The sequence below is a fragment of the Gossypium hirsutum genome, chromosome D02, assembly GCF_007990345.1.
Source record: "Gossypium hirsutum isolate 1008001.06 chromosome D02, Gossypium_hirsutum_v2.1, whole genome shotgun sequence".
Lineage (NCBI taxonomy): Eukaryota > Viridiplantae > Streptophyta > Magnoliopsida > Malvales > Malvaceae > Gossypium > Gossypium hirsutum.
The window spans coordinates 8049046-8110607 of NC_053438.1; the positions used below are offsets into that span (position 1 = coordinate 8049046).

The 61562-nt window shown below is 30.4% G+C and overlaps 6 protein-coding genes and 2 long non-coding RNA genes across 10 annotated transcripts; 5 read left to right on the forward strand and 3 right to left on the reverse strand.

The window, feature by feature from the left end:
- Window positions 1-5235: 5235 nt before the first annotated feature.
- On the forward strand, window positions 5236-6279 carry LOC107908126 (pectinesterase inhibitor). The gene has a single exon (XM_016835385.2). It carries the CDS (start codon window positions 5525-5527, stop codon window positions 6131-6133), a length of 609 nt encoding a protein of 202 aa, XP_016690874.1. The 5' UTR covers window positions 5236-5524; the 3' UTR covers window positions 6134-6279.
- Window positions 6280-14349: 8070 nt separating this feature from the next.
- On the forward strand, window positions 14350-15229 carry LOC107908496 (uncharacterized). Its single transcript, XR_005910101.1, has 2 exons — window positions 14350-14680; window positions 14981-15229. It is a non-coding gene; the product is annotated as an uncharacterized lncRNA (long non-coding RNA).
- A 2435-nt stretch (window positions 15230-17664) lies between these two features.
- On the reverse strand, window positions 17665-19607 carry LOC121214492 (universal stress protein A-like protein). 2 transcript variants are annotated; one of them, XM_041088216.1, is made up of 3 exons: window positions 19273-19607; window positions 18086-18204; window positions 17665-18010 (listed from the first exon to the last, which is right to left on the reverse strand). In XM_041088216.1, the coding sequence occupies exons 1-3, from the start codon at window positions 19312-19314 to the stop codon at window positions 17932-17934; spliced, it is 240 nt and encodes a 79-aa protein (XP_040944150.1). In that variant the 5' UTR covers window positions 19315-19607; the 3' UTR covers window positions 17665-17931. The 2 variants fall into 2 exon arrangements, with proteins under 2 accessions (XP_040944150.1, XP_040944151.1); XM_041088217.1 differs by having other exon boundaries at window positions 17665-17995; window positions 19273-19592.
- A 1165-nt stretch (window positions 19608-20772) lies between these two features.
- On the reverse strand, window positions 20773-22712 carry LOC107950652 (uncharacterized). The gene is made up of 3 exons (XR_001698138.2): window positions 22371-22712; window positions 22142-22178; window positions 20773-21091 (listed from the first exon to the last, which is right to left on the reverse strand). It is a non-coding gene; the product is annotated as an uncharacterized lncRNA (long non-coding RNA).
- Window positions 22713-23603: 891 nt separating this feature from the next.
- Window positions 23604-33964, forward strand: LOC107956628 (uncharacterized). Its single transcript, XM_041088277.1, has 6 exons — window positions 23604-23684; window positions 24288-24410; window positions 31273-31404; window positions 31451-31678; window positions 33540-33614; window positions 33702-33964. The coding sequence occupies exons 1-6, from the start codon at window positions 23604-23606 to the stop codon at window positions 33759-33761; spliced, it is 699 nt and encodes a 232-aa protein (XP_040944211.1). The 3' UTR covers window positions 33762-33964.
- Window positions 33965-36693: 2729 nt separating this feature from the next.
- On the forward strand, window positions 36694-37541 carry LOC107908053 (uncharacterized). The gene is made up of 3 exons (XM_016835327.1): window positions 36694-36717; window positions 36846-37201; window positions 37268-37541. The coding sequence occupies exons 1-3, from the start codon at window positions 36694-36696 to the stop codon at window positions 37539-37541; spliced, it is 654 nt and encodes a 217-aa protein (XP_016690816.1).
- A 2434-nt stretch (window positions 37542-39975) lies between these two features.
- Window positions 39976-45598, forward strand: LOC107910577 (aldehyde dehydrogenase 22A1). The gene is made up of 14 exons (XM_016838454.2): window positions 39976-40344; window positions 40456-40499; window positions 41210-41314; window positions 41542-41669; window positions 41872-41994; window positions 42386-42539; window positions 42762-42865; window positions 42977-43055; window positions 43250-43345; window positions 43464-43601; window positions 43887-44102; window positions 44373-44564; window positions 44724-44867; window positions 45266-45598. The coding sequence occupies exons 1-14, from the start codon at window positions 40233-40235 to the stop codon at window positions 45416-45418; spliced, it is 1788 nt and encodes a 595-aa protein (XP_016693943.2). The 5' UTR covers window positions 39976-40232; the 3' UTR covers window positions 45419-45598.
- Window positions 45599-45727: 129 nt separating this feature from the next.
- LOC107910578 (peptidyl-prolyl cis-trans isomerase CYP21-4) lies at window positions 45728-49133 on the reverse strand. 2 transcript variants are annotated; one of them, XM_016838455.2, is made up of 8 exons: window positions 48837-49133; window positions 48429-48637; window positions 48276-48315; window positions 47912-47962; window positions 47735-47820; window positions 46632-46769; window positions 46363-46513; window positions 45728-46006 (listed from the first exon to the last, which is right to left on the reverse strand). In XM_016838455.2, exons 2-8 carry the CDS (start codon window positions 48578-48580, stop codon window positions 45920-45922), a joined length of 705 nt encoding a protein of 234 aa, XP_016693944.1. In that variant the 5' UTR covers window positions 48581-48637; window positions 48837-49133; the 3' UTR covers window positions 45728-45919. The 2 variants fall into 2 exon arrangements, with proteins under 2 accessions (XP_016693944.1, XP_016693945.1); XM_016838456.2 differs by having other exon boundaries at window positions 48429-48681.
- Window positions 49134-61562: the final 12429 nt, after the last annotated feature.

Genomic DNA, 61562 nt, shown 5'->3' on the forward strand with positions numbered 1-61562 from the left:
TATTTATTATATTTATTGCAGACATTCACTTCAAGGAATATGCAAAAAATAATTCAGACAATAATGTAAGCATATATCATATTTCTTACCAATAAAATTATATAATTATCATCTGCTTCAAGGAATGATAAATTAGTATAAATCATTGAGCATTCTGAACTAAGAATAAACATTTGGCAACATTTTGAATCATCCATCTTCTTTTTATCTATTTATCAATAATGACAAAAAGTTAAAATTTCATAATTGTTATGTATTGCTACATTCACGTCATCAAATGGAGTAGAACTGGTGGAACGAATAACTTGTTATTTTATTTAGCCATAAGAAGATATAATATCAATTCAAAATACTTTTAAAGCCCTTTTAATAAAAGTTTTGCATAATCAATTAACTATCAAGAATAACTAGTTAGATCATATATAGAAATAAGCCTAAATTAAATATATGAATAAAAGTCGCATCTCTAACATAAAAATATGACATAATGAAAAACTAACAAATTTTCTTTTCATAATCATCATCGTAAATATGCATGAAATCCATGTTTATAGAACTTTTCATTTACAATTGTTCATGTCATTTCTCTATATCATTAACAAATGGAATAATATAAAACATATGAATTATTACCTTTAACAATTCTTTAAACTAAATTAAATTCGAATAATCATAAAATTCATTGGTTTATTAACACAAATTTGCATACTAGATATGTTTTAGTCAAATATATTATTTAGTTATAAAACTTACTATAACGACATAAATAAATCAGTTAACGTTCATTTTCATGAACAAATGAAATGTTTAAAACAATATGCAACCCATGTAATCAAAACTTAAACAGAAGACCATCTCGAATATTTAAACCATATATCAAGTCGATTTAATATTAAAGATGTACATTTTTTGTTCTACATTCAGTCTTGTCGATTTTATCAAGAAATAAGCAAATTAAACTCCAATAGTAGACTTTGAATCAAATCAAAATTTATTAATAGCAAACTTTGAGAGTGGATCTTATTTTTTAGGTGTACAACAGGTACAATACTAATGAATTTTCATACATGAGTTGTCTCTCTTCTTTGAAAGTTTATATTGAGAACTCTTGTTGTTCTCTTATTTATCTCTTATCTTTTCACTTCTGGTGGCGAAAAGAAATATTACTAATAAGATATCCAAAAATTAAGTAATGAGTGTCACAATTCACAAAAAGGATACAACTCATATTAGAGATTCCATCTTTAACAAAACACATAAAATCCTAAAAAAAATCATTGACTTAAAGTTTAGTAATGAATATCAATAGCAAAAAATTCCTTAATATGGATTATAGAAATCCTAAAATTGACATGCTAATATTCAAAATGATCATCATAATAAAGACAATGTCAATATCCCTTTATTGTTTAGATTCGTCACAATCATCAATTTGATATGTAAAATTTGATTCAACATCATTCTTATTATTCATTTTCACATTGTTTCCTTTCCGTTTGATAGAAATTTGATAGAGTTCAACTAAATGTTTAGGTGTTTGACAGGTACGCAACTAATGACTTTCCATACCATATTGATAACATAAGTTATCTCCATTCCTTAAAGAGTTCTTGGGAATTCTTTTATTTTCTTGCTTTCTTCTGTTTTTCCACTTCTGGTGGTGAGAAAATTTATTACGACGATCCCCTATGACTATTATTATAGTCCAACTTACTACATCAATGTCCAAGATTATGTCTTTCAAATTTATTGCATATTGTTACATTCTCTTCAGGGAATGGTTAGATTCATGATTAAAAATCGTTGTTCAATCATAAGTAAACATGATATTAACTCTTGAAATTTTTTTTATTGCATATTGTTACATTCTCTTCAGGGAATGGTTAGATTCATGATTAAAAATCGTTGTTCAATCATAAGTAAACATGATATTAACTCTTGAAATTTTTTTTCACGATACTGCTATTGTAGGAACACATTTGAAGCATGAAAAGATGAATGAGTCTTCTCTTGCAAGTTCTCATCAGTAATATTTTTCCACGTAATTTTAATCGAGAACTTATTCTATTTACTGTAGAGTTATACTCATAGTTTTAAAAACTTACAATTTCAGGTACATCCAACCATAACGAGCTTTAGATAGATCTTTCAAGTGCATCAAATCATAAAACTATCATATTCTTATGGCCATATATTTCTTCATCTAATCATAACCTATAATTAAATCACATAATTCATAATAATATAACAAATATGTATGATTTCTTAGTGCTTCATCCACATACACCTACTTTAAATCACAAATATATATAATTTTTTAATGCTTCATAACAAGCACCTACTTCAAACTATTTCAATTGGTTGAAATCTTTATAATTCAATAATTCAACAAAATTTAGCTAAAAATAGGAAACCAATCTAGAGACAAAATACTGTCTCACATGACATATATAAATAATGTTAAGATCACATATATTTTAAAAATAAAAAAATAAACCAATAAGTTAAAGAGGATCATGATTGTTTTATTCATTAAAAGAGCACACGAAAAATCACTTAATAATTTTGATATATAAGTTAATCATAATTCAACTATGAAAGAAATTAAATAACTCATGACAAAACATTGAGTCTAATCAAAGGGGATTCATCCTAAAAAAACAAGTTATCAAAAGTAATATATACCATATTAATAACAAACATATCTAATCAACAATAATGTCTTTTACATAAAAAAAATTAACTTAGAAAGGCAAAAATCAAATACCATCAGAATGTGAAATTTATGTCAAATAAAAATTAATAGTAGCCATATCCTAATTGAAAAAGAAAATATGATCGAAATATAAGAGTGTCTTACCAAATCTATACTTTACTCATGCTTGTACAATGATAAATCAAATATTGGGAATAAGAATGTAAAATCCATAGCTCGGTTCGGTCGCCCGGAACTGAGTTATGGGTGTTACAAAGAATAATAATCCTTTTTGAAATTGAATCTTTCAACATCCTAGAGATGAAGTTGTAAGGATGAAAGATTAAGGTGAAAAAGGAATTGGATTTTGGGGACAACTTCGAAAGATTGTGAAGTGAAAAAAAGGGAAAATAATCGTGCTAATAATGTGTTATAAAATAAAAAGACAAAGAGTAAAGAACAAAGAGAATGAGAGAGCAAAAGAGAGAGCGTATTTTATTGATCAATGGGAAGAATCTATAATACTTCTCTAAAATCTATATTTATAGACATAAGAAGTTTAAATAAAATAGAACATCAAAACTTAAATTATCTTTATCTTGATCAAAACTTATCTTGATTTTGATGTACATCCACTTAATAATAAAATATTCATAACAACAAATAAATATTATAAAATTATTAAAAAATTAAGTTTTAGCACACAAATATATTGGTACTTAAATTATACTTTTTTTTATTTTGGTACCTAATTTTTTTGTCACAAATGATATTTAAATTAGTTTTTTTTTTCAAAATTAGTATCTCTATCCAAATTGTTAAGTCTATTTTATTAAAAAAAAACTTAACCCAAAAACTACTATCTAAACTATACCATTTTCTTCAAGTTTATACCTAAACTTTTTTTTTGTCACAAGTGGTATTATTCTTCTTTCCCATTTTACACCAAATGTTATCTCCATTAAAAAATGTCATCCAATAATAGATTGTCACATCATATAAGTTTTAAAAAATATTTTTAATATTTTTATTTTTTTACTTTATTTTTCTCTCTTTATTTTTTTTCTATTTTTTAAATTTAAACAGAGATATCATTTTAAGAAAAAAATGATTTAAATACCACTTATAATAAAAAATTATACCAAAATGAAAAAAAAATGATATAATTCAAATGCAAATTTTTGGGTTTTCATTACTTGTGGAGAAGTGAGAACAATTCCTGGTGCTTAGGTTTCAACATTACAAGTTTTCAAAGAAAGAATCCTCAACGTGCAATAACACAATTATAAAATTTGTAAAAAATATATACAAATTACTAAAAAATTATTTAAAAAAACCTCTCTACCCTCACTTCCTCTTAACATTTCCTCCTTTGCTACTATCATCTCATGCAAATCCTCCGCTTACTCTACCACTCACTCCTCCCTCCCTTCCTATGATTTGTGCACCATTGCATATTGTCCCGTCGGCTCCAACGCTTGTTATTCCTATTGTGTTCATTGGTGGGAAACTTGTGGGTGCAATGGATAAAGTCGTGGCTTCTCATGTTGATGGCACTCTTATTCCTCTTTTCAAACAAGCTGCTGCACTCTTACTTTATCATCTTTGGCGTTACTCATTAAAAAGGAAAAAATGACAGAGAAAAGCATGGTAGAGGAAGAAAATTGGTAGTTTGGAGTCTACTCCATTTTGATACAAGGGCTGATGTCTTAGGCTGAAGCTTTTTTTTCCCTCCTTGTTGATGTTTTGCTTACGAGTGGGTCTTTGACTCTTTGTTGGTGTGCCATTTGTTGGTTTGAAGCATTTTGTTGATTCATTCATTAACTCAGTAATGGAGGGATAATGTAAATCACATTAATTCATAGGTCTAATGGTTAATTTTTCTCTAAATTATAACTAAAATTTCAATAGTATCGAATTAATATTTTAGTTATAGTTCAAAAACCAAATTAATTATTAAGTTTATGAGTTAATGTGTAATTTCATCTGTATATTAATAATTATTATTTTTTAAATATTTTATAGTTATGACCAAAGTAAAAATTTATTAATAATTTGGTGGCAAATGATGTAGCATTACCCAAATATATTTGAAGAATAGTGATTTAATAGTCCACGTTGACATCTATTAGCAAGTTAACAAAAGAGTGACTATAAAAATCAATTTCGAATAGTAGTAACCATAATACAAAATTTATAGATGGTTGAGTGACCATAACCGTAGTTTATCCGGTAAAGGTATCATGGAAGCCCCTATACTAAAAGTTGGATTGCATTTTATCCCTTCTATTCAAAAAAATAGGAAATGAACCTCTATACATTAGATCAAAGAGCAAACTGGTCCTTTTATAAGAAATTTAATCCACTTTTGTAGTTAAAAAATGGTCTCTATATGTCAGCATGAGGTACACATGGCACTCCACATGTCACTATCTAATTATTTTGTCAGCTACATCAGTTTTTAACAGTATAGATTGGTGAATTTTTTTTAACAAAAAAATAAGTTTACTCTTTAATCTAATTTACAAGATTTAATTTACCCATTTTTTAAGTAGAAGAAAAAAATATAATTTAACTCTTAATACAGGGCCTCCACTATAATTTTACCTAGTTTATCCTAAATATTATTACTCCAGATTGACTTCATTTTTCCTGGATAGGAATAGCTACCAAATTACAATGAATAAAAGTAACCGCTCCGGTTCAAGGAAAAAAACATGAGAGTAACCGCCCAAAAACTTGTCACTTCTATACGTTTCTTTTATCTTCAAATCCACCAATTTTCTTTGGTTTTTAAAATTCTTTGCAACAAAAACCAAGGGGAAAAGAATGGAACTTACAAACAAAAAAACGGTGCTTGTGTTACTGTGCTTCCGGCCTGTGTTAGCCATTTGCGTAGCTTCTGCTCCAATAACTGCCTCAGCCACAGTTCCCCCGCCTATATCACAGCCGCCGACGGCGGTTCCTTCTGATCCTCAGATCAAAAGCCTGTGTGCGAAAACTGAATACCCCGATCTTTGCTTAACCACTATTGCACCTTTCTTCAATGGCAAAACAGACATCGCATCCGTTGTCGAAATGCTGATAAAAGCCGGCACTGAACAAACCAAACAGGCCAATGCCACCGCAACAAAAATGGCTGCCGACCCTAAATACGCCGACGATCCGAAGACAATCTCGGGACTTAAAGGTTGCTATGAAATGTATGATGATGCTTTGGATAATATGCAGAACGCCATGGACGCCATTCCAGTTCACGACATTGGCACCATTGAAACCATGGTTAGTGCAGCCATTACGGATTATGGAACATGTGACGATGGTTTTACGAGGCAGCCGAATCCAGTTCCTGATGGAGTTTCTCCAATGGTGGATATCAATGAGAATCTTCAAAATATTGGTAGCATTATCCTTGCCATTACTGATTTACTGCACTGATTTAATTTGCCCTTATATATATCTACAAAGTATTGCAAGCACGGATCATGCAAAACGCGCCTTTTTTATTATTTCTATTTGGTATTTCAACTTATGAAATGTTATACAAATTACCTTAATACATTAAGGGGTATTTGATTCATAAATATAACATTACAGCGGTAATATTACATTCTGGAATGTGATTGCAGTGTTTGAATTTTCAACATTTCGACCATCCCATAATTTGATCATCTTGTAGTATAGAATAAGATTATTACAGCCCATTCATTATCATATCTTAGATTAAAGATGCAATCTTAAATTTTAGATCAATTTACCCTTTATTTTTATTATTCTAATCAATTTAGGCTCTCTTTTTTTCTTAAATAAAGTTGACTAATTAAAAATAAAAAATATTTTTTTTCTTAATAGCTAACTAGTAGATATCATACATCACAATTATAATCATTATATTTTATTTAATAATTTATTTATTTATTAATATATTAATTATGATTATAATTATAATTATAATTATAATTATGACTGGGGTTGCAGTCACTTTTCATGAATTATTATGATTATGATTTATAAATTTATTTCAACCTAATATATTTACCCATTAATATATATAAATTGTAAGAATTTATCATAATTTCTTTGAAAATTGAGACTAAAAAATATTAAAGGAACTAAATTTGTTAAAAAAAAAAATTCTATAACAAGGACAATTGAGTAAATGTGCTTTTAATTAATCTTATATTCCATCAACCAAATACCTGAACCTTACATTCCAGTCAAATGAACCAAATAAGGTAACCACACATTCCACTTGTAATATTACATTACGGAACACAATCTAAAATTCGGCAAACCAAATGCCCCCTAACAGTCTTAGTTATTTTACGAAGGGATAAAAATAGTTAATACATGACAGACATGTGACAGATGGCATGGAATTTAATGGCAATAATGATTACATTTATTTGAAGTTTCGGTAGTATCGAAAAACTCGGTCCGAAGCTAGTTTTGATTAAAAAAAATTTGTCGTAACTTAAAATAGAATAATTATGTGTCAGATATGGGATTGTAGAGTTGAATTATTAAGTAGAATTAAATTAAATAAATAATTTAATAATAGTATAGGAGCTAAATTGCAAGTGTAAATAATGAGATTTGATTGAAAAATGTTGGAGAGTGTAATAAACTTAGGTCCAAAGGAAAATTATACCATCATTATAACATACTTAGTGCTTGAGGATGATCTTTACCATTGATTGTCACTAATAATATCAAGAGCCAATCTTGGCCGTTAATTCATTTTATTTTTATTAATTAATTCATGGTAATTAAATGAATAAGTGTTGGAGGGAGAGAGAATGCATAAAACAAATAAAAAAATTGCTTCATACTCATCCTTTTCACACCGAATAAGAAAGAAAGAAAGAAAGAAGGAAAATGTTGCTTGAGTTGGTTAAGAATTTTTCTTAATTTTAGTTGAAATATTGATAAATAAAGCCCAAGTATTAAGTTTAAGAATTGATAAGGTCTTGGTTAAGTCACCATTTTTGAAAGCTTAAGAAAACTTAATGTGAAAAGCAAAGATTCATGCATGTAGTTATTAACTAGAATTATTGTATGAAAATGTGAGAAATGTAGTAAGAAGTGTTGAATTAAGCTTGAGTCAAGTTTGAATTAATTAATTAATTATGTGTTGTTAGAGACATTATTGAAAAGGATGAAAACTTTGAGGTTTGATAGTGAATAATAGTGATATGAGGTCCCTATACTATATTTATGTAGTCAAAATTAGATTCAATTGGGTAAATCATGAGATACGAGTGTTTCAGAAATTAATGTTTTTAGGGACCAAATTGAATTAAATATATTTATGTTTAATTGTTGTGTTTTTATGCTTAATATGAGAAACTAATGAGATTTCTGAAATCAAAATTATCATACATAGCTAATGATGATTCCAAGACATTGCGGAACAAATGAAAAGCGAAAGTCGTAGACGAATAGCCTCTTTCCCGATTTGTGCTTTCATAATTCGATTTCAATAAACATATATTACATGCATAATTCAATAACTGATTAGAAATAAAATGGATGATAATGTTGTACGTGGTCGAGAAGTATGTATATACTTTATTATGTGCTATGATCAAGGTATAATAAACGAGTTTGTGAATATGAGACTATTTGATATGTTAATTGAATCTACTTATGCTTGCTATATGTTATTTGATTACGATTATATTGGGAATATGTTTTGTGATAACTACTAATGGAAAAATGCCTTATTAATATCGTTGGGTAGAACCATGGGTAGTGTTGGCATGCCATAGGGTCTATTTTGATAGGTGGGAGATTCAGCGTTATTCGCATACCTATATATTGCGATAGTTCTCTAATTCTCTGAAGGTCGAGAATGTATCACCAACTCAAATTCCCTGAGAGTATGAGCATGTTCTGGTAAGGTTGGTGGGATTTGTAACGACCCAAAATCAATGGTGTCGGAAAATGCAGTTTCGAGATCTCATTTCTATAAACTAAATTCGTAAATATTTAACAAAAATATAATATTTACGAAGTTATTATATAAGTGAATTGAATTTTGGATATGTAATTTTTATTGAATTAATGATTAATTAAGGTTAACGAGCTAAATCATAAAATCCAATCGTTACGGATTTTTAATTGGAAAATCAATTGAGAACTTAAGTAGAAATTAAGCCAATTATTAAATGATAATGATGCCACTTTAGAAATGATAATCGATGGTAGTGGAAGATTTTGTGTATATATATAAAGTTTTTATAATATTTAAAATTATATAATGATAATAATATAAAGTATATTAAAACAAACAATTGGAAAGGGAGAGAAAACATTTTTCTCATCTTCTTCCTACAACCGAAACCATAATTTCCAAAATTGAGAGCTTGCGGCCTAGGGTTCTAAATTTTAAGCTTTTAATCGGTTAGTTCAATTTAGTCTTTTTCTTGTAATTTTTATTTTTTGAGATCATGAGAGCCTAATCTAGCTAGCCCATGTATCAAATTATAAAATTGTTAAAGTTTTAGAAAGTTACCATTGTTGATTTCTTGAAGTTTTAGGTATTAAATTGATAGATTTTAAGCTTAGAGGTGAAAAATGACTAAATTATGAAGTTAATTGATAGTTTCGTATAGTAGGGACCAAACTGAATAAATTGTAAAATTGATTGTATAAATAAGAAATAGGAGGTCCCTAATGGATTATAGTGGAATCAGATTTCAATTTGGAGTTTTAAATTGAAAGTTATGTTAGTTCCGGTTTTAGGGACTAAATTGAATAAAATGCAAAATGTATATAAATTGACAATTTGTTCTGAATTTGGTTGAATATTGATGGTATTGTATGTTTATATTAATCTATAGCTAACGTTAACCCGAATTTCTCGACTAAGAGTCGATGAGTGCTAGACACACTTTTACTTCGGTTATACCAATGAGCGCATAGCACAATTTATTTACTTCGGATTTATCTGAAGAGGCACCGAGTAACAAATCGATGTGATTAGTTGGATCCGTGTATCCGTTCGAGTTTGAGCCAGGTTAATAGGGAATAAAAATGTGAAATGGACAATGATATATGAATGATCATTGTTGTGAAAAAATTATGTAAACCAGATTTATAAATTCAAAAGATTGGGACAAAATTGAAATAAAATGACCAAATTGATTCAATATATGTGATATTAAAGTGTTATACGTATACACTAGTTAAATAAACATACATGAAACCATTATAGATTGTATATTAACCCGAATTTCTCGACTAAGAGTCGATGAGTGCTAGACACACTTTTACTTCGGTTATACCAATGAGCGCATAGCACAATTTATTTACTTCGGATTTATCTGAAGAGGCACCGAGTAACAAATTGATGTGATTAGTTGGATCCGTGTATCCGTTCGAGTTTGAGCCAGGTTAATAGGGAATAAAAATGTGAAATGGACAATGATATATGAATGATCATTGTTGTGAAAAAATTATGTAAACCAGATTTATAAATTCAAAAGATTGGGACAAAATTGAAATAAAATGACCAAATTGATTCAATATATGTGATATTAAAGTGTTATACGTATACACTAGTTAAATAAACATACATGAAACCATTATAGATTGTATATTAATACCTTAGATTAAATTTGGCTTAAATGTGCATATATTAAATGATATTTGAAATTGAAATGAATTGTATGTAATTAGCTTCATTTCATGTTTATTCGAATGAATTATAGAAATACCATTGAGTTTATCACTCAGTGCATGGTTTTGTTTTCCATGCGTAGGTTAGGTTAAGTTCGCAATCTTAAATATCGACTTCAACATCCAGATAGAATCCTGGACTCAAGGATATTGGTGAAATTCCTTTTTTGAGATAGCAAATTTTTGAGTCCGGGATTACAGTGGAACATATTAAAGATAGCAAATTTTATTCTTTTGAGAAGCTACAATGTATGAATCTTATCTCCCCGACATTACAGTAGGAGTGGATTGAAGCACCAGTTCCTATACCTCTGAAGATGCAGTAGGATGGAACGAGGCTACCTGAAGAAGAGAAGCATTGAAGAAGTCGAGGCGTAGTAAGACCGGGCACAATTGGGCTTTGTAGTCTTTGCTCTGTTCCCGTTACACGACAACGAGCAAAAAGGGGCAGCTGTATAAGCCCAAATATGCCCAACCCAAATAAATATACATCAGGCCCAACTAAACCTAAAATGGCCCAAACATTAACCCAAACCCTAAGTGGCCACCAGCAATCTGGCATCGCAACTGCTGCCTCTTCGCGAGCAAAAATCGGGCCAACAAACAACCGAATAGATTTATTTGGATGTATTTTTCTTTTCCATTTTCGACTATAAAAGGCCAATATTTTCAGTGTAAAAGAGGGGATTGAGTGTAAAAACACACAGAAAAATCAAGAGAGAACCGAGTAAATTTCATTTTTTAAGGTGATTATTAGAAGTTTTTTGTTTTTTTTTTTATATTATTTTATTTTTGTGCATGCGAAAATATAAAGAAAAGGGGAAAAGAGAAACTGACCTTACCTTGTCGCTTTCTACTCCTTCCTCCGTCTCGATCGGAGGCTAGGACAGCGATTGAAGCCGGGGGGTTCTTGAACGACGGCGGCGCAAAGAAAAGGGTTGAAGAAACCCTAGCAGAGCGAATAAGGGGCAGCATTTAGTTTTTTTTTTAAAAAAAAAAATAGGCTATCAGAATTTTAAAGGAAAAATTTGGTTTAAGTAGCATTTTCAAAACGGCGTCATTTTGGGGGAAAAGGATCCGCGTGTTGACCTGATCCGACCCGAGGGATCCGCTCGTTTCGTTAAATTGGGCTATTTGTGCAATTGATCCCTCCCTTTTGCAATGTGTTTCAATTAAAACTTGTTTTGTTTTTTAAAATTTGGGCCAGATATTTTATTTTTGGTTCAAATTGGTCCTTATTGCTGCGCAGCGTTTTAGGGAGGCGAATTATTTCCATTTTGACCCCCTCATATAATGCGCATTGCAATTTAGTCCTTCATTTCGTTTTAATTACATTTATTGTTTTTTTTACAATTCGTTTTTAATTTTGTTTTTATTTATTATTTCCATTACTATTATTATTACATTATTTACAATCATTATTATTATCATATTTTCTATACATATACATTCGTATATTTTATATATCATATATATGCATATTTAATATATATATTTTAGGCTTTTATATACGTGTGCTTATGTTTTTATATATATTATTTTATTTCCATAATTTTTACATTCATATATATGCCTATATACATACGTTTTTATATATGTTCTTTTTTATTATTATTTTTTTAACTTTTATATACTTTATACTTTATATTTTATATATTTATATATACTTATACATTTCTTTTATTTTGTAAATATATACCCATGCGCATACTTTTATACTTTTATTTTATTCTCACGATTTTCATAAACATATATACACGTTTTTTATTTATTAGTTTTTTGTTTGATATATTCCATTACTTTTTATATGTATACTTGTATATGTATGTTAAATATATGCATACACATATTTTTAATTTTTACTTGTATGTGCTTGTATATATATATATATTGTAAATACATATATACACAGTTTAAATTAAAATATTTGTTTCATATCGTACATTGACTTTCAACATACCCTTTGGGAAATATATTTTGGTTTTGTCAATATATCAAAATCATTTTTCTCTTTATTCAAAGTTTTTTTGAATAAAGGCAATATTCAAAGTTTAGGATTTTCGAGGAAATTGAGCCCTAACGTATTGGGTTCCGATTTTCTTTGTTGATCTTAAATAACCGAGAATATTCTTTATTCAAAATGCATGAGTACAAAAAATCATTTTTGGGAACTTAACTTGTTATGTCCTATTGTATTGGGCATGTCATATTACCTTCTCAAAATGAAGATTTTCACATAAAACAAAAGTGATATTCAAAGTTCGGGAATTTTGAGAAATTGTACCCTAACATATTGGGACTCGATTTCTTTACATGACTTGAACAATTGATTATCCTTTTCAGATTTCATTATTTGAATTGTTTTAAATTCTTTTTAGCCATCGACACTAAGACATTAAATAATCAATTTGGTACCGATTTTGGGCGTTACGAGGGTGCTAACCCTTCCTCGTACGTAACTGACTCCCGAACTTGTTTTCTCAAAATTCGTAGACCAAAATAATTTTTAAGGTGAGCCGATCACACCTTAATAAAGGATCGGTGGCGACTCCTGTCGAAACCGTTTTTTGAAAAACAAAAATTTAGTTGCCGACTTTAAAAACAAAAACTGAAGTCGCCACCGATCCTTTATTGAGGTGTGATCGGCTCACCTTAAAAACGATTTTGGTTTACGAAATTCGAGAGAACGGGTTCGGGAGTCAGTTACGTACGAGGAAGGGTTAGCACCCTCGTAACGCCCAAAATTGGTACCAAATTGATTATTTAATGTCTTGTTATCGAAAGTTTGAAAAGATTTTAAAAGAGAACTTTTAACTCGCAAACGAATCAAAATAATAAAATATTCTTATTTCAAAGAAATAAAATATCACACCTAGTAAGTTAGGGCACAATATTTTTAAATCTTCAAAATACTTAATATTGCCTTTTGTTTTTGAAAACCTTATTTCGAGATAATAAAATGTTAGGACCAGTAAATTAGGACCCAACATTTTTGAATTCCTGAGAATAAGCTTTTATTTAAAATTTGCGAATTTATTGCAAAACAAATACTTGGCTTTCTAAATTCTTCGTAAAATAATCGCAATCCAGTAAGTTAGGACACGAACTTTCTCGAGAATAATGAATGCCAAATATTTTGGAAATTTGTAAAATATGATGATTTTAATGCTTTGACGCAACCAGAATACATATTTTTTAAAAGATATGTAAAAAGTTAATGTATAACATGAAGCAAACACTATAATTTAAAATATACATGTATGAGTATTTATAAAATATATAAATTCAAGCACAACATACAAGTAAATTTGAAAATATGTGCATGTATATATCTAACACACATATACAAGTATACATATGTAAAAGCATGTATAGCAAAAACTTATAATAATCTTCAAAAATATGCATGCATATTTCATATAAAAACATGTATATGTACAAAAGTAAGAAAAAATGCATATGTAATGTAAAATATAAGTGTACATACGTATGTATACTTATTTATAAAACTATGAAAACCAATATATATATATAAATTATGTACTAAAATATATATATACGTACTTATATGAACGCATAAACTATAGGAATAAAACAATACAAAAGCAGATATAAAAGTATGTGGATATGTATATATTTACAAAATAAAAGAAAGGTATAAGCATATATATATAATATAAAGTATATAAGAAAATGATAAAAACGTATGTAAAATGCATGCATTCATAAAAGTTATATATATTATATAAAGTAATATGTATATATATACTATATAAAAAATGCGTGTATAAATATAGACATAGTAATAAATGATAATAAATAATATAGTAATAATTTTAAAAATAAAAATTAAAAAAAACGAATTGCAACAAAAAAAAACCAAAAAATGAAATTAAAATAGAACAGGGACCAATTTGCAACGCGCGCAGTATATGAGGGGCCCAAATAGAAATAATCCGCCTCCTTAAAACGTTGCGCCGCAATGGGGACTGATTTGAAACAAAGTAAAAATATTTGGGGCAAAATAAAAAGAAATAACTGGCTTAATAAAACCTGGCGCAAATGGAGAGGACTTATTGCGAAATTCTCCCATTTAAGGTTGATATGCGCGAACCCCCAAATTAAACAGCGCCATCTTTGATCTGTTTTAAGTATTAAAAAAACAAATTTAGGGAAATATTTTGCCTTTCCCTTTGAAGCAGAAACTGCTTCTTTTAGGGTTTCCTTAACCCCTTTGGCCGCCGTTGAGCCCACGCCCCGATTCCGATGGAGGGGACACCAGCTCGACGTCTCCGGCGAAAGGTAAGTCTCCCTTTTTCTTTCTTTTTTGTTATTTTATACGAAATAAAATGAAAATAGAAAAACATATGTAAATAAAAATGGACACTGCGAAAAACGAAAAAAACCTTTGTAAAAAACAAGTTCGATCTGTATTTTCCCCTCTATTTTCGTCTGTATCGTTTACACTCCAAATCCCCCCTCTTCAAAATCCCTTTACAACCGGTTTATATAACTGAAATAAAGAAAAATAAAATACAAAAGAAAATTATTATTTCTGTTATTGTTGCCTCTACTCTGGTGTTGGTTCCGTTTTTCTCGTAGGTACAGGAGTCGTGGAAGAGGCGCACGTGCGCGGAGGGTCGGGTTGCGACATTCGCGGCGGCGTGCAAGGGTGAAATTGCTGCGGCGGCAACTAGGGTTTTTGATTTTTGATTTGGCTGAAAATTTGTTAAGCTTTGGGCTTGTTGGGCTGTTGATATTTTGGGCTTGTGTTTTTTTGTTTGGGAAATGTATTTTGGGTCAATTAATTGGGCCTGCTGTTGTAATAATAGCTGGGCATTTATTTTTTTATTTGCATTTGGTTTTATTATTGGTAAGGCCGGGCATAAATTGGGCCCTACAGCTCCAGTTTTGTTATTTTTAAGTCGACAACTAAATTTTTATTTTCAAAAAGGTGGTTTCGACAATTATGATGATAATATGAGAAAATGTATTGGTATGACTTAATAGATGCAAATACCTTGAGGGTACATCATAATTTCAATATGTAAAAGCAAGCATCACATTTATACGGATATGTTTATGTGATATATGATCATGGAAAATCTTGAGGGTTTAATGATTTATTTAAATGTATGTTTATGTGGAGAATGGTAATGATTTTATTCTTAATGACATGAATAATCATGTACCTGACTCGTTTATTAGAATACTTGAACTCGAATTATGTCAACACCATTGAGTATATATTACTTAGCGTGCAATTTTGTTTGTTTCCGTGCACAGGTCTCGAATGAATGTTAAAGTAGATTGTAAGTTCGTAAGCATCCAACTTAGCAGCTCAGCTCAAAAGTTAAACTTGTACCTATTTTGTACGTATGTATGTGTATATGGTTAAATGGCATGTATACCTAGGTTGGTTTTATGGTTTGTTGGTTAAGTTAATGATTTATGACATATTTTGGTAACTTGCCTTATAATATTTTGAGAGTTGAGCTTCAATCCTTGATTAGTTGATAATTATGTATGATTATATACTTTAATTATGCGATTTACTTTGTTGGATATTGATGCATTATATGCTAAAATTAGAAAGTGCTTAAATGCATTTTCATATGCTAAATTGATGAGTTTGTGTTGTTAACAAGTTTAGGTGAATTTTTGGCTAAGTTTTGAAAGCATTAAAAGGTGCAATTAGTTCATTTTATCATAGAGTTTCAAGACAGTAAAAACATGTCTCGAGACCACAAGTACAAGATTTGTCATTTGGTATAATCCATTACTCAGGGTCTCAAGACTTACCATGCAAGTCTTGAGACAATCTCACTTAGGTCTCGAGACAGAGTGGCCTATATCTCGAGACAAAGGCACATTGAATCTACAATAGTTTTGCGCTGTTCTAGGTCTCGAGAAAAGAAACTCTTGTCTAAAAAAAGCTAAAAATTGAAGTTAAATTAAAAAAACAAGGGATGTTTGTCTCAAGATCAGTCTCGAAACCTTGTCTCGAGACATGAATCCTAAGTTCTCGAAATATTTCTACATTGAAACAAAAATACCAAAAATGAAAATAAGCTTGTCTCGAAACACAATGTTGAATTTGATAAAAATAGTTTGGATTTGAATCCTAATTATATTTTAAACCCAATTTGGATTTGAATCCTAACTATATTTTAAACCCCATATAATTCCCTAATTGTTTGAGTTATGAAAATGTGTGTTCAATTAATTTATTTATATGGTTGTTTGAGATTGTATGGAAAATATAATTGCTTGAATGTTATGTTACATGATTATTGTGGTTGATTTAGTCTGAGTTACTCCAACAACATAATGTGATGTCATACATTCGAACATGACAACCGGATCGGGTATGGGGTATCACATGTTTCACTAAACAATATGCTCAAATTTTAATTTTCATTGGGGTTGAGATTATTTTGTCTGTTAATGGCAAGAATGATTTAAGAGAGATCACATGCTTAAGGCATAGTTTGGTCTTCATAAAACTCTCAGTTCTACAAAATTATCGTCAATATTAGAGGAAACATGTGTTAAAAAATTATGCATTAAGTTATGCTTAACAAATTAATATTAAATAAGAAAACAAGAGTTTTAAAAACTAAAAATAAATGGAATTCATTAATTTAAATTAATTAATTAAAATAAAAGTAATTGAATGCTTAAAATACAAAAAAGAAATTTCATGTCATCTATCACATGTCGATCTTACATTAATTATTTTTGTTACCTCATAAAAACTAACATTGTTAGTATATTGAAGTAATTTGTATAACGTTTGATAAGTTCAAGTACCAAATCAAGCAAAAATAAAAGATTAGATATCAAATTAGGAAAAAGTGTCGAGTTTATGTACTAAATGGGACCCAAAAAAGATTAAATATCAAATTAAGAAAATATGTAAAATTCAAGTACTAAATTGGACCATAAAAAAGTCAAGGTACCTAATTTCTTAATATGTTTGCAAAGTTTAAAAAAAAAAAAACCCTTTGTTGATGTGTAAGTGTGAATTCAATTTGGTTAAATCAAGTTTTTGTTTTTTGGTTAAAATATGTCATAACTCAAAGTTTCTATACTCTTCATAAACTTGGAATTTAGTCGTTGTACTTTTTATTTAAGGAATTTAGTCCCTCTAGTTTTCATATTTCAAAATTTAAGTCCAATTATTAATGTTATTATATTTTTTTGTTAAACTTGTTGGTGTGATATTTTGAAATAAAAAATATTGTTGTAATGAATCTGAATTTAACAAAATTATTTTAACAGTATTAAGTAAAATGTAATTCATTTAACATTAAGTAAAATGAATCCAATTTGCAGAATTTATTGATCATCCCCTTTATTGGCAACTGAAGTTATCAACATATACAACACAACATGGGGGGCTCTTTTAAATTCCAACAAGGAAAAAAGGGATAAATTTGCATGTTAATTTATTTCATAGAACATCAGTTGTTTATCCCATTCAAAACTTTAACCAGCTCCGAGGAAACCGGTGAAATAAGTCGTCGGAAAAAAGTCATGGGAGCATGCACTTATTCATGGTGCTTCACCACAGTCACGGCGCAGGAACCATTGTTCACCACATAGTTACTTACACTGCCCATTATAATCCTCACAAAGACAAGATCAAGATGATTAAAATCATATCCAAAATGATGAAAGCCATGAACACAAATGATATTTTACCTTTTAAGCTTGCCGAGCCCTCTATTTCCTACAATTATGCAGCTAAGAAGGATACTATCAATAGCCTCACATAACTTCTCACGTGGATCACCCCAATAAACTTTCATAAGAACCTCAACCTGAGAATCACATACAAATACCATTTATTAAGAACTGCAATTAAATGAAGTTCGAATGTTTCATGGATTTTTGGTGAAGAAATATTGCTTCTTTTTGCTTAGCACCATTGCTAACAATTTCCACTACTTCAGAGTCATGCTTTACTCCATACTTCTTCATGGTTGCAGGATCAGAGAACTCAATTATTGGAACAAAGGCTAAAAAAAGGGACCAAAAGAAAATCAACAAAAACAGATTTAAGAAAAACAAAAGCTTTTTTATATCTGATTTTTAGAACATAGCTGCAATGGTTGATCTTGGCATTAAGATTTCGAGTGTCTAACTAAAAATAAAAAAAATAGAAAATTTAGTTAAGATGTTCAAAAAATTTGATAATTCTAATTAAAACTTTCAAAAATTTTAAAGGCTTAATGAAATTTGACAAAAAAATTTGAAAGGATCTAATTAAAATTTTGAAAAACTCTAAAAGATTCAATGAAAATTTTCAAAATTTTCAAGAGGCCTAACTAAAAATTAAAAATATTTAAGGGTCTAAATATAATTTTCAAAAATTTTGGGACCACTCATTACCATTGGCCTCTACATAGCTAGACAATAACCTAATTTTTTTTCTCGAGAAACAAACATCAAGAAAAATTCCAAATAAAAGAAGTTAAAATATGCTCTCAATTGCTTTACTTTAACAAGGTTTAAGTGCTTAAAATTTTAAAAATTAAATTCTCTTATATTTTTTTATTTAAAGATCTTAATTTATTAAAATAGTTAATTTTTTTATCAAAATTTATCAATATGACATGATGACATGTTATTATTTAACAAAAAAAATAAACTTGTTAGATTGAAAATTTTGAAGAAAGAAAAACACTCCCTGTATTAATGATTAGCATGGAGAAGCCTAAAAAAAATTATCATCTAAAATTGAATTATAAATTTTTAAAAGTTAAAATATAATTTTATTATATTAATTTAAAATTTAATATAGGGACTAAATTTCAATTTCTTTTAAAATGCGGGACTAGTGACACATTTTGACCTAGAAAAAAAAATGGAAAGAGAAGATTACATACGTGAACCGATGCCTTCCCAGAGTTGCATCTCGCCCTTCTCATAATTCCCTTCGGGTTGTATGGTAATAAGGATAAGATGATCCTCTTTGCGGATAACGTTTTCCATAGCCCATTTTAACGCACTCTTGCTACTAGATGAGAAATCTATAGCCACCCCAATTCTCCTTTCAGTCGCCATATTTCACCGTAGAATATACGTATATGTGCAAGTTAAAGCTTGCTAAGCCTTTTGGGCTTCTTGTTTTTTTCCTTCTTCTGGATTGTTCTATGTTATTCGTGTAGGAAGAGTTTGCGGTGTTTTCATAATTTGTTGTCATAATCAATAAACGACCAAATAATAAATAGCCAATCCACAAAAAATGGTAATAAACGGTCGCGAGTTTAGTGAAAGCAAGGGAGAAAAGGCGTGGGAAAAAGTCTTGTTAAATGAGAGTTTGCAGTTTGTGGTAGGGTGTACGAGTTTTGATGTTTTTAAACCGCTAGATCGAGATCAATTAGTTATTATTGTTGATAGGAGTGAGTATTTAACTGAGTCGAGTCGAATTGAGTAAAAAAATTTCAAGTTAAATCGAGTTGAATTAACAAATTTTATTATTTATATTCAATGATGCATTTACATGGACCGATTATTCAACTAATAGACGAAATACAATATTATTTTAACTATATAAACAACACATAATGGTTTTACCTTTTCATTTAATGAGTAAACATTTATCAAAAAGACGTAATTTTTCCTTTTCTTATTTAAATTTTCAGATAACTTAAATTGTGTAATTCATATTCGAGTTAAACTAAAAAACTTGATTTTTTTATTCGAGTTGATCCGAATAACTATTTAATTCAAAATTTAAAATTTTTTACCGAATTTTTTCAAATTGAACCATATTTTGGTCACCCCTAATTGTCGAGGCTCGATTTCGATCATTTGGTTGAGAAGTATTGGATTGTTTTGTTGTTGTCAACCTGTTGAGGGACCTATGTACTTTTTTGGTTTTTTTTTTAATAATCTTTGTCAAATTGGGTTGAAAGTAGAGGTGAGCATTCGATCGAATCGAATCGAATCGAAAATTTCCGAGTCAATCGAATTTTCGAATCTCATTTTATCATCCTAACTTTATTTGAAGTTTTATCGAGTCGAATCGAGTGAGATAGAAATCGAATCGAATCATTTGTTCGAGTTAAGTTTAAAAATAAAAGAAAATTATTGTTGTTTATTTTTATATAATTTTTCAAAAAATAAACTTCTTTAAAGTTTTTAAACATAATCATACAACAAAAAATTGAAGTAAATAAGTGAATAAATAAAAGTAACACAACATCAATCCAAATAAACAACATGATTCCAAATAAACAACAAAAAAATACAAAAAGATTATAATAAAAAACATAAGTAAAAGTCCAAGTAAATAGCATGAGTCGAAATAAACAACTTTATAGTAAAAAAACAAAACATAATGAAGAACAAAACAAGCACTGGATGTATAAAATAAGCAGACGAAAGAGAAATGAAGCACATTTAATTTCCTATTAAGTTGCATCATACCAAATCCCTAAATAAAATTGTAATGATCAAACTTTGTTCTGAAAATCATACAGCTACTTTAAAGATCTATTCCCTAAAAAAAATACATAAACATAAAATATTCCAGCTTGTTTCTTGTTTCAACAGTTAAACATGCATAATCTCTTAGCTTACCATTGGCACTGGTGAAGATGATTTGTCAGACTTAGAAGACTTCCCTTCATCGTTGTTTCCCATGGTCAAAGCACCAAAGGTGAAACCTTTTCTAGAAGTTGGTTCACCTCTCTCTGTCAACTGCAATCAAGGAGAAACATGAAGCAAATTTTCTAGACAGCAATAAGAATGGCTCAGTAAAAAATCATACAAGCAAATCAATACTGATATTTAATTAGATCCAACCACTTGATTTAATATTAAAATTTCTGAACAAATGCTTTAAAGTATGCAGATATCATCACAAATCATTCTACTTCCATATTACTCTCACAAAGCAGACAAATGGTTGTACAGGCGCAACGAATACTGCCTTCTTCAATGCTCAAAAGAACACCAAGAAATCACTGAAAGTCACATTCGTGTTCCTTGAATTGGCTTGATGCTCTCTACAAACAGTTAAGATTTACAGATTTCTACTTCCTGATGCTTAGCATGTTTGATCTAATTCTAATCAGCTTATCATAAACAACTTCATAGAAATCAAAACAAGTGCAGTCTGACATAAATATTTGGGGCTTCATTGATATTAACTTATTCAACTTTCACCAAACTGTGTTGGAAAGTTTAGAATATGGATTTAATTGCACAATTGAAACTTGAAATTGTTAGTTACCTCAGGTGCTCATCTTATGAGTTAAATCCTATACTAGCAAGCTCGGGGAATATGACATAAACGTATAATTTACAAATAGGCTGCTTTCAAAAGTATTTACAACTGAACAGAGGATTTTAATTTTTCTCCAAGAAAAAAAAAGGTTTAATCCAGTTTCAAATAATACAAAATTTTCATGAACATAATAATTCCGCAAAGAAAGGAGGAAGAGAAAAACAGTGAATGGGAAAGATGGACAGCCCGGAAAATACATGGAAAGCCGAGGGTATAACCGTCTTTCAAGCACCCACACCATATCGAGATGGTAAAGGTCGAAGGATGATAGCCAAAGAAACGATGCAATTTAAAAAGAAAAAAGAATCTGAAAAGATTAATCTGTCTTAATTAAAGGTCAAAAATATACATGAAAATACTGTCTCCAACACGTTCAACAGTTGAACCAAACAAAACTTTCACGTAGTAATCAACTAAGCAAATAATAGAAAATTTAACATGTAACTCTAATTTCAACATACCTTAAAATCTGAAACCCGAGATTCTTCCTTCTCTTGGCTGGAAAACAATAATACAATTACAAATCAATATTAGATTATCTTCAATTAGGGAAAAAAAAAGAAGTAGAGAAGAGAATTTGAAAAGAAATATTAGTCAAAAAGACTGCATTATCTTCTTCACTGAAAAAGATCGGGAATTCTTTTCTTTTAAAATTCGCGGAGAATAAGAGAGAAATAAAAGTTAACATACCTCTGATTTTGGAATTGGGTGGAGCCGTCAGCCGTGGAGGACCGGAGGTGGATCGGTGGAGGAGGGTGGACCGGAGGTGAAGATTTTCGAATTGGGGAAAAAAGGGAGGAGGAAGGGTACGGGCTTAGTTAGGGATTTTGGAAATGATTTTGTTTTAACTTCTAATTTTTAAATGTAGTGTTTTTTAAAAATAAAAAATATATGTGGTGTATTTTAAAAATAAAAAATATAGTTTATATTCGAATTTGAAAATTCAATTCGATTCGAACTCGAAATTCGAAAAAATATAGTTTATATAGTTTCTTTTTTACACCATGTTTGATTGGGTGTATTGGCATAGCCATTACACCCCTATTCCGTGGGCCCTAATTAATCCCACTTTAATCCTTTGTTTGGTTCAGTGTATTGGCTAATACGAGTCTATTACATTACAGACCTAATCCCTAAAATCCACCGATTTCTAATCCCTTCCTTTTGCTCAGTTTAGGTCCTGCTTCAGTTTTATACCCTGTTTTACCCTCCCGATCGACGCTTCCCCTTTCCATCTTCTGTTTTTTCCTTCTAGCTTGGGGTTTCTGTAGATTTGCTCCCTCTGTCTCTCTAATATTTTTTACAACACAATTTACGCTTGGCCTTCTCAACCTTTTCTTTTCTTTTTCTCTCTGTCACTCTTTCGTTTGCTCTCATTTGGTGGGTTTCCAAGTTTACTGCAACTGAAAGGTAAACCAAGGTTTCTAACTCTCTTTTGCTCTCAAACTGCTTTAATGTTTGCAGCTCTAAATTTATCGCTGTTTTTTTCCCTGTTGATCCATTAGGTTAAAGAAATTGAGCTTTTTTCTGCTTCAGATTTGATTTTGAGTGGTTATTTTCCTTCTTTACCATGTCAAATTTTAAGTTTGATTGGTTTACTTTGATGGGTTTGTGTTATTGGATTAATTTCTATGGATTCATTTTAATTAGCTTAAGTTTCGAGTAGAGTTCTATTTTCCAATATCTACAATTCACTCAGTTTCACAACAGTCACTGTTCTTTCAAAAATATTTTCTTTTGTATGAACAATCTTTCTTGAATGAATTCAATTATCCCATATTGAAGAAAGGAGTAATAATCTTCATTTATCAACCAATAAATCTTAAATATAATTCTTGTTATCAACCCAAATCTAAAATCTTACTACAAAGTACAAACCCACCCTTTTGCCACAAATCTCTAGAGCTAAAGTAGTTGTGGTCCATGGCGATTGCAGCAGCAACTGTCATCGTTCCATTAAGTATTCTTTTCTTCATCTCTGGCCTCTTTGTCAATCTCATTCAGGTTCCTTTTTGGATTTTATTTTTTATTTTTGATATATTCAATGAGGGATTTGCTTCATCTTTTGATTTGATTAAGTTTTTTTTTTTGGTAATTATTGCTTTCTGGTTTTCTATTATTCTTTCTTTGTTGAATGTTGCAGTCTGCATTTTTTTTATTTCTATTTGTTTTCAAATTTGTTGTGGTTGCTTTGAATGGAAAATGCTGGTAAATGGTTTTTTTTCTTTCTTTTTTTTTTAAGTTCATCTTTTGAGTTGAATTATTAATGAGTTTGCATAAGTACACTTGGGCTTTGAATCTACTTCACTTCTGAGATAATAAAGTTTAGGAGCAAATGAAAATTACATTGGGATATTTGATTTAAGCTTGTACAAGCTGCTTCTTTTGTTGCCTTGTTTGCTTACTCCTTTTTTCACCATACCAACTTAATGCTAAAAATGGGACTTAGAATTCATTTTTGTTGCCTTTGTTTTTGTAGTAATCAAAATTTACTGTGTTAGATAAGTTGATCCAGTTTGTTTCATTGGCTGATGTGTAAAACTTTTTTTTTTGAATATCATGGTCAATGACCATTTTCAATCTTAAACCTTCTGGTGCTTTTTCTAGGCGGTATGCTTTGTTCTCATTCGGCCTTTGTCCAAGAAGACGTATAGAAAGATCAATCGTGTTGTGGCAGAGTTGTTGTGGCTTCAACTTGTATGGCTAGTTGATTGGTGGGCAGGAGTTAAGGTGCTAATAAGCTCCTCTGGCGTAGTATAGTTTAATGTTGAAACCTGAGACAACAATTTATGATGATCAAATGCCTAATTTCTTTATATGTCAGTTTCCAACTAGACTAAGGTAGGTCTTAAAAATAATCTTTACATTGTAAGTGCCATGATATAGAATCAGTAAAAGGTTTTCATTGCGTCTTTTGGAATTTTGAGTGTGATTGTGGTACTTTCAGTCAATGATTATGATTGAAAATTTCACAATCTCAAATTGATATCGGATTACTTAGTCACAATCTCAAATTGATATCGAATTACTTAGTACTTACACAAAGATATTAGAAAATTGTATTGTTGTGTGGTGCAAAATTTACTGGGGTTTGATTAACTTTTTAGTTCCATTATTTGCTTACCTATTCCTTGTCTCGTTGAAGCAGTCCCTAATACTGGGGTTTGATTGAAAATTAGCATATGTGATCTCATATACTTTACCAGGAAATATAGGTTTGATTGAAAATTACAAAACTTTATCATGGAGCTTATATTCCACGTACTCAGTTTTCACTCCTAGCTTGTTGCTTGAGGAATTTTAGTTCAGGTATTAGTCACAGATATTATGAAATGTTACACATCAGATATATGATCTTGTTTGCGGTTGAAACTTTAATAGCAATAGAAATTACTGATAAGATAGGATATTGTAATTGCACCAGCCGAGCTGCTGCTTTTATGTTATTATGGAGGCACTAGGCCATGTTGCTTAACCATGTCCTAATCATTTTGGCAACCTGAACAATTTTAGTGATAAAATTTTATTGCTGCTGTAGTAGTTTGTATTCTAATGAAATGTCATCTATGTCCTAGTCATTGATGATATTCTAATGAAATGTCATCTATGAGTTTGACTGGACATAAATGTTTCATCGTATTATGAGTTTAGTAGTAGATTCTAGAAAGATTTGATATTGAATTGCATAAGCAATTGTTGTTATTGTTCTTGGATTTGTTTAAACAAATATTTTTGTCTCACAATTTATGCCAACAAGTATATACAACAAGTCTATTTAACAAGTCCTTCCAAACACATTTTTAATTGGTATTAAAGCCTAATAAGAAAAGCTTTTGGTGTGATTTTCTATTTGGTGAGTTAAAATGAATTTTATGAAGGAAGGTAGCTCAACTTCAAAACTACTTCTTTTGGATAGAATAAACTATGCCTATTGGAAGATTGAGATGTGAACATTCATCAAGTCTATTGATAAAAGAGCTTGAAAATCATCTATTTAACTAGATGAGAGCCTCCTAAAACAACAAGCTTATATGGGTTACATATTGTAAAATCAAAAGCACAATGTATCACTAAAGAAGATAAGATTGTAAACTTGACATTCATACGAAATTATAGGATTTCTTGCACTAATGATTACTTAGATGGGGCGTTAGATATAATACAATGAATAAATTGTAAGGTGATTAAAATTGAAGGAATAAATTAGAAACATTTTATTAAAAATAAAACTAATTAAATGTGTATATTCATATATAACGCATTAATTAAAAATATTTTTAAATAATTAAAATTAAAAAATATTAATAGTAATTAATTTGTTTTTTTTCTTAAGATAATTATGTCTGGTGTGCAAGCTTCAAATGTTTCTTTTCAAGCTTCTCGAGGAACCAAAAGAAAATGGGTTCCAAAAGAAGATGCAGCATTAGTTTCCTGCATGGTGGACTTGCACAATGTTGGAACATTTAATGCTGATACCGGGTTCAAAGCCGGTTATTTAAACGAGTTGAAAAAAATGCTAGAGAAGGCTTTACCCAACGCAATGTTGAAGGCTAGACCTAATATTGAATCGAGAATTAGGTTACTAAAAAGGGAGTGGTCAATCATGTATGACATGCTTAATGGCCAAAACAATAGCAGTTTTGGTTGGGACGAGCATAGGCAGCTCGTTGTTGAAGATGCGGTTTGGGACTCCTATTTAAAGGTAAGAATTATTTCAAGTCTTTATTATCTTATTTTTTACCAAACTTATAACTAATATGATTTCCTCATTTTTTTAGAGTCACAAAGAAGCCGCTCAATTCAGACATCGTGCTTTCCCTTACTACAACCAGCTTACTGCCATATACGCAAGAGATCGAGCGACGGCAAAAGATGCTCAAACAGCTGCTGATGTTCTTGAAAAAATAAATGCTGAGGATGTACCTACTATAGATATGAATAAAGAAATAAACTCATTCTATGACTGTGAAGCTGACGTCTCTTTGGATGACATGGATGTTTCTGCTACGGAGCCGAGACGAGATAGAGACCAAGGGGGTTCCTCATCTTCAAACAAGAAAAATAAGAAATTTGATGCTCGTGATAATATGTCTTCTTCATTTAATGAGGCTACCACTTTATTGGCCGAAAACATGCGGGCCGTTGGCGATCAAATCAGTAGGAGTATTGACTCCGATGTGGTAGTTCAGCAGAAGTCAAAAGAATTCCAGATCATCCAAGAGAAAGCTACAAATTTATATTCAACCTTATGGGAAATTTAAGGTTTAACCGTCGATGAGCAGTATTGAGCTTTGAGTAAAATTCCAGATCATCCAACTCAAATGCTCGTTTTCTTTAGTTTACCTTCTACTGCACGATTGGAATGGGTGTGAAGATTTCTTTCTGACCATTAAAAATCAATGTTCAAACTTTTTGCTGTTGTAAAACTATATAACATATGGATTATGATGTAGAATTTCATTTTCATCTAACATTTTCTTAATATAAGTTAATTATGTTTATGCAGAACATAATTCTCAAGTTATATTATGATATTAGTAAATTCATACAAGAATATTTATTATTAAGAATTTTATGAAATTATATATCATTATTAAATTATTGTAACACCCCTTACCCGTATCCGTCGCCGGAATAGGATACGAGGTATTACCAGATTTTACTGATTTTTTTAAAAAACTCAATATAACCCTTTTATAAATATCTAATCCTCCCTGCAAATTTTAAACCGAGACCAAGCCAACACAACCAATCCATTTCAACATATTTTCAAGATAGATTTATTGTATTCATAAGATAATCTCATCACATGCCAAAACCAAAATTTGTTAGCCATACCAATGGCTAACCATACATTCATTCCACATTAACATCTACCTTACTACCTTATACATGTCATTGATTTCCAAAATAAGTTTCTTTATCTATCGAGATCTTGAGGTTGATAGTGTGACGCTTCTCCGACCAAATCTGACCTCCGAGCTCTTAACACTACAAAACAGGGGAAAAAGAAATAGGATAAGCACTTTGTGCTTAGTAAGCTCATGTAACAAGAATTATACTTACCTAATATTTTCCATACAATGTAGTAAACATTCATACACCCATTCCATACATTATTCCCCTATCATGCACAAACTCAACATTCAAATTAGTCCAATAATTTCCATGTATCAATAATTTATACCATGATTGATGAGCTCATCAATACCATGATTTCCATTTCCTTATTATTTTTCCATATTTACCCCGTTGAACTACTTAAAATTTCGATGGATTTTCAGAGGTACACTTTAGTGTACAATTTCGGGTCCGTCAATTCATATTCATTTGCGCACATTTCCATTTCAGAGAGCACACTCCTGCGAACCTCATCCTTATAGCAGGATTACCAGTCCAGGCTAAATCCCCTGTAATATAAACTCACAGAGTATTGTCGGGATTACCAGTCCAGGCTAAACCCCCTGCAACGACAATTACTCTAATGAGCTTGGATCTGAATTACCAGTCCAGGCTAAATTCAGACCCTAATTCGGATTACCCGTCTGGGCTAAATCCATTTTCCACATATTCTTCGGGAGGGCTATATCAGGATAGGATCACCCGTTCGGGCTAGATCCTTTTTACTGTCAATTCCTTTTCAGAGATCCATCGAATTTTCATTCCATTCAACCGGGATTTATTTCCTCTTTTCATCAAGAATATCAACACTTCATCAATTATCATACCATAAACATCCAAATCATATTCACATCAATAACAAACATTTCAAGCATTTAAGAATATAATTCAAGTTACACGAACTTACCTCGATACTTGTTCGTAAATAAAAATCTATTAATCCCGAACTTTTTCTTTTCCTCGATCTAGCTTCGTATTTGAATTTTCCGGATCTAAATAAATAAATTTAATCATTAATCTAATACATTTCATGTTCATATGTAACATTCTCTAAAATTCCATTATTATTTATAGTGCATTCAAAGCTATCTTACTGAGTCACAGTCACTAAATTATTTATATCTTGAGCTACAGAACTCCAAATTAAGATCCGTTAATTTTTCATGAAACTAGACTCGCATATCTTCTTATCATAAAATTTTCAGAATTTTTTTCCTATCCAGTAAGTACATTTTATTCTTTAAAGTTTCCCCTGTTTCACTTATTGATAGTTCTGACCCCTCTTCACTAAAAATTAATTATCTCATTGTACAGAATTCGGATGATGTTTTCGTTTGTTTCTTATGTAAGTAGACTCATTATGTATTCTAACCATATAAATTATAACTCATAATAATTTTTGTACAATTTTTAATTATTTTTACAAAGTCAGAACAGGGGAACCCGAATTCATTCTGACCTTGTCTCACAAAACCTATTATATCTCATGATTTACAATTCCATTGCTTACACCATTCCTTTTATAAGAAACTAGACTCAATAAGCTTTAATTTCATATTTTGTTCATCCTCTAATTCAATTTCTACAATTTTTGGTGATTTTTCAAAGTTAACCTACTGCTGTTGTCCAAACTGTTTTAGTGCATGAGGTTAATTACCATTTTTCCCTAAACTTTCAATAAATGATAATTTCATCCTTGCTCAATTAACCTCTCAATTGAGCTGATTTTTCCTAAATTAACACATTATTCCATCACTTTAAACTACTTTATAACCTTTGGAAATCAGAATTTTAGCATTAGACTTTAATTCCAAACTTTTTCACAATTAGGTCCTACAAATTAATTTCTATTGAAATCACCTAATAAAATCATCTCATAAACAAATTAAAGCTTCAATTTCATCCTATTTCATCATAAACTTCCAGCACATATTCATAGTAACTTTCCATTTCATTCATAAAATCAAAAGCTAATGAATTTAGTAATAGGGCCTAGTTGTAAAAGTCTTAGAAACACAAAGATTACAAGAAAAAGGCAAGCATTAACTCACTTGGTGCAAAAATTATGAAAAACCAGCTTGAAGAAACCCTTGGGACGTTTTTGGCTGATGAGAATGCAGAAAATATGAAGAGAATTCTAGATATTCCACTTTAGTCCTAACTTTTAAAGCAATTTTTGCAATATTCCAATTTTACTCTTAATTCTTCAATTCTCCTGATTTTTCTCAACGTATGCCGCCCAAAATATCTTATTTTGGGATTATTTGAAATTTATGTCCCTCCTCATTTAACAATTGAGCTATTTAATCCTTCTAGTAACTTTTACACCTTTTCAATTTAGTCCTTTTTACGTAATTGACTATCCAGACATTAAAATTTTCTAACGAAATTTTTATACCATATTACTAATATTTCATAATTATTTATAAAATTATTTTGACTTGGTTTTACTAGATAAAAGTCTCGATACCTTATTTTTACCCAATTTCTTCAATAATTTCTTTTTCTAACTAACCACTAAATCGGTAAAATTTTTCTATCGATATTTTCATACGATTTTCCTATCATATCAATATTCATGCAAAAATATTAAAATAAATTTATCTTTAAATCGGATTTGTGGTTACAAAACCACTATTCCGATAACTTTGAATTTGGGCCATTACAATTATATTTAATATTAATTATTTTAAATTATATAAATTCATATAAGAAAATTTATTATCAAGAATTTTATGAAATTATATATCATTATTAAATTATATTTAATATTAATTATTTTAAATTATATAAATTCATATAAGAAAATTTATTAGTAATAATTATTTTAAATTTTATTAAATCATATATTTTAATTAAAATATATTTAATAATAAATATCTCAAATTATATTTTATAGTATCATATATTATGATTTTAGTAAATTCATATAAGAATATTGATTATTAAGAATTTTATTAAATCATATATTTTAATTAAATTTTATTTAATAATAAATATTTCAAATTATATTTTATAGTATCATATATTATGATTTTAGTAAATTCATATAAGAATATTGATTATTAAGAATTTTATTAAATCATATATTTTAATTAAATTTTATTTAATAATAAATATTTCAAATTATATTTTATAGTATCATATATTATGATTTGAGTAAATTCATATAAGAATATTGATTATTAAGAATTTTATTAAATCATATATTTTAATTAAATTTTATTTAATAATAAATATTTCAAATTATATTTTATAGTATCATATATTATGATTTGAGTAAATTCATATAAGAATATTGATTATTAAGAATTTTATTAAATTATATATTTTAATTAAAATGTATTTAATAATAATTATATTAAATTATATTTTATAGTATCATATATTATGATTTGAGTAAATTCATATAAGAATATTGATTATTAAGAATTTTATTAAATTATATATTTTAATTATAATATATTTAATAATAATTATGTTAAAATATGATTAAATTATTTATTATTGATATTAATAATCTTATTAAAATTTAAAAACAATAACAATAATCATTTACCTAAACAAATTTGTGCTAAGGGTATTCTAGTCATTTTAATTTTTTCCATTATGCTATTACACCTCCATTCCATTCAACCAAACACAATAATACTATTACGCCCCTATTCCATTGCATTCAACCAAACAATTGATTCCTGCCTTCTTCTCCCCAAAAATTTCCCGTCGATTTCATATCCTCAAATCAAGCCAAATCGATTCACCTTCACGTTTTCACATATTCTTCCAGCCAAATCGATTCGCCTTCATCTTCTTCCAGCCAAAGGTACGCTGACAGCCAAAGGGCTTCACCATTCTTCCGCTTCTTCCAACGACTGAGAAACAGTAGCGGGAAGGGAGGTAATCTTTTTCTGCCCTCATCAAGCTTCATCCTCTCCGACGTTTCCCTTCCATTGATTGCAGAGGTAAACTTAAAACTGATTTTTGCCCTCAGCTCCATCTTCTCATACGTTTTTGCTCTTTTTTTTATCAGGACCCAAAAATTTCATCACTTTCACAGATTTGAACTTCCAGCACCGCCGCCTGCGCCTCTACTACCAGTGAGAATACCTTGTCTCCTTTCCTTTAATTTTTACGCTTCAGATGTTTATCTATGTTTCCTGATTAGTGTTTTAAATTTATTTAGTTTAAAATTTCGATTTAGTGCATTCCATTGTTTGAAATTGAGTTAGAATTGTCTTCTAAAGGCTGGGACTGATCTAATTTACTTTCTGTCACCTGATCAAAAGAGCAAAATTCTCTAAGGGACAAGGTTTTAGTAACATAAAAGTAGAAATAATAATAATGTTAAAATTCCTGGCATGCATAGTCATATATCATTTAAGTTTCATCTTAGGCCCTAAAAAATGTTAGGTCCTCTCCTCTGACATGCTAAATTATTTCCATTTGATCAACTAGCATAGATGATATATGCTAAATTATTTCCATTTAAGTTTGAATGAATTGCTTCTATTTTGCTTGTTTGTATTCATGTTACTTTGGTTATCCTTTGTTTTGCTTATCCTTTGTTATATTGTATCATAATTCATACATTATGTCGTTTACGTCGACTCGATATATGCCTTACATGTTCATTGCAAGACAGAATCTGTTCCCCGTTTACTATTCGGTTTTGTTTGAAACATATTTGTACCATGGGGTTGCAACGAATATTCTATTTTCGTGTTTAAACCGTTTGCAACAATGCTTTCATTAGAGCAAGTTTTCATGTTTGCTGATAGAGAACAATTTGTAATGCTTTCACTTGATGACTTGTTTATACCGTTGCTCGTACAAATCGTATATCGATTTTATCTTATCATCTAGTATAGGTTTCAGCTTCTTCTATTGCAGCTTTCAGTTGCATGACCTTAGTCTAGGCCTATAGGGTTCTCACTTTTGTGGCATATTAGGCATGTTTTTATGCTAAGGCTGTTAATTTTCGAACCCGGATGAAGTTGGAAGCTATGAAGCTTTCTACATGTTCACTATGACACTGCACTATGGTCAGTTAGAACCCAATTCTGCTTCTTTGCTTGCTTTATATGCAGCTTGAAATCGCAATCAAGTTTTTGTCGTAAAGTTGCACCATATTCATTCTTGTAGAATCAAACCTCTATTCAATAGGCCTAGATGATTATACTTTGTTGCAATGTTATGTCTTAAGGTTTATGTATGCTATCTGGTTTGCTTAACCCATGCAAAAACATGGTCTTATTACATTTCGCAGCATGGGATTCACATTCTGTTGCTTGTTCATGAATTATACTACCTGTTTTTCAACCCGATTCTTATCATTTTCGTTCTTGCATCAATAATCAAATCAGTCTGTTAACATGCTCAGAACCCTTTCAATGCCACACTATGGGGTTGAAATTAATGCATAGATATCTTCAGCCTTAGCTTGATGACTACAAGGTTTGCTTAGGTCAATATATTCCCTAATGACGCAATAAATATTGCGTAACTAAGCTCTGCATGATTATTTAATTGGTTATTATTAATTAACAGCCGACTCTCTTTTTCTTGTAAATGTTTAATGGCAGTTGGTTAAGAACATCAAATTGGCATTAAAAATGCAGTAGAAATTTGCTTAAAAAAATCAGGTTATGGTGGTCAGACCAAACCAGTGTTCCACAAGAAGGTAATTCCTCTTCACTTGTCTTTTATATCTTGCTTGGTGTTTAGTTATATAACCAAAATATCTAGAATTCTTATGCTGCATCTTCTGATACTAGTTAGTAAAGGATGTTTAGCTATTGCTATTTCTTGATACACCGAGAGAGGATCTAATATCTTATGTTGCATCTTCTGGTACTAGTTAGTACCAAGTGTTAACTCATTTTGTCATTCTGATCATTGCTATTTGTAAAGACTCCTAGCATGTTATATAATATTAATGGCATTGTATGGTTTGAATAGGCCAAGACCACCAAGAAGATTGTGCTGAGGCTGCAATGCCAGGGTTGCAAGCATGTATCCCAGCATCCAATCAAGGTTTGTGCATTGAGAAAAAACCTTTGTTGACCAATGTGTTTGCTTGATGAGCTAATGTGTTGGTGTTTGTGTCTTGTGTTGTTGCAGAGGTGCAAGCATTTTGAAATTGGTGGCGACAAGAAGACGAAGGGAACATCTCTTTTCTAAATGGTGTTTATTCATTTCATTTCATGTCATGTCATGTTGTTGGGAACTTTTTAAGACAGTATGGAATTCTAGTTTTTCTAATGTATTGTTTTCTGAGGGATATGGTGTTCTTTAAGCACTTAATAGTTAATGGCATCGTTTGATCTATTGTCGCCATTTGTTTTAAATACTGTATTTTAATTTAATTGTTTTTGGTAACTTCAGTAATCTCTGCTATACTTTTCATGAACGAGGAATTTAATTCAGCACTCTTGATCTATTTTAGCTCTGGAAATTGAAAGATAAATAAGATCTCAACGCAAAGCAATCTGATTAATTAAGTAAAACAGTTTGATATTTTATTTCTTTTTGCAGAGTTAGATCTTTTTGGAATTTTTTTCTCATTAAAGTTTTATTTTTTTTGGTTTAATTAAATTTGATAATTGTTCTCCCATTAAAAGTTTAAACTCGGATGTAAATGAAAAACTCTCATTACATAAATATATATATTGATGTATTTTATGGCTAAACAAAATCAGTCCCTTGATTAGTCAAACAATTAATTCGTTTCGTATCCTGTATCTCCAAATAACGTGGGGGGAATTATATATTTTTATTAAATTATATTTAATAATAATTATTTTAAATTATATTTTATAGTATTATGTATTATGATTTTAGTAAATTTTATAGTATCATATATTATGATTTGAGTAAATTCATATAAGAATATTGATTATTAAGAATTTTATTAAATTATATATTTTAATTATAATATATTTAATAATAATTATGTTTAAATATGATTAAATTATTTATTATTGATAATAATAATCTTATTAAAATTTAAATAACAATAACAATAATCATTTACCAAAACAAATTTATGCTAAGGGTATTCTAGTCATTTTAGTTTTTTCCATTATGCTATTACACCTCTATTCCATTCAACCAAACACAAGATTACTATTACGCCTCTATTCCATTACATTCAACCAAACAGTTGATTTGCTATTACACCTCTATTCCATTACACCTCTAATCCATTACACCTCTATTCCATTATGCCTCTAATCTAATACAGCGAACCAAACGTGTTGTAAAATTAAAAGTAAAAATAAATATATGATATATGATATATGATATATTGTAGAAGATTAGTATGCATATACCTGTATATGTTGAGTATGTTTATTACGCTTAGACCCATATATAATAATTGATTATAATATAATATATATTATTAGTATAAATATAATATTATTTTAAAATCAATATAGGGGTATAATAATTATTTATCATGATCATCATAAATAATATAAGTTATGAATATTATTTAAAATAATTTTGATTAATAATTTTATATCAATATTCACGGGTATTAATAATTATATATAATATTTATTTTTAAAATTTATTTTTTTAGAATAATAATTTATTGATACATAATTTTAAGTTTTGTATACTTTATTAGTGCACGGATTAGATAATTATTCACATTATTAATATATTTATCATTATCAATTATTAATACTATTATATACTTAATTAATATTAAGTTTTGTATAATTTATAGCGTATATACTAATATCATACGATATGCATAAGCCATATATGTATATTGTAATAATTAATTAATATTAATATTATATAACATTATAATAGTTAATTTTATATTTTAATACTATTATACTAATTTATATAATAATCATATACCATATATGTTAATTAATTTAATATACATTAATGTTTATCATATATACAAATATTACGTGTTTTAAATCAGATATAATTAATATTTATTATAAAAATTGATGCAAGTGTTTTGCTTAATATTATAATTAATATATTAAAATTTAAAAATTTCAATTTTTATATTTACTAACATAATATATGTTAGTGTAAGTATACCAATAATTTTATATTATATATATTAATAAATATATTAGTATATTATATAATATTATGTGTTTAATAATTAAAATTATGTATTTACAGAAATTTTAATATAATTAATGTATAAAAAATTATTAGTATCAAATAATTGAATATTAATATTTTAATATATATATATTATTTTTAGGGTAAACTACCAAAATAGTCACTTTTGTTTACCTCGAGTTACATTTTAGTCACTAATGTTTGAAATGTTACGTTTTAGTCACTTACATTATCACGTTGTAAGATTTTAGTCACTGAGCAGTTAATTGCTGTTAACGGTGTAACAGTAGGCTAACATGGCACATTAAATCATCATTTAAAAGAAAAAAAATTTAGGTTAATTTATAAAATCGCTCCCCATATTTTTTTCGTTTTGAGCAATTTAGATTTTTTTCTTTTATGTTTTTTTAACTTTCTTTTTTTCTTTATTTTCCATTCTCTTCTGCTTCTCCCTCTATTTTCCTCCCTTCTCCATTTCTTTTAATGTAATTTTTCTATGTTTTCCACTTGTTAAAACTAGTCCCTATACTTTTATTTTTTTGAACATTTAATATTTTCAAGTGATGTTAGCTTTTGAACTAGTTTTAACAAAAGAGAATGAGAAAAATAGAAAAGTTAAAAGAACATAAAAGAAAAAAAATTAAATTGCTCAAAATGAAAAAATATAGGGACCAATTGTAGAATTTAACTTAAAATTTTCGTTTGAAATGATAATTTAATATGTCACATCAGCTTACCGTTACACAGTTGACGGCAATTAATGACTCAATGACTAAAATATTACAACACGATAACGCAATTGACTAAAATGTAACCTGAAGCAAATAAAAGTGACTATGTTGGTAGTTTACCTTTATTTTTAACATACATGTGTTAAAAATAATCATATATTTTATTAATTAATAAAAAAATTAAATGTAAAAATTAAGACAACATCACTTGGCATATCTATCAGCGGGTGAAGATGGTCTAGGAACAATTTTCTATTAGCGTTTTTAGCATATCTTGGGAGATGAAGTGGCTAGTTATTGCATTGGTCTTTTAAACGATGAGTTTCTTATAAATCTTATTAATCATACGCATATTGTCTTAATTCCAAAAGTTAAGAGTCCTCGCAGCATACTGAATTTTTGTCCTATAAGCCTTTGTAACGTATTGTATAAGATTGCTTCAAAGGCTTTGGTGAATAGGTTTCAAGAAGTTCTTCGATTTTGCATTAATGAGGCACAAAGCGCATTTGTGCCGGAGCGTATTACTTCTGATAACATTGTGGCAGCTTATGAGATTCTCCATTCCATAAAAAATAGAAGATTTGGTAAAGAAGGGTCGTTTTCTCTCAAGTTGGATATGAGCAAGGCGTACGACTGTATTGAGTGGCGGCTAATTGAAAAGATGTTATTGAAAATGGGTTTCTCTGTCAATTGGGTGGAACAGATTATGTGGTTCATCACGTCAGTTACTTACTCAGTTGTGGTTAATGGGAGGGTGGGAGATAAGTTTCCGCCATCTCAGGATCTTCGGTAGGGAGATCCTTTGAGTCTATATCTGTTCTTAGTTTGTGGTGAGGGCCTTTCGGCTTTGCTTAGGTTGGCAGAAAGTAGTGGTGCGATAAAAGGAGCAAGGATGATGAGAGGGCCCTTGAGGGTTACTCATTTTTTTTTTTCGGACGATAGTCTCATTTTTGGGGATGCCACGGCAATGAGAGCATTGAATGTCTTGAAGGTGCTTCAATCATATGCCAAGTGTTCTGGTCAGCTGGTCAATTTTGAAAAATCTAGAGTTTTCTTTAGTTTAAATGTAGACATGAGGAATCAGTTGGATGTTGAGAGAATTTTGGGGGTTCACCATGCTGATAATTGAGAGAAATACTTGGGTTTACCTTGTATGGTTGGTCGAAACAAGAAGTGGGCTTTTGCTAGCCTAAGAGATAAAATTCGAAGTCATATATCTTTTTAGAGTGCGAGGCTGTTATCTATGGGTAGCAAGGAGGTTTTCATCAAATCCATTCTCTAAGCAATTCCAACATACGCTATGATGGTTTTTTTTGTAGCCAAGAACTTACTGTAAAGAAATTGAAGTTATTCTAGCTAAGTTTTGGTGGCAGAAGGCGGCTGACAAGAGAGGCATCCATTGGTGTACTTGGTTATTTTTTAGTAATCTAAAGGATGATGGAGGGATGGGGTTTAGGGATCTTGCGAAGTTTAATGTATCCATTGGTGTACTAGTGAAACAGGGGTGGAGAATTTTAATGCATCCTACATCGTTGATGGCACGTATTCTAAGGGCCAAATACTTTCCTAATACAAGATTTCTTAGTACTCAGTTAGGTTCCAAACCATCACTCGTTTGGAGGAGCATATGAAGTGCCAGAAAATTAATTGAGATGGGGCTTAAATAGAATGTGGGGACAGGTGAAAGCATTAATATTTGGGAGGACTGTTAGGTGCTAAGGTCTTTACCTGAAAGAGTTCAAACTTTTAGATCAGGTAATATTGAGAGGGTGTCTGAGCTTATTTTTCCAAATGGAATGTGTTCGAATCAAGATTTGATTGACTTGCTTTTTATAGCTGCTGATGCAATCCTCATTCATGGTATTCCTTTACCGTCTGTTCCTCAAGAGGATTGTCTCGTATAGGGCGATGAACGTTCGAGTATCTACTCTGTTCGTAGTGGTTATCGTTTATTACTCCAACAGCCGACTTCTTTATCATCTAGGCATGAAGTTTTCAAGTAAATTTGGGCAACTAGGTGACCCCCGAAAATCAAAATAGCTTTGTGGAAATTTGTTCATGGTTTTGTAGCCACTAGATCATGCCTATACAATAAAAGAGTTGCAAATAACCCAAGTTGTCCGATGTGTAATGTTGATCATGAGACGATGAACCATGTGCTAAGATTTTGTGCTACAGCGAGAGATGTATGGTTAATGATGGGTTACCCATTGCATGTGGTTAGTGCTCAAATGAATTTACGTGAGTGGATTTCTTAGATATTGAAGATGCATCATACAACAAAACATAATGAAATTTGTGTTACACTGTGGGCTATATGGTTTGCCTAGAATCGTATGGTACATGAGGGAACAAACCAGAGTGTGGGTGAGATTGTTAGCTTCATTCGTTGCTATTGTGTGAAATTGGTCTCTGTGATCTCTACAAATAATGGTGTAGTTTCTGGCTTTCAAGTTCGGTGGTTTCGACCACCTGCAGGGGTGGTCAAAATAAACGTTGATGCTGGGTTTAGATTAAATCAAAAGACGGCTGCAACAAGGGTTGTGATTCGAGATGAAAATGGGGAAATTTTGGGGCTTGTTGCAAAATCGCTTACCCTGTTCTTTCGATCTTTGCAGCAGAAGCAGTTGAGTGATACACGGGCTCCGATTTGCTAAAGAGTTGGGTTTTCTGTCAATAATAGTTGAGGGAGATTCAAGATCTGTTATTAGGAAGATTAATAATCATGAATATGATTTCTCGGATATAAGGGCTCTTACATGGTCCGCAAAAGAGATAGTGAAGGAGTTTTAGGTCTGCGCCTTCCATTTCATTGGTAGATTTGGGAACAAAACAACGTATGCAATGGCACAAGAGTGATTAAATCAAGGCGAGGATGGCTATTGGGTAGAAGATGCTCCGGCATTGGTAGAAGCAGTAGCTGCAGAAGAATGTCGTCTTCATGAGCCTCTATAGAACTGTTGGTTTTCTTCGAAGGTTTGTGAGGATTTGCATTCTGATGACTCCATTTCTTGTTTGGTTGCTCTCTATCCAGTATTGTTAATGATCTTATTTGAGCAATTGCAGGTTGGAATCCCACGACTGAAGGATTCGTTTTAGTGTTTTCCTTGTAACTGTTGATTCTTTTAATTGTTTTTCTTTGTTCCGTTCTTCAATAAAGAGGCCGACTTTTGAGTTAAGAAAAAAAAACATCACTTGGCGCGAATAGGAAACCTTTAAAGTGTAAAGTTTTAACATTTACAATATTTAATTCCATTAATGTTGATTTATTAAAAATTTTATATGTTAATGAAAAAATTGGATTGTTAAAATATTAATAATAAAAAAATTATGAAAAAATATAAAATTATATATCAATATAAGTGGATTCTATGATTTAAGCAACAAGGGGTGGCTTAAGTAAAGTAAATGAGCCATAGGTTAGACCCACTTAACTCTAAAAGAACTAAACGTAAGCGCACAAGCCACTGAGCTAAGCTCACTTACGAACAGATTATTTTTGGGCCAACAACAATCCCAACAGATACAAACGATGTGTAATTAACAAATCCCCATTTTGATGGCGGAGAGAAAAAAAAACTAATCCACATTTTCTGGCCGAGTGAAAAAACAACTGATCCTCATCCTAATCTTAAACCTCTAATGAAGTTAAAATTACAATAAATGCCATTGCATAGACAGTGAAAAGAGTAAAGCTATTTCCTAAGCAGAATCTTGTTTATTTTTCAGAAAAGAAGAAAATCAAAAAACCATTTCGCTTGAGAGCAGTTCTTCAGTCTTCTTCAAGATTAAAAGTTTTCAGTCTCTGGAGATCGAAACGATGGCGTTTTGGTGGCCTATCATCGTTCTCGCCTTTGCTTATGCGATCTGTCGTTTCTTGCTGATGCTCATTCCCCCGAATGTTCCTTCTATCGATGTCGATGCCTCAGATGGTACGTATACAGATACGGAAAACACGTATAATTCGTTCTTCTTTGCTTATACGTATTTTTATACTTTTTGCAGCTGATAACTTTTTTTACTTTGAATTTGTTCAAACACAGTGTTGGATGACGGGAACCAAACGCAAGAAAACAGCTTCATTTACGTGAGTATTTCTTAGTTGATTATTTTATTTTATTTTTCCTTTTTTGAGTACTTTTTTTCAATTCAAACTTTAAAGACTCGGTTTGTTCAGTGATTTTTTTTCCTTTCCTTAAATGAGCTTAATGATTGTCGATTTAATGAAACAACTTAGCGAATCATTACAATGTGGTTTGGATTCAAGCTTATTTTCCACTTATCTCAAATCAGAGTGTGATTTTTTAGTACTTACTTTTAGTGGAAAGAAATGAATCTAAGGTAAACCCAATTGAAATTGATTTAGTAGTCGAGTTTAATTTTTGCATGTAAAGTTAGAAATATAAATTGATTTAGTAATCTAGTTCCTTTTCTAGTGGAATGAGATTAATCATTATCGATTTAATGAAATAACTTAACCAGCTATTACAATGTGGTTCAGATTCGAGCTTTCTGTTTCCAATTAAATCTTAAATCGAAGTATCGTTCCTTTTTTTTTTATTAAATAAGAATATTTGCTTTTTCTGGAACGAAATGAAACTAAGGTAAATCCGATTGAAATCAAAATATTATTTGTGTAATAGAATAACTTTGTATATGATAATCTTGTAGTTGAGTTCTATGGTTCTAACATTATGTTTGATTGTAATTTTAACTGCTTGCCTCTTGGGTGAAAAAGGGATAAGCAAAAGAGCGTAGTTTTTGTTTATTTGAATCTCATTTGGAAATGCTGTGCAGATACCACCAAGGGGAAGGACGCAGCAATCAGACAGAAAAGTTCAATGCTATGAGCCAGCTACTATGAAATATTTGGGCTTTTTCCCAGCATTGACACCTGCTGAGGTTAGTGATGTTCAGGATTACATTTTACCAGAATCACTAACGAAGGAGTATTTATATGTTCATTGTTAGACCCTAAATGGTTGACATTGTTATTTTATGCCAAAGCTTATGGGCACGTGTGCATACATGTAGACTACAGACCACTTTTCTCTGTTCGATTGTTTGTGTGAATGAATGTATAATGTTTCTACTGCTGATTGTTATAACTGTCTTTATGGAATGAGTAGGTTGAGGAGCGTGTCACACAAGCCCGGAAAGCACAGAAAATTTGGGCTAAAAGTAGTTTCAAGCAAAGGCGACAGTTTTTGCGGATTCTTTTAAAATATATTATTGAACACCAAGAACTTATATGCGAGTAAGGATTTTGTTCTTTATATGGGGAGTGTTTTTTTTAATATCATTTCCCTTTTCCTCAGATTAAAAACTTTATATTCTGCATTTTTCTTTAATTATTTTCTATTTTCTGTTTATAAGAAAGTTACATTTCTCCTGGTTTTATTATATAGGCATTATTTGAATGCCTTTGTATGACATATTTTTTTGTTGTCTTACTAAAGAGTCTCTTCACGGGATACTGGGAAAACAATGGTTGATGCCTCTTTAGGAGAAATAATGACTACATGTGAGAAGATAACCTGGCTTCTTTCAGAGGGGGAAAAGTGGCTTAGGCCTGAATACCGGTAGTTCCAGCTTTTTAATACTATTTCTCCTTTCTAGATATTCTTGGCTGTATCCAAAAGAAAGATTATCCATTATCACATGCATCTTACTTTTTATCACTGAATTTGTCGACCGCACTCCATGGACCTTTATTTGCTAATGGAAGAACCAAGCAATTGTATGTTGCATGTATTTACTTTGTTGTACCATCAAAATTCTGTCAACAGGGCACAGGCTTTTATTTCATAATCATTAAAAATGAATGCTTTTATATGATCTACAGCAGCATTATTTTCAATTATTCTGAAAAACTAGCTTTTAAGTGGTGTACTTTTATTTTGGAATCGGTTACCAGTTTTTGCTATCAGTAAACTCTGCAATTCATGTCAACCTTCATTTGAACTTCTGCAGATCTTCTGGAAGATCAATGCTTCACAAGAAATCCAAAGTGGAATTTCACCCGCTTGGTGTAATTGGGGCTATTGTTTCATGGAATTACCCTTTTCATAATATTTTTAATCCAATGCTTGCAGCTGTGTTTTCAGGAAATGGTGTGGTAATTAAGGTACTTACTGATGGATCCTAATTTTTTAGTCTTCTATTATCCTCTTATTCTTTATCTTTATCAGTTCTAGAACTGCTCTGAGTTGTAATTTTGTGTCTAATCTTTAGAGACTGTTGCCTGATGCCCCAGCATCCTTGTCCCTGAAACTTGTCACTGCAATTTACAGTCAATTTTGGCATTTTATCATGATACTGATTGAAAATTATGTGATTGTAAGTGTAGGTTTCTGAGCATGCAAGCTGGTCTGGATGTTTTTACTTTAGGATAATCCAAGCAGCTCTTGCTGCAGTTGGAGCTCCTGAAAATCTGGTTGAGGTAATTACAGGGTATGTAGTTATCACAATTATGCTGGACTTACTATGCTCCTTTTATTTAGTAGAACATACTATGCTTTTGGTTTCTATTCATCCAATATTAATCGGGCTTCTCTTTCATAGCTTTGCTGAAACAGGAGAAGCACTGGTATCTTCTGTTGATAAAATCATATTTGTTGGATCACCAGGTGTGGGAAAGATGGTATGATCTCATGTGTGGCTCTGCTGTAATTCTCGATACTAATAAGATCTGATTTGTTCCGTTGAGAACTACTGCTCTTTACTATTAGCAAAGGAAAATAAAATACTTTCTATTTTCCTTTTCAGTTTTACCTTGATGGGACTGCTTTTATTGTTTTCATTGCAAATGGATTGAAATGTTTGCTTTTATTGCAGATAATGGCAAATGCTGCTGAGACCCTTATACCAGTTACACTTGAGCTCGGTGGGAAAGATGCCTTTATTGTGTGCGAAGACGTAGATATTCCACACGTATGAACCCTTTCGACCCTTTTCGATAACTAACATGATTGAACATATCTATATTTTGATTGAGAGCTGAAGTTGCACCGACCAGTGCAGTTGAGAATCACTGTTTTCCATGAAATAGGTTGCCCAAGTTGCTGTCAGGGCCACTCTCCAATCAAGTGGGCAGAACTGTGCTGGAGCTGAGAGATTTTATGTTCACAGGGATATTTATAATTCATTTGTCAATCAAGTGACTAAGATTGTGAAGTCTGTTTCAGCTGTAAGATTTTCTTTCTGATATGTCCTCTGCAAACCAGTGTTATAGCTTGTTCTCTACAATGTTATGTTAATGATAAATCTAAATATTTACCGGCTGTCCTTGGCCATTTGGTTGTTTGGTAAGTCTGTGGCAGATAAAGCATAGGTGGCAGTTTCAGCTTTCCATTAGGTCTATAACTTGTGTACTTACTTGTGGAGTATAATTGCTGCACTAATTGTTGAACTGTTTAGGTATCGACATTCTGTGAGAAAAATTAGATTTCTGATGTTTGGATATCTTTTATAGGGCCCACCACTAGCTGCAAGATATGATATGGGTGCCATATGCTTGCAAGAGCATTCTGAGAAGCTTCAACACCTTGTAGATGATGCTGTAGACAAAGGAGCCGAAATTGTAGCTCGTGGAAGTTTTGGCCATTTAAGTGAAGGCGCAGTTGATCAATTTTTCCCCCCTACGGTGCTCAAAAATGTAAACCATACAATGAAGTTGATGCAAGAAGAGGTAACACAAGTCATAATATTCTGCTACAAACTATAGCATTCGGCATTTGTTTCATTTTGAGTGTCCATTGCAGAACAGATAGCATGCTGTTCGATATGGAATACATAATTAGACTTTTGGTACCAAAACTTTATTTGCTCTCAATCTTGTTTTCACTATTTTAATAATCTAGAATACCTATGAATATTCCTCCAAAAAAAAACAAGGTCCATGAACATGGTTATGTGGGGAGTATTTGCTAATCTGTTATGAAACTTGAGTGGCGTGCAGACTTTTGGACCAATCATGCCGATAATGAAATTCAACTCAGATGAAGAGGTTGTCAAGCTTGCAAATGATTCAAGATATGGGCTTGGCTGTGCTGTTTTCTCCGGCAGTCAAAGGCGTGCCAAGGAGATAGCTTCCCAAATACATTGTGGAGTTGCTGCAGTTAATGATTTTGCATCAACTTATATGTGCCAGGTACTTTTCTTTTCCTCCTAGATCTGTACGCGAGATGGCTACCATTCATATTTGCTTGAGTTGGAATCCTTCAAGCTTTTTTTGACCCCTATTTAAAAAGTTCAAGTATTTAGGATTTTTTAAATCCTACTGAACTAAAGATGTGCATTGATCTTCCAGTCCCTGCCTTTTGGTGGCACAAAAGATAGTGGATTCGGCCGATTTGCTGGTGTTGAGGGATTGAGAGCTTGCTGTTTGGTAAAGGCAGTCGTTGAGGATAGATGGTGGCCTTATATAAAGACCAAGATACCAAAGCCTATTCAGGTTCGCCTTTCGTCCTTAAAACTACTTAATTTGATGATTATTCTTTTGATATGCAAGACTAGGGGTACAGTCAAGCTGCTGAGCTCAAACTGTGAGAAGCTCAATTCGAAATTCAAGACTTAAAGCTCAACTTAAGTTGATTTTCATACTTGACTTCATGCTCGACACTTTTGTTCGAGCTACAATTTGTGTTCAAAGTTTAAAAAAAAAAAAAACCCTTCAATTAGGCTGATGATGAGCATACTCTAGTTAAGCATTAGGATAGTCAAATTCTGCTTAGTGAATAGTTTAAGCAACTCAAGCTCGACTCAACAATGATCGAGCTGAATCCATTGTTTTGTTTACACCCTAGTTGAGACTAATCATTTATCTGTTTCATTGTCTGCCAAACACAATAGTATCCTGTTGCTGAAAATGGGTTTGAGTTTCAAGAATCACTGGTGGAGGCACTTTATGGCTTGAACATTTGGGACCGTCTTCGAGCACTGGTCAATGTTCTAAAGATCATTTCGGAGCAAAACCCTGTTGCCACTAGCAAGAAAAATGACTGAGTTACCACACCTCCCCACCCTCAACTAGTTAGTTCTACTTTCTCAACCTTCTATATTTCACTACTGTAATGAAATTTCAGAACTTCTAAATCTTCTTTTGGTTTAGATCACTATCTAACAGTAACATTAATGGCTCAGCTCCCCAAACTCGTTCAGATTTTATTTTATTTCCTTTCATCATTTTTTTGTCCACAAAAATTCGTTAAAATTTACCTCTATTCATTTGCTGTAAAATTAAATGTTCGGTAGCTTAATTTGATTAATTTGCTTTTCAACTTGTATAGAATAAAGACTGCTAGATATTATAACTGATCAAAAACAAAATGGCGATATAAAAAAAAAATATGTGAACTAATACAAAGATGTATTTAATCACTCCAACTATGAATCAAAATTTTGTGTCTCATATGAATATAAGAAGACTACAAATAGTGAGGAGAAGTCTAATTACTTAATAGGATTGCTATAGGTAATCTCTTTACAGTGACTAAATGAAAAGACTCAAATTTCTTGTTGCAGTATCACATTGATGATCCCTACAGGAGATTTAGGCCTGTAATGCGTATCGGTATCAACCTCTTCAATTTCCTAATTGCCAAGTTCCAACATTAAAGTTTTTTATGTTAGCATTTATCTAAATCATACAATCTAACGATATAAATAGAGTTTTAAAACAAGATATCAATGCTCACAAGTGGCTCCAAAATTTGGTTTTGAAATTGTCTTCTTTTTTTTGGTATTGGAAGTTTTTAGTTTGAACTCGACCATATGATAATCGAGTTCGAAGCCGAGCAGAGAAATCGAGTTCATTTTTTACTAGATATATGATATCAATCGAACGAGCTTGAGCAATTTTATTAACAGCTCAAACCAGTGAAGCTGATTGAGCTGAAACTGAACTTGAAATATCACGATGACTCGATTAAGCTTGAACGATGTTTTACCTGAACCCCATCTACACCCTTGATGACTCGTCCGAACATATATAGTTTGTCGTTTGAATCTGGTATTGGTGCAGTTGTGATAAAAAGCTGAAATGCTTTGCTATCTTCTTTAATCTTTGTAGCTCCAAGCATAAAAGCTTCATGCTTTGGACTGGTCAGTGACGAGCAATGATTTCAAGTTATCAATAAATAAATAAAACTAAAAACCCAAAGGACAAACTTCCAGACATATACCCATGTGCCAAGAAAAAGTACATTAAAAAGATGACCTTGTGGGCAGCCGTCTGTGAAACTTTCTTTTTGATGTCCAATCTTCAATGCCTCCAGAATCTTGTGAATGTCCTCCTAGAATCACATAGTTTTTTATCACATGGTGGAAAGGCATGCCCTTGAAATGTCCCTTTTGACTGCAAATTTATTCAGATTGGAGATGAATAAACAAATATTGACTTGCATTAGTCAGTGCTGTGAAAATTAAATGTCTTTTTTCCCACCAAAGTAATCTTAATCCTGTCACCACAACTTAGAGCTTGGATTGAGTTCCAAATACAGGTGTCTAACACCAAAAATAAAAACCACAGCAACAAAGATAATAAATCACCGACAATGCAAAGACATGGGGTCATAAAGTTCAATTAAGAGGAGAATGTGGGGGCATGAATTGGCATCATTTGACAACAATATCCCAGCATACAGTAATTCACCATATTTTCAAATTAAAGATCATATGCATCAAGAAGCAGTTCGAATGACTCCATTAAAACAACATCAGATTTAGTGTTGGGGTCTATAAAATTACAGAGAGACGTATCTATCAATTATGTTTTTCAGACTCGGTTGTGAGTGTGAGATCATGGATGTGCATCTGACAATGGTAAGTTCAGATTTTTCTAAATTTCTTTTTCTTTTCCATGTATTTGGAGGATCCTTAGAAAAAGACATCATGCCATTAAATTGATGCAATTATGCCAAAAGACTATATTATTTAGGCTTGACGTGAGTGTCAAATATGAATATGTCTAACAAAAGTAAATTCAGATTTTTGTAAGTTCTTTTCTCATATATTTGGAGTATCCTTAGAGGATCATACCCAAATATCCCATGTTCTAATATGCGCTGAACACGAATATTGAAGGCATATAAACTCTTATCATCTCTAAAACAATGGTGAAAGGTATAACTATTTATTCCAGCTAATCTAAAGCTTTAAGCACCTGTGTCTGAGACATTTTCAAACATAGGTATAAGGATATAACCCTCCAAATATATGAAAAGACTTGAAAAAATTGAAAATACTTGTGTCAGGTATGTATATATTCATACCTAGCACTTGCACCCGAATCCAAGTAACAAAGAAACCTGCTAAACTTACCACAAGTCAAGAAATTTGTCGACAATCTCAGGGGAACCATCTTTGAAGAGTTCTATAGTTATATTGCCTTTTGATGTATTTAGAACCTATAAAGGGGAAAGTGGTTTAATATGGTAAAAAAGGTATAGGCAAACAACTAAACATAATTTATTAAATTACTCCATGGGAGAAACTTACAGCATATCCAGGAAGATCATACTTCTTTGAATCTGCAATCTCATCCACATTCTGTATCAAAACATAAATTATTTAGCATTTCAACAAAATGCTAGTGTTGTAAATGAAACACTGTTGGATGATAAGCTCATGAATAGTTCAATTTCTGTTTGTTTATATTTGTTCTTCAAGCTAAAGGAATAATCATGAAAATCAACAAGCTTCTTTTATGTATTTAAAGCTTGTTTAATAAGTCATTTAAAACTAGTTTAAAATTTGTTTATTGCTCCATTATAATCAACACGAACACAAACAGCTTAAAAAACAAGTGAGCTCGATTCATTTACAGCCTACGATTGAAAAGTTTTGATGGAAAACAAAATACCTCAAAATTTGACAACCCAGTTCCTGTTTGACCCCTTGACCTGATGCAATTAACAATGGAAACCATTCTCGGAATAAATTAATTATCAGAGAAATTAATTGAGATGGAAAACAGAGAAGAAGCAAACGTAAATAAGGTTGAAAAATAGCAAACCTTTGAGACCAATGCTTGTACGTAGTAATTAAGGACAACAAAATCGATAGAACGATTAAACTGCAAAAAAGAATTGTAGTAACACTGATCCGAGTTGGCCCTTTCTTCTTTTTGCTTTGAGTTAACAACGCCTGAGGCTTTATTCTTGCCATCAAAGTTCACCTTCAACTCTAAACCACCGTTTTCTTTTTATATATATAAACAAATCCCTGTGAATTCGAAAAGCTTCAAATATTCATCCAAACAGAAAAATCTGAAAATGAAAAAACAAAACAAAACAGAAACAGTTTCGAATATAATCACATCAAAGCAGATCCATTACTAACCTGGAAAATTGGAATGAAAAAAAAAACAAAAAAAAAAACTAAATATTACTCGATTAGTTGAATGGTGAAGTTGAAAAGTTACCTTTGAAATCGACGGAGTTTGAGCTTGTTGGAAGGAGTAATTTGAAAGACTTACATTCAAAATCAGAGATTAGTTGAAAGGTTTGATTATTTTAGTGGGCCGCCATGAACGAGCAGTTGTTCCTCGCTGGATCTTGGAATTGTGTGTCCAAATCAACGGTTGTGATCGTATCAGGAGTTTGATGTTGGCGCCATGGGACCAGTGGCCTTACTTTTCTCTTCTTTTACGCGTCAGATTTTCATTTTTCATTCCCTTTTCTTCAAAAACATTATTAATTAAGGCGAGTCTTCCCCAGTATGGAGAAAAATTATTTTAAGTTAATCCAGTTTTATGAGTCTCATTTTATCATTTAATTTGATTTTTAAAAAAAATTCTAATGGAATAAAATTATTTAAAGTTAAATTAAAAAATTATATACATTAAATTAAAATTTTGTTATCATGTAATTATTTTCATTTTAAAGTATATAAATTTGAAATTATCTATATTTGAAAATTCTTTCAAAGCAAAATAAGATAATTATAAACTTAAATCATTAATTTACTTATTTAAGTCCAAAAATTATTATTTTAGATTTTTTTAACTTTTTTATACATATTCTTTAGAATTTTTATTTTTATATATTTTTTAAAAATATATAAAATTTGAAAATTTTATAAATATTTGGATTTTTAAAAATTATTTTGATTTTTTTTTGAAAATTTTAAAATTTTTTGTTGAGAGAATAACCAATCTGTTTATTTTCAAAATTGAGTAGAAATCAAAGAGGAATTTACACTAATTTATTATTTGAGTTATTCGAATTATTCAAGTTAACTCGAAAAAATCGAATAACTCAAATAACTCAATTCGATTAATTCAAAATTAAAAAGAAAATCGAATTGAATCGAATTTTATTCATTCATATTCTTAAAGGCTAAGGCTTGAATTTGAAAATTATTTGAATGTTTATTTTTATCTTCTACACTATCATTATAAAAGGTTAATAAAAGTATAATTGATTTGGTAAAATTACAAAACATAACTAACAAAATCCAACCCAAAAGAACTTTTGCCAAGTGCAATTATACGAAGGGAATAAATTATAATATCTTAAAAATTAAAAACTTTTAGGCGATAATGTCGTATGATTAACTTTTAAAAATGTAAAAATATTATTATATATTTTTGTATATTTAATATCTTCTTTAATTTAATTTACTTAAAAATTTTAATAAATAAACAAATACATTTTCTTCTTTTATAATTTTTCAAATCATTTTTAGTTGTTTAAAATTTTAATCATCTTTTATTTCTATGGCACTCGATTTTTCTTTGTTTTTAATTATTTCATTTTTTATAACAAAAATTAGCAAATTCCGTTGTTTGGTAACACTGCCCATGGCTGTTATCAATTTTCAATTTTTTGTAATATTTTTTTAATTTTTAATGATTGGTTTCAGTTTTTTTTTAATTATCAATTTTAGCAATTTTTCAAATTTCATTTTTGCTCATGTCTTTTTTCCCATATAGTTTCAAACATGTTTGCATTTTTTTTCTTGAAATTTTAATTATTTTTAAATAATTTAAATGAAATGAAATTAAATAAGAGATGGTATTGTGAAAAATAGTATTTGTATTTCTTTAAAAACTAATAATGTTATATTATTTTATTAGTGTTTAAAAATTATATATTTTAGTTGATTGAGGATGTGGATTCGAATGCAACGAAGCGCATTATGATAATTCTAGGTATTATCTTAAAAAGAATAGATATGATCAGAATCTACAATAAAATTATTAAAATGGCACCCAAATAACTCAATTATTAATAAATTTACACATTTGCCTGGGATCTCCTTTGCAATTGTATGCTAGTAATCTCTCGACCTCTTCCTTGAATGAAAAAACAGTTTAAATTTCTTTGAGAGTGAAACAAACCGAAAAAAGCGATTTGATCTGTTCACTATCCTCAGATATGGCGGCTTGATTTCGATATATTTTTCTTTTTAGTGCGAATATTTTTGATACTTTAATTATCAAATCTTCAATTTTATTCTAATCTGTAAATCCTGAGGCTCGATGAAACAAGAAACTTACTTTGGTATCTTGTCATCGTCTCTTTCTCCTTCATTTCATATAAAACATAAAATCACAAGGCTGACAACAAACTAGAGCAATGATGAGAAGAAACATATCCTATTTTATTTAATAATTGTATTTTTCCTTACAAATTTCTGATTTATTCTGTTCTGTAGACAAAGATTCAAGAAGATTCACTCCTTCACAAAAGCGCCGATAGCTAAAATTTTCTCTTCCCTTCAAAAGGCTTTTCTTTTGAGCGATAAATCGGCACAACTGTACGAAGCGTTGAGCACCATTGATATGAGAAAGCCATAGCGCTTGACCTGGCAAGGCTGCAGTGTGCCGTACAATCATTCCGTGTCGTACCATCACCGACATTTCAGTCGTAAACGGTGGAGTCGAACTAGGTTCAAACGTTGCCGTTGCGGTTCAGTCAGGTTTGGCACGTGATCGTGATGATGGACTGATACTCATTCAGTCTGGCTCCAGCTCGTACAGTTGGGAGTTTTGATTGGATGGGTTTAATCCACGCGTCCAGTTTTCATTTGATTATAGGCATTTTGGCTTTTGTGGAACACCGTACCTGATACTCCTTACAATCATCATTTTGAGATTTTTTTTAGAATAATTCTTAAAATTATATATGAATTTTAATTTAATATAAAATTATATAATAAATTTTAATTTGATCCAATTATACACGTGAAACTTTAATTATGGTTTAAATATATATTTGAAGCTTTAAATTTAATTTAATCATACACATTTAAAGAAATAAATATATTAATTTATTTTTATATTAGATAAATATAATTATTTATGTATGCAATATATAAACATAAAATGATGTTATATCAATAATTATGTTAATAATTTAAAAGAACTGGATCAAATTAAAATTTCATGTATAAAACTATACAAAATTAAAGTTCATGTATACAATTACACATTAAATTATAGTTCATGTATTTTTTTTAGATATATCCCTTTTTGTTATCATATAGTGTTTCCTTTTATCCAAGAGGCAACCTTTCTAAAAAACAAAAAACAAAACTTAGTCAGTAGTCACCATTATACCAATTATATAAAATTGTAGGTCGGTAACAATTAGATTATGGGTCGAATCGATATGAGTTTGGATCGATGTAAAATTTTAAGTTTATTTTTTAAGTTTGGGTTTTGTTTTGGAAATTGAGTCTAAAAGTTAAATTCGAGCTTGATTCGATCCGTATTAATTTTTTTAGATTATTTTTATATAAACATGAATTTATAAAATATAATACATCAAATATATTAAAATAAATATATTTCCCGACAAATTTAAATACATTAAAAAAAGCCTTTATATTTAAATAACACTAAGATAACTGCAACTTAAAATGTAAATATCTCTAAAATAGTATCAAAATTAACAATATAACAAGAGTTATACAATATCTAAATAATAACAACAAAATAGTAGCAATATAATAGCAAAATGATAGCAAAACTGCAAAAAACAATTGATTAGGTTCGAGCCAAGCCCAGGCCAAAAAAATTCTACCCATGACCTGGTCCATTTAGAAAATGAGTCGTATTTTTTGTCCAACTCCATTTTTTAGGCCTATATTGTTGTCTAAACCTTCCCACTTTTTGTGGGGGCCTGAGTGGGTGACTCGACCTGTAATCAGGTCTAGTTACAACTAGTAGAAATTTTATTACATGTGCATGTGTTAAACCAAACTTTATTTGATAATATGTTTTGATATAACAAATTAAAATGTTTTTGAATAAAAATTAAAGTTGAACAAAATTGACAAAATAATAATTCAAATGAAGACTAAGAGATAAAATTTTGAATCTTATACTTTGAACTCTTAGAAAATTTTAAACCAGCTTTTAAATCAAGTTAAAATGATTTCAATCAAAGTTAGATTTTTGTCAATAAGTTAAACTATTTTTTAAAAAAAGTCAAAATAGCTCCAGGCCAAAAAGTATCTATAGTTTTCAAAATATCAATAACCCTTTCAAAAATGATACTAAATTGACATTTTGTTTTTCATAAATTCAGTTAAGTATCGATCCAGTATCAATACTTTTTCATAAAATATCGATAAAAGTCCTCTAGTATATCTTCAACTCCAACGGTCACTGAATTTTGCATTAAATGCAAAAAAATATCGATACCTCCTTTGTTAGTATCAATACTCGTAGTTGCTGGTGAATTAAATGCACCGGCAACTCTATTCATGTCTCCAACAATCTTAACGGTTGGAAATTAATTAGGGGTTATAAATATTAGCTTCTAAAGATCCTACAAGAACAAGAGAGATTATCAATCAAAAAGATCAATAAAAAACAACCTCGTGCTTACAATTCTCAACAATTTTCTTTAAAGACTTGTGAGCTTTCATTGTTTTCATTTAGCTCAAATGTTTCTCTTTGTAATTGAGTTTAATTTGCAAACATTCTGATATTGTAAGGGTTCTTTCTTTGTTTGCTCATTTGTATCACTTTGAGAAGGGTTTGTGTCTTAAGGTTTAGGTAGATACCTTAAGAGGGTTTGTAATGTTAAACACTGTCCTCAAAGGTTATCAAATAAGTGAATTTGAGAAAATCCTTAGTAGTGGAAAGCTAAGGTAGTGGAGTAGGCAATTGGGGTCGAATCACTCTAAATTCTTGTGTCAAATCTTTCTATCTTTATTTTCTAGCTTCCGCAAAGTTTTTTAAAACTAATTCACTCCCCTCTTAAAAATTTCGTTCTGATTATTTGAGCTAACAGTTGGTATCAGAGTTAGTCTCTTTTTGATAGTTTAACAACCAAAGTCTCTTTTTGATAGTTTAACAACCAAAGAGAATATCCGTAAGGAATATCAACAATATACAAATCAATCCACAAGAGATAACGTCTACATTTGATTCAGTTTTTCTTGGAGAATCACAATCTATATCCAAGCCTCCATGTAACAACCCGCCCGACCAATTCTCTGTATCTGGTTACTATTTGGTGTGTTATTGGTAAAATAAAGATAGATATGAGTAAGTAAATTGTTTATTTTGACTAAGTATAGGATTCTGTATGATGCGCCATTTGACGAACTCTTTGTTTTGGCGTGTTCTGTGGTTTGGTGAACTCTTCTATAAGTATCCAATCGGCTCAGATGCTTTGGGCAAACTCAATAAGTTCTCATTTGTTTATTATTTAAGTATGGTAATTTGATTAGTTAAGTTGAGACTTAGTTAGAACAAAACTAGACTACTATAGATGATAAGACTTAAATTAAGTTAATGCACTTAATCACAAGAATTAAGAGAGTTAGTAGAATTATCTGATTTTTCCACTAATCCTTGTCTCCGAGCTTAAGTATATAAGGATAGTGATGGTCTTTCTAAACACCTTTACGTTTTATTATTCTTTCTGGATTTTCTTTAAATACTCTTTGAAAACTTAAGTTCAGAAAACCTTTTTGAAGTAAGGTTCGCAATATTCAGCTAACTCATACGTTATTACCAGCTTACTGGTAATTATAGATGAACCCTAGGTATTATTTAAGTCATTTACGTGTTCTTCGTTCTGCATGCATAAGTGTTAGAATGGTGTGTGAGGAAGGAAAGCTTCCTGATTCTAGTTTAAGTGTTGTTGATTCTTGCATGCATGATCAGATTTGATAGATTTATAATTTGATATGTTTAATTATCTTTATTTTAGCTCAAGAAGTTAACGAAGGTCCAAGTGATAAGGGCAAAAGACCTACTTTATAGACTTGTGTTAGAGTTTCTTGTGAGTTCTTTCTTATTTCCATGTGTTGTAGTTTCTTTATTTTATATTTCATGTAAGGTAAGTATTCTTCCTCTATAAATGATGAAAAGTGTATTAGTGGATATGAACGAAAGATGTTTGTGTGGATAATGGTTATCCATAGTTATCAGTCTGTCTATAAAATGAAGTAAACGTCATTCTTCATGTTTAAGCCACTACCACCTATTTCTGATATGTATGATACTATATTATCTGATATGTGGTGATGAGGATGCGGAGATATGTTTGTGTAGCCTCTGAAAAGATATGTTTGTGTAGCCTCTGATAGGGAAAATATATTGCAAATTGGATTGGCAAATCATGATAAAACATGTTGTTCTGAATAAAAATGATATGAGGAGTTAAGGGGGAGAATTATTGTGAATAAGTTTGAATGATATGTTTCTGATTTTACATTCTAGGTACGTGGCTGGCATGAAGATAAATTTGTCTAAGTTATGTTAAGTTGGTGTACAGTATATGCCTTAATGATAAGTAAGTTGGTGTTCTGAGTCTTTCTATGTTCTGTATACACCAGTGGGCATACTCTATGTAATTCATGTATGATCTTCAGAAAAGTTTGGTTAATGTACTAACTAATGTGTTGTATGATTTTTCTCAAAACTCACTAAGTTCAAACGAACTTACTCTATTATCCCTTTTTTCTTCTTAGGATTAATGATGGAAGGAAGATTTTGTTCAAGGCCTATGCGAGAGTACTTTTACGATTGTGAGTTGACTGCCTTGTGTTTGTATCATGTGTGTCTTATTGGGGTGACACATAACTGTATTTTGAAAAAGAATTGTATAAAGAACTTCTTTTTGTTAAGACTTTCTTTTGATGAGATTTTTATGAAGTACTTTGGTTTAAATTAATACAAATTGTTTACGAAGTTAACATATTTGAACTTATACACCATATGAATTGTATACTATTTTTAAATCGATGAATTTTTTTTATCCTTAGTAAACAACAACTAAAATTTGTTTTATATCTATAACTTTGTAATAATTATTCAAAGCTTCCCCCGAAATGTTTTAAAGTTAGTTTGTTTGTAGTGACACACCATACTTGGATCCTATTATAGGGTCAGGTTTGGCGTGTTACATTCCTTATTTCAATGGTGCCAGCTATTCATATTGGAAGACAAGAATGATGTTTTTCATACAAGGAAATGATCTTGCTGTATGAGATGTCACAATGGATGGTCCCTCTATACCTCTCAAGCAAGAAAAAGAGCTCTTTATTTTGAAAAGCAAGAAAGAGTGAAATAAGGAAGATATTTCCTAGTTATTAACAGCTTGAATTTCAATAATTTTTTCTCCCTATTTAAAAATGAATCATACAATCAGGTAGATATTTCCTTCAAAGGGGAATCTATAAATTCGAAAAGCTATCAATATACAAGAGTATATGATACTATGATGTTATTGATTATTTCGTTCCTAGGTTGCATGTAAATTCCATGTAGTCATCTCTCTTCAACTTCATCTAAACAAATCACTTGGAAAAGACATAACTCCTCATTTAAAGACACATTGCTAAAGATAAGATGGACCTCGCCTATGCAACGGGTTGTTTGAACCAAGAACGATCAGAACTAGGCCTCCCGTTTTTCAGTGGTGTCGGAAACAGTAGTTTTGGGACCACAATTCTTATGAGTGAGTCCGTAAATATATTTATGAGTTAATTATAGTGTTATTGTGAATTTTGATTTGATATAATTTATTAATTGATCAGTTAGTCAATGTATAGTTCATACCAAAAGTCAGTGATTTTGGAAAATGAGGTATCAGGAACCTGATTTTCATAAATCGAGCTCGTAAATATTTCTATTAAATATTTATGGAGTTGTTGTATAAGTGGATTGAAATTTGGTCAAGTAATTTTGAAGATTTAATAGTTAATTAATGAAAAATGACTAAATCGTAAAACTATAAAAATTAATCACTACTGATTTTTATTAATTAAATGACTTAATTGGTAAAAGTGAGAGGACTTATATGGTATTTAGACCATAATATTATAGCTTGGACGGTTAAGGCTTGACTTTTATTTATTTTATTTGTTAAAATTATATTTAATTATAAATATTATATGTTAAAGTGAAATAAAAGAAAACATTAACATCACTTTGGTATTTTTCACCATTTTTGAAGAATATCATTTGGCCAAACTTTGAACGCTTGCATGTAAGTCCTCCGATCATCTGTTTTTCGTAAATTTATATTTTTGTGATCATTACAGCTCGATTTAGCTAAACTGTCTTTCTGTTTTCAAAACTGTTAAAGATTTTAAATGTTTTAATTAATGATTTTCAATCTTTCTGAATGTTAAATGATAAATTTTGATGCTTGAAATGAAATAAGACTAATTTGTAAAGTAAATTTTGTTAAATTTGCATATATGGACTAAAATGAAAAGTTGACAAAGTTTTCATGAAATTTCTATAAATGTAGGTTTTAGAGGGCTTTAGAAGGACATAATTGAAATCAGAATGAAAAACGAAGTTCAATTGTGAAAGTTATAATAGTTTTGGTTTTAGGGACTAAATTGAATAAAATACAAAAATTTAAGGGACATTTGAATAATAAAATTAAACTGATATATACTTATAATAGGATGATATAATATGTTTGAATTGATAAATTAAATTGAATTATTGAATAGATCAGAAATTGGACCAAATTGAAGTAAATTAAGGAAATAAGAAAAATTATTGATTAGTCTTTAGAAAGTTGTTTGTCTGCTATCTTGACCAGGTAAGTTCATATGTTATGTTTGTGTTAAATATTTATGCATTTATTATTATAATTGTAATTATTTTTAATTAAAGTTTTAATTATTTATAATTTTGTACAAAAATGTGAGTGAAAGGATTAAATTGAATACGATGAATTTCAAATTGAAATAATTATGGAATTGACCTTCGATTGAACTGAAATAGAATATGTTATGTGATGATGTGATTAAATGAGCTGAATTGATTTGATTTAGACTGGTTTATAGTGATAAGGACTAAATTGAATATATGTGAAAGAATAATATAATGTTATAATGTGATATTGAACATATATTGAGATGATTTATTTCTTTCATATGTTGGATAAATGTACTCATGATGAAATTAAATGCGAATGGAGGTATTTGTTGATAATGAAATATGAAATGAATACCTTATTAATTGTTCGGGCAAAGTCGAATATAGCTGGCATGCCATAGGATAGGAAGAGTTCAGGGTTACTTTGACTACGAGTCAATGAGGTACTGGGTGCCAGTTTGCTTCAGTTATACTGATGAGACACTAGGTGCCAACCTTACTAATAGCACTAGGCGTAACTATTTGCTTCGGATTTATTCGATAAGGCATTGGGTGTGAAACTTGTGTGTTGGTTGGATCTGTGTATCCATTCGAGTCAGAGTCGTGTTAATAGGGAAATAAATGGTAAAAATGAAATATTTGATATTTGAAGTGGCAAATGATGTGAAATGGAAGTAATATGTGAAATGGAATATGCAATTGTGGAATGAGTTGGGAATATTGATTGATTATGTTCAATGAATCCATGAATTTGAAAATTGAGATAGAATGTGATTTGTAATTCGTATTATGAAAGGAAGTAGTAATTGACATTAAATTGGCAATTGATATATATTTGGTATAAAGATGAATTGTTATGAAATGGGAATAAAGTTTATATGATTTAATATAAATTTGATTGAGAATTCAAACTGTGAAATGAAAAAGAATGTTTGACATTAATTTGAAATGGGATGTATTAAGAGTAAATAGATTGTATGATATGATTAAGATAGTGAATTGATTAAATGATTCTTTGTTTTATGAATGATAATGAAATGTTGAATCGAATGAATTGAAATGTTATATGATTGAGTTAATATATAGTATGATAAATGTTAAGCTCAACTTTTTTATATGTGATTTTCCATGATAGACAAAATTCACCAGGCTAAGTAGCATGTACTATATAATTATACCCGAAGGTAAGTTATTTGGTTTTAATATTGTGAACTTATTAAACAACTGTAATGCTTACTACCTTGTTTCCTTTTTCCCTGTAGTGCTAACTTGCAGAAGGTGTCAAGCGGATCGTTGTTAAGCTCACACTATCTCGATGTTAATTGTTGATTGAGGTGCCAATTCTGTAGTCTCTTGACCATATTAAGGCTTGGTTATGTGTGGCATGTACTTAGGATTTGTTTTGGTTTACTTATATAGTGGGATGACTTGAAATCCTTGTTGGTTTGATTATAGTAAAAAAAAAATATGATTGTTTAAAACATATACATTAGTAAATGGTTGAATTGTATATTTGGTATTTGAAATGACATTTTGAGTATGAAATTATATAGGTAACATGATTTCATGATATAAATTAGTTGGTTTGAAAAGGAGTATGTAATATTTGGCATGTACCTAGGAGAGTTATGTGGTTGTACATGTTATGCTTTGTATGAATTTAGCATTTTAAATGTTATGTGAATAAGTATATAACTATAAGTTTGGTAATGATTTTGGTATTTGGTAATCTTTGTTGATTGTTTAGGTATGTATGTTATAATGCTTATGCGGTGATAAGGTAATATGTTTGAAATATGCTTAGTAAATGAATGGTATGTATCTGATAGGTTTGGATGAATTTGATAAGGTATTGTGCATGCTTGAATGGTTGTTATTGAATCATTATTATAAGGTGTTATAAATGGATAAATGAGGTATGTCATGTTAATTGTTGATTGAGGTGTCAATTGTGGCATATTAGTTAGGCACTTAGGATGATTGCTATAAGTGATATTTGTGATATGCCATAAGTTGATGTTTTTCAGGTCTATAATTATATCTATGGTTACCATTTGACTTTTAGGTGTTTTGGGCATGAAATGGACGTTTAAAATATTGGTTTTTATCATTTCTGAACTTGAGTATCGATATTTTGGCATTTGGTATTGATATTTGACCATATGAATAGTTTTAAAACAATCAGAATGCTAAAATGGTATCGATATTTATAGGAATATAGATACTTTTTCATAAAATATTGATACCAAAAAATAAATATCGATACATTTGTTTTGCATAATAAATAGAATCGTGAATTAGTATTGATATTTAATATGCTATTGGTACAGTACCGATACCCAGTAATTAAATATCAATAAAACGTTAAAATTTTGAAATTTTAAAATTCAATCTTATCTTATGTCTAAATTACACAATTAAGTCCTTGTGAACTTTAGATTATTGCATTGCATAGTATGTGAATGGAATTAATATAAATTGCATATAATTGTTTTTATTTGCTTGTAGCATCCTATTACTCGGATTCAACAACCGAAACGGATAAGGGGTGTTACAGGGCCCACCAAATATTGAGCTCTAAGCACCAAGTATCTGTCATTCTGTCACCTCTAAGCACCAAGTTTGTAGGATTGAGCTCACAACCACTTTACTATATAACCTATGCAATAGGGTACTCTTGTCATATAACTTGTATCAGGGTCAACCTTCCCTACATAAACCCCTTATTACATGAGCCAGAGACTAATGAGAGAACCTATCCAAAACCTTTTCACCCAAGCTACCACTCTTTTAACATACATTCTAGTGGCTTTAACAATTGGTATTGTTTGTGGGAATAGGGGAAAAAATCATGTCTCTACCCTATGAAATCTACCACTTTTAGAACTAGGAAAGCCCATAAAACACCTAACAACAAAATCATGCAACCACTCATTGTTACTAACAAAACCTCCTAAACCAAAATTTCCAAGATAGCCTTTTCTATGATCACGTCGATTTACACCACTCGCACTCCTCCCAACTTGTGCACTAGAACCATGAACTTATTTATCTTTTGCAAGATCCAACTACTTACCAAAACCTACTACGAAGGGTTTCTTTTTCACTAACTGCTTAACAATATCAAGCGTTGCAAAACCAGAAGAAGCTCCTTCAAGCTTAATTTATGGGCACAACCATCCTCAACATGAAAATTATTAGCCTTAAGTAGTTTACTCTAGACAAATAGATGCCACATAGAAGAACCAATTAGAAACCCAAAAGGAAGAATGACTTCTCTTGCATCAAAGTCGAGCCCTAACATGTCAAGATGACTTTGACCTAAGAAGCAAACAATATTGGCACTCCGCCAACGTAAAAAGAAAAACCATCGAAGCTTATCAAAATTTCCACTGGCACAAAAGACCAAAACAAGGGTTGTCTATGACATTCTATAACTAGACTCAACTCAACGTCCCTCACAAGTGTGTCTTGCATGAAGCGATAATTAAGAGAGTCCTCAAACTGTTCTTATTAAAATGGTTAAATCCTTGGAAAATACAGCCCTTTATGAGATGCCTATTTTATAAGGACATTAAACATGTAATAGAGAATTGCCTTATTTCTAAAAGATGTTGATAAAATAGTAGTTAGGAGAGGGAACCTAGAATATTTTATGAAATATCATCTTCAAACTAAGGAGTAACAACCCAAAAACCTTAAGGCAAAAATAAGAGGATAAAGTCCTAGATTATCAATGTAAGAATTATAAAAGTCCCAGTTTACTAGTGCATGCCAACACTTCTCTTTAGAAACATCAAGCTATTATTAAGAAAAGTTGAGTGTTCCCCTAAGGAGAAAGGATGGGATTCCCTTGGAGATTAGCTCAAGAAGTGACAAGTTAGTCCATTCTCCAATATCATTTAGGCTAAGGTCTCAATGCCTTCCTCTATATAAAAAAAATATAAATGATCAACTAAGAAAAAGAAAAGGCAAACATTGATAAGTGTTCATATTTCATATATGTTAGACCCTTATGTGATAACACTCTAGAATAACGTATTTTTCTGTATTAATTATATA

Bases quoted from the DNA above. Each gene is read 5' to 3' on its own strand.
- LOC107908126 (XM_016835385.2), top strand. From the start codon at position 5,525: ATGGAACTTACAAACAAAAAAACGGTGCTTGTGTTACTGTGCTTCCGG.
- LOC121214492 (XM_041088216.1), bottom strand. From the start codon at position 19,314: ATGAGAAGGGCGAGATGCAACTCTGGGAAGGCATCGGTTCAC. The intron at 18,205-19,272 runs GTATGTAATCTT...TGTGATTCTCAG, and splicing joins CTGGGAAGGCATCGGTTCAC to GTTGAGGTTCTTATGAAAGT. The intron at 18,011-18,085 runs GTAAAATATCAT...TGTCTTTGTGAG, and splicing joins GGGCTCGGCAAGCTTAAAAG to GATTATAATGGGCAGTGTAA.
- LOC107956628 (XM_041088277.1), top strand. From the start codon at position 23,604: ATGGCGATTGCAGCAGCAACTGTCATCGTTCCATTAAGTATTCTTTTC. The intron at 23,685-24,287 runs GTTCCTTTTTGG...TGCTTTTTCTAG, and splicing joins TCTTTGTCAATCTCATTCAG to GCGGTATGCTTTGTTCTCAT. The intron at 33,615-33,701 runs GTTTGTGCATTG...GTGTTGTTGCAG, and splicing joins TATCCCAGCATCCAATCAAG to AGGTGCAAGCATTTTGAAAT.
- LOC107908053 (XM_016835327.1), top strand. From the start codon at position 36,694: ATGAAGTGGCTAGTTATTGCATTG. The intron at 36,718-36,845 runs GTCTTTTAAACG...GTATTGTATAAG, and splicing joins AGTGGCTAGTTATTGCATTG to ATTGCTTCAAAGGCTTTGGT. The intron at 37,202-37,267 runs GTAGGGAGATCC...GGCTTTGCTTAG, and splicing joins CCGCCATCTCAGGATCTTCG to GTTGGCAGAAAGTAGTGGTG.
- LOC107910577 (XM_016838454.2), top strand. From the start codon at position 40,233: ATGGCGTTTTGGTGGCCTATCATCGTTCTCGCCTTTGCTTATGCGATC. The intron at 43,346-43,463 runs GTATGAACCCTT...TCCATGAAATAG, and splicing joins AAGACGTAGATATTCCACAC to GTTGCCCAAGTTGCTGTCAG. The intron at 44,868-45,265 runs GTTCGCCTTTCG...CAAACACAATAG, and splicing joins AGATACCAAAGCCTATTCAG to TATCCTGTTGCTGAAAATGG.
- LOC107910578 (XM_016838455.2), bottom strand. From the start codon at position 48,580: ATGGCAAGAATAAAGCCTCAGGCGTTGTTAACTCAAAGCAAAAAGAAG. The intron at 47,963-48,275 runs GTATTTTGTTTT...GTTTTGATACAG, and splicing joins CTGGGTTGTCAAATTTTGAG to AATGTGGATGAGATTGCAGA. The intron at 46,770-47,734 runs GTAAGTTTAGCA...ATAAATTTGCAG, and splicing joins GACAAATTTCTTGACTTGTG to TCAAAAGGGACATTTCAAGG.